The sequence below is a fragment of the Hibiscus syriacus genome, unplaced genomic scaffold (genome assembly GCF_006381635.1).
Source record: "Hibiscus syriacus cultivar Baekdansim isolate YM2019G1 unplaced genomic scaffold, ASM638163v2 tig00111027_pilon, whole genome shotgun sequence".
NCBI classification, from domain to species: Eukaryota; Viridiplantae; Streptophyta; class Magnoliopsida; order Malvales; family Malvaceae; genus Hibiscus; species Hibiscus syriacus.
The window spans coordinates 4,510,469-4,582,557 of NW_024062960.1; the positions used below are offsets into that span (position 1 = coordinate 4,510,469).

Consider the following 72,089-nt stretch of genomic DNA (forward strand, 5'->3'; position numbering starts at 1 on the left):
CATTATTCTTAACAAAATCATAGAACATTTGGACTTATTTTAATAAAATACGATAATATACTGTTGAATTATGCTCGATATAACAAATTTTTTTAAAAAAATACGTTTTCATAAATAGTACTATACGGTATGAACAGTACCATGAATAGTTTTTGTTCAGGTTGAGTAGAGGATACTACCGATCCAGACCTTGCCTGAGACTGAAAACCAGAATCTCTACCTCTCTTGGATGATGCAGAACTCGATGAAGCCCCAGTTCTTTTAGATGGTTGAGTTATTTGATCCCCAAACTTTTCATTCTGAGATCTCTCTAGAGCTTTAGCACGATTTATTATTTTTTGAAATGAGGAAAAATTCAACACAATCAACATTTCTTTCAACCTCAGGCGAAAGCCCTCTACAAACTATTCACACACATCATTCTCTGTTGGAATCAACTCAGCTGCAAAATGACCTAAATTTTTAAACTCGCAATCATACTCATACACAGTGCGATTAATCTGATTCAGATTCAAGAATTCTTGCTTCATTTACCGGATAAACTGGTCTCCTATATATATGTGCTTAAATTATTCTAATAATAAGGACCATGTCACTTGATCACTTGTCATTCTCAGAGTAACATTCGTCCACCAAATTCTCGCTTGTCGACGAAGCAAGGAGACCACTCCATCTAATTTCTCCACATCAAAATAGTGGAATCCATTTAGCATAATCTTCACATCATTGAGCCAAAAGTCCGTAGTAACAGGACCTTCTTCGGCTTCACCTCTAAACTCTGGAGCTCCTAAACCCTTCAACTCCTTTGCAACATTCATTCTCGGAGTTGAAGTAGCAGGAGGTTGGAAACGCGTCAATACCGCATCTAACGTTCTAAAGAACACATCTTGATCAGCTACATGCACTCCATAAGGTGCATGTTCTTCACCTTGCCTGGCCAAGGCAGGTGAATTACTGCTTTCAGCGGGCCTATCATCTCCCGCTTCACTTCTAGAACTATCATGTCCGGACATCTATTAAGAATAAACATATCGTTCTATTAACAAAACAACATACTCATTACTATATCAGATCAAAAGTTTTCACTACTTTGTTGGTATTTATACATTATAAAACACTCTAGACTTCGATTTATGCCGAGAATCGACTAAACCGTAGCTCTTATACCATTAAATGTAACACCCCAACTCGTACCCGACCCAGATACGAGTTCGAGATGTTACATTGACTTTTAAAACATTATTCTTAACAAAATCATAGAACATTTGGACTTATTTTAATAAAATACGATAATATACTGTTGAATTATGCTCGTTATAACAATTTTTTAAAAAAAATATGTTTTCATGAACAGTACTATAATGTATGAACAATACCGTGAACAATACCAAATGCTAAAATTTTTCAGAATGTTACAGGGGTATCGATACCCTGCTACAGTGTACCGATACCCCTGCTACAGTAATTTCATCCATTTATATAAAACCCATAAAATTTAAACTTTCATCACTATACATTTACTGTTTACATAAATATGTTTAAAACATTCCAAAACTCGATCAAAGCATACATACTTAATTTACCAACTTTGTTTACATGCCAACCTATTTATCATATAATAATACATACTGTGTAATTTACTTCTGATCTGATCTTTGAGCAGAGATATGTTATTACTTTGAACTTAGCTTTGATCCTCTTGCTTCTCATTACCTACGTGTAAATCACTTACACGCTAAGTCATAGACTTAGTGATGCATAAACATAATAACGATGCATTTCTCATAAATATAAACATGTAATCTATGAATTCAATCATGTTACATATTATTCAATATACCTAATAACGACATAATAACATATGATAATGCAAACACTTTTGATACCTTTTGTAAACCCATTAATATACTTATCAGTACTTATATTACTATCACTAATTTCTTTTTATCATATAAGTATATATATTGAACATTTCTATACATACCATGGAACACATGTATCATTTCGCAACAGAGCACACATAGTATCATATTAATTTATTTATTTACTCTCTTTAAAGACCATGTATTAGCCCATGTATACTTTTGAGAACTTAAGGTATGTGATTACATTGAGGTATAATTATGCTGTCATCACAGCTCGTATAAATGTCCCGAAGGAACCAGTCCATAGATTTCGAAGAACCTAGGTAAACAGTCCATATGTCCCGAAGAACATAGGAAAACCCTCGATATTTGGCATGCCAACTATACCCCTAGCTCTCATATCATATAACATGGGCATTATCATTTATAACAGTTCACATATTCACATCATTTATATCATTTCTCTTATAAACATATATTTATTCTTTTCTGTCACGTATCACATGTACGTGTAATCATTGATCTTATATCATATAACTTTCTCGTATATTCTCATATCTCATTACCACGTACTCATTTCATTCTATATGTCCTTATCACATAACTTATTTCACATCATATGTCACATAGTTCTTATCACTTCACATGTAATCACATATATCATATCATATAGCCTATATCATTTATCATGTTTTTATGTAAGCACATATGCCATGTCTTGTTTACTTTTGTTCATATATAAATATCACACACCACACAAAATAATATGTCAAGCAGATATACATTTAATCATGTAAATCATGTCACATACAATAATATTTTAGGAGTTTCTTCTTACCATAGTAACTCCGTAACTGGCTCATCGCAAGTAAATGTTTGTTTGATAATATAAGTACAAATTAAATTGTACTCACCTTAGCCTCACTTGCTTCGAATTGATTCTAATTCTTCGATTGTTCTGGAACTTGTTTAGGCTCAATATCTATATAAACATAATTTCCGAGACGATTATAAGAAGCCTAAACCTTATAACTTGATGTTAATAACTTAAGATAATTTAATGAACCAAAATTCACTTTTTCCTTTAAGGGGTATCGATACCCTCCCTAAGGTATCGGTACCCTTATTACATTCTGGAATTTTCGTTCAAGAGGGTATAGGTACACATACATAGGGTACCGACACACTCTACCCAAAACAGACTTTTTCACCCGAAAATTCATCATTTCCAGCTTAAATTCTTCATGTTTCATTCTCTTTTCTGTTCTTAACTCAAGTACATATACTTAAACTAATTTATACTCATTCAATACATCCTTAACCTCAAATTTCATCTTTCATATGAAAATCAATAATCATACCAAATTTTCAAGATACTCTAAATCCAATTCTATCACTTCATATCTCTTAATTAAGTTGATAACAAGTCAAATTTAGTTTCAAATTCAACTTATCAACTCTTTTCCAGAAATTCACTTAAAAACCCATTCTCTTTAATCTTTTATAACTTCTTCATCTTTTGATTTTAAGACAAATTAAGTTTTCCTTAAGCTTAATTATCATCTATGGATCAAAACCCATACATAAATTTTAAGGATTAACCAAAAGAAATCAAACTCACCTTGGCTTGGGGCTTCACGTTAGAGAAGAGAAGAAGATGAAGATGAGAAATCTATGGAAACTTTGTTTCCATAATTATGATTCACGTGTGTTTATAAAATACCCACCATAATTATTTAATTATTATCCCTTGTTCAATGACCCCTTTACCCTTTTACTCTTCCTTCACTTATTAATTCATCCTACACCAACATCTTTCAATTAATTCATGAACTTTTCAATTTATTTAATCTGGTCATGAATTTTAAAATTTCATACTTTGGTCACTAACCCGTTATTGAGGATGTTACATGAATTATGTTTTAATTTTTGATATATTCATTTACGGACAGAACATGTTTTATTTGGGGTATTATTGGAGGAAGTATACTTGCAGGCTCCTCGGCTTTCAGCTCAGGGCCTTACTGGACGTGACAATGAATGTATGGTTCTTGGGAACCTACGTATTTGGACTTTTCGGTTGGAGGGATTACTATAGTTTTTAAAATATTTTATTTGGGGCATTGTTAGAAGAAGCATACATGCATGCTCCTCCGCTTTGTGCTCAGGGCCTTACTGGACGTGACGGTGGGTGTATGGTTCTGGGGAACCTACACATTTTGGACGTGTTCGCTTGGGGGAATTAATATGGCTTTTGAATAAAAAATATGTTTTAAAAAGATCTGTATCTTTTCACTGGTTTTACGAGAACACACTAGATAGCCTATTATGATCTCCTGAACTCAGTCATCCAAAATATTTCCATGAACTGAAAGCTCATTGTCTGTTACATAAAATATCAGTAGAATCTCCGCTCAACCTAAAAATCTGTAGATGTCTAAACCAATAAGGAAATATATGCTCAATTGTTATCTGCACGTTTTTCAGCATCATCTGGTAGTTCTGTATTACTGAGTTTTCCAAACTTCACTCTGTTACTCACCTTTTTAGGTTAAAAGAATCGTACCAATGCATTTATCGACATTAGTAAGGGAGTTCTTCTGGCGTTACTTGCAAAGTATGGTACATGTGATTAGGGGGCATGTAATTGTATTTTGTTTTAAATATATGATTCTGAAAAATCTGTTTTATCTATGTATACTGATAAATCATTTTATGAGTTACATGTTTTAATAAAAATTTTAAATTTTCTGAGATTTTTACAGTGAGTCGCTCCGATGTCCCTAATGTGATATCCCAGATCGGATCGGGTTACCAGCATCGGTCTGAGGGGGTTATAGAGTGTATGTATTATTTTTATTTTTAAAAACTAACCCACTTCTTATTTAAATCATAAAAACAAATAAATAATTAAATAAATAATATACCCGAAATTTTAAAATCTAAATGCAAAAATTGAAAGAAAAAGAAGTGGATTAATATTTAAAAAATATTTAAAATTTAAATATTAATTAATATTTTTTTTATTTTGATCATATGGTATTTAAAAATAAGCGAAATTATTAGTGTGATAATTTTTTTATTTTTACAATTATGATATAAAATTATCTTATAGAGAAATATTGATATTATCATTAATTTTTTAGCGGTTAATAATTAAAATAAAATTAAAGTGTAATGTTAAGAATAATTTAAAAAAATAATTAGATGACAAAATAAAACCTTAAAAATAAATGGACTAATTTACTCTAAATTTAAGTACAATTAGATTTGCGAAGAAAATCCAATAAAAATCAAGTCGAAAAGAAAATATTGTTCACGCCACCCTATTACCATTCATCGTTAATCTTTTAATTGAAAAAAAAGAAACAATTAATCGGGAACATCACCATCTTTTTAAGTTGTGTTTGGTTCACAGAATGTAAAATTATCAGTGATAATAAAAGATTATCATAGAATAGAATTACTGGGAATGTTGTATTTTGTGTTTGGTTGGTTTGGTAGGAATGTAAGATTACCGTGTTTTGTTAAATGAATAAAAGATTATTGGAATGTATATTTGGTCAAATTGTCCTTATTATATATTTGTTTTTTAACAAGTTGAATTCTACTCCAATATTACAATAATTAATTTATATATTTTCTTTAAAAATATTAAATTCATAAAATGTATATATTTTTTTTACAAAATTGAAAAGATAAATAAGTTTAATAAAATGGTAAAATTTTATTTTAACCCTTGAATTTCATATAAAATTTTAATTATATTTTTTTTTGTAAATCTAAACTAGTTTAAGGATAAATTTGTAAATTAACTTTCGTAGAATTTTTATTATTCAACGACAAAATAAAAATATTTTTGAGAAAAAAATTTAAAGGCATTTTAGTCCAAAACACCGATAATCAACAATACCTAAGGGAATGGAGTAATTACATTTCCGGTAATATACCCAAAAAAATCACTATTGATAATAAAAAATTACTAAAAATAAGATTATTAGCCAATCAAACTCGGGAATGAGGATTTCATTCCCCGATAATACAATATTTTTTTTGAATGACCAGTAATACAATATTGCTTGGACCAAATGGGGCATTAAAGGCAATGAATTTGAATAACAACAATAATAAAGCTTTTATCCAGTGTTGGTGGCATCAAACTCTCAAGAAGAATATTTTACTTTTAATTTTCAACAGGAAAAACAATTCAAAAATGGAAGATTATCACTAAACCCGAACTTCAAGATTTCGGAATTTGTTTCAAATCAACATCTGAGTCAAACGAATTCCTTTCACTAACGTGGCTTACTCCCTCTTCTCTACAGGCCTAAAAGGGGATTTGATAGTAACGTGGCTAAGCCCTTTTCTGCTCATTTTCTAGTCAACAGTTCAGACTCTGGCTCGGTGTGATCTGCGCCAAAACCTGACCTAAAACCACTACCACACACACGCGTCACCCTCGCTTTCTTCTCCTCCATATCTCTTATCTTTTGGCTCATGGATGTCTTATTTAGCCAAGTTGATGCCTAGTGTTTCAACCTTTTTGCTTGTAAACCCATCACTGGTCTTTTTAATCTCCTATCATCACTACCATGAGATCAAAATTTCATGGTTTCTTCCTCAAAGCTTAACTACTCCCCTTCTCACTTAACATGGCTTTTTTCCTCCTCCCACTTTTCTTTCTCTTGATCTCAGTTTCTTCTTCACAACCAACTGAGCTCTTCTTCCCTGGATTCAAAGACTTAAATCCCAACAACTTAACACTTACTGGAGTTGCTGAGATTGATAAACATTGCATTCTTCGATTGACAAATGACACCAGTCGTTTACAGGGTCATGCTTTTTTGCAGCTCCCCGTTTAGATTCAAGAACTCCCCTAATGGCCAAGCTGTTTCCTTTTCTACTTCTTTCGTTTTCGTTTCGGTTCCCGAGTATTTAAAGCTCGGTGGGCACGGGCTTGCTTTCACAATCGCCACTTCTAAAGATCTCAAGGCGCTCCCGAGTCAGTATCTTGGAATCCTCAATGCGACTGATAATGGGAACTTCACCAACCATCTGGTTGCGGTTGAGTTCGACACGGTTCAGGATTTTGAGTTTCAGGGCATCAACGACAACCATATCGGCATCGACCTCAACAGCTTGGTCTCGAATGCTTCGGCTCCCGCAGCTTACTTTAGCAACGGTGGCACAAAGCAGAATCTCACTCTCAAAAGTGGGAAGCCAATCCAAGCTTGGATCGATTACAATTGGGTTGAAAAGGTGATCAATGTAACCGTGGCACCGAATTCCACAAGACCCAGATTGCCCATCTTGTCTTTTCATGTGGATCTTTCACCTTTTGTTGAGGAGTTCATGTATGTTGGTTTCTCAGCTTCAACTGGGTTACTTGCTAGCTCGCATTATGTTTTGGGTTGGAGCTTTAAAATCAATGGACAACCTCAAGCTCTTGATCTGTCTTCTCTGCCTTCACTTCCAGGACCACCAAAGAAATATACAGCTTTAACTGTCGGTGTCTCGGTTTCATCTGTCATTCTTGTCATTATTGCTGCATCCATCATCGTTTATATCATCTTCAAAATTAAAAACGCTGATGTGATTGAAGATTGGGAGCTGGAGATTGGACCACAAAGATACCCTTATGAAGAACTCAAGAAAGCAACCAATGGTTTCAGTGACAAGAACTTGTTGGTCAAGGCGGTTTTGGTAAGGTTTACAAAGGAACATTTCGACATTCAAAGACTTATGTTGCTGTGAAGCGAGTTTCTCGTGAATCAAAGCAGGGCTTGCGTGAATTCGTATCGGAAATCGCTAGTATCGGAAGGCTTCGACATCGGAACTTGGTTCAGTTACTAGGATGGTGCAGGAGAAGAGGTGATCTTCTTCTTGTTTATGATTTCATGGCTAATGGTATTTGATGAGCCTAAAACAATCCTGAATTGGGAGCAGAGATTCAGGATTATAAAAGGTGTTGCTTCAGGTCTTCTTTATTTACATGAAGGCTACGAACAAATAGTGATTCATAGAGATGTTAAGGCGAGTAATGTGTTATTAGATGATGAATTGAATGGAAGATTAGGAGATTTTGGCCTTGCAAGATTGTACGAACACGGGTCCAATCCGGGGACAACTCGAGTAGTCGGCACATTGGGATATCTAGCACCGGAGCTACCCGGAAAGGCGACAACGAGCTCCGATGTCTATGCATTTGGTGCATTGTTGCTTGAAGTTGCCTGTGGGCGAAGGCTAATTGAGCCCAAGGCATTGCGTGAGGAATTAGTGTTGGTTGATTGGGTGTGGGAGAAGTTCATACAAGGGAGACTACTTGATTTGGCAGACTCTAGGCTGAATGGCAAATATGATGAAGGGGAAATGCTGATGGTTCTTAAATTAGGCCTAATGTGTTCAAATGACATGCCTGTGGCATGGCCTACCATGAGGCATGTAGTGAGGTATCTCGACGTTGAAGCTGAATTACCGGAAAATTTACAACCACCGATGGCCTTCGATGGCGGCAAAGGTTTCGGAAACGGGTTCGATGCTTACGTGAATTCATTCGCGTCCTCATCATTTGATAAAATGAGTTCAAATTCATTCATGGAAACTGGTAATGCTGCTACTAGTTTTGCCTCGCTTTCCACCTCGCCACTTGCCCTTCTTAGAGACACTAGATAGTGTTTTCTTAATCCTTTTTCTTTAGTAGTTTTTATATATTTTTGCCCAAGGGCTGAGCTTGTATCATATGCAAAACTATGGGAACATTCAACCAAAGGGACAAAGGACACTGATGTTTCACATGTTTTGAAGCACAAATTCTCTCTTTCTGATATTGTTTAGGAAAATGTGATGGCGATAATGTTTTTTCCCTACCAGTACCTCTGTATTTGTGATGTAGCATCTAATGTGCTCGTATACTATACAGGCATTATTGTCCTTAATTCCAAACTAGTTGACTTACTGTCGTAATCACTATTAATATTCATCTTTATTCCTTCTCTTGTTTTTAGAAAAAAGAATGTTGGGATTGTATGTTGGAAGCTGGGCTGCAAATTGACCAAAATAACTCTAATTTATAGGTAATTTGAGTATAGCTTGGACCACGGGCACCGTAAATAAATCGAGTTTGAACAGTTTAATTTTTTAAGGTGTGTTTATGTTTAATTTTTTTAAGGTGTTTTTGTTTAATTTATATTTGTTTAGATTTTTAATATCGTATTTAATTAGTTTAGTACTTGTAAACATATTTATTTAATATTTATAAATATGTTAATATTGAAATTGTGCGAGTAGTTTTTAAGCTTTTTACGAACTTCAAAATTCGTTTATGTGTTTGATTTAGACTTTAAGCTCTTGAGAATTATTTTTGAATAAATACTGCATTATATTTATATTAGATTAATAAAAAAATTAAAAATTAAAAAGAAAAGGAAAACCGAATAAATGAATTTATAAATAAGTCAATAAATGAACTTATAAACGAGATTATTTTTTAATATAAACAAATCAAACATATTTTTATTCATTTTTGTTTAGTTAATATAATAAACGGTTTATGAATCTATATATTTACACCCTAGCATGGACCCATTGATATGATTCAAAGCAACAATGGAAACAGTGTTGTTGTAGTTGACATGGAATCCTTTGGTAGTGCCGCAGTGGCCTAGTGCACTGTGGGAGTTTTTGACATTTTAGAAGGCAAATAAATAACCAAAAAGCAAAAACTTAAAAGCTCCCCACAGATACCAGTCCAAAACTAATACCAACCAAATGAACCAACACTGAAATTATGGCTAAAATATGCAGGAAAGAGAAGAAGACTTTTGACTGCATACCTTTTTTGTTGTCTGATAGAGGAAGAGAAGATGATAGAATGCTGCCCAGAAACTGAATCTAGGCTTTTAGACCATTCCATCAGTACTTGACTGCATTGATATCAGATACTAAAACAAGATCTCAAGGGACCACTCGCATCTTTCTTCATTTTCTCTTCTATAATGGACCATTCTGTGTAATTTTCTTTCCTACCCCATAGGCTTTTATGTTTCCATGCCACCTATAACAAGACAATCCATTTTAAAATTTAGGTGAGCAAAGGCTAACAGTACAGGGTATTAAATTTGTAACGAATTTAGAAATGTTTTTAGAGTAGACATATATATATTCATAATATAATTTTTTTGTATGAAGTTCAGTAAAATAAATAATTAATATGAAAAAATTAATATTTTAAGGTGAACACTAGATAACACCTACATCTGCCACCGGAAAAGACTACCACTATAAGCAAGACTTGTTGTATCTCTTCCGAAGGCTACACTCCTGCTTCCATTCCTTCTTCTAACAATTGTTGAGATCCCCTGAGTTCATCGAAGCCTCCAAAATTTTATGTTCTTAGAAGTTCCTTGAAGTTTTTAACATTTTATGTACTCCAAATACCTACATATCCTTACGTGATTTCTTGCAAGCTCACATGATATATAATACACTAATTTAACATCAACACTCGAGGTTTATATATAAGTCATCATGCAAGGCTCAACATGAGATCTTGATAGGTGGTTTATTTAGTTAATATTTTATCTTTAATTGCTCATTGATTATTAGTTTATGTTCCTGATTTGGTCGTTTAATTCATTTTCTGTGAAAGACATCAGATTCTAAAAATTGCACCAAAAGGGCGAAGTTATGCATTTTTTATTTTGGAGTTAAGGTTGGATTAGTGGGCATGACTATAGGCATAACTATGGGCATGACGTGTCTGATTTGACATCCAATCAGCAGCTTCCAGAAGGTCTAGGCAGTACTTCTAGAAGGACGAACGAGTCAGCCGCATTTTTAAAATTAGAATTAAGAATTATCTCTTGTTTTTAGGATTTAATTTGAATATTTTTCAAGAATTATCTTTTATTACTTTTAGGATTTTAGAAAACTATAAATGCCTCTCAGGATAACGTTGAAAACACATACAAAACACCTTTATTCTTTGCTTTATTATTTTATAAAGTTTTCTTTTCTTTTCTTTTCTTTTCTTTAAAATGCAAAGTATGATTTTTATCATACTTAGCTAATTTTCCAATCAGCCAAAGGCGGAAGTGATGACTCAATTCCTATTGTGATAATTGAAAATCACCTAATATCTTCGGGTTATATTCTCAATTTTCTGGAAACTAGGATTGTCAATCGACCTTTCCTTTAAAAATCAAAATGCTTTCATTTCAAAAAGTCGACGTTGGTTTGGAAGTTGTTCTGATTTAAAGTTGGGAGGAAGAATCGACTAGTAGCAAGTTCGACCTCCTGTGAACACATTTAGCGGCGGTCCGCTAAGGGAAATTGAGATCGAGGTCGATTCTCATTGAGACAATATAGTTCGAGTCGGGTTTTTTCAAATCTTAAAACTGAGTTGGCACTGACGATGATAGTTGTAGTTAGTCTACATATGGACTGAAATTCAAAGATTGCTTTTGGATTGTCGGTTTACTAGAGAGAAAAACAAGTTACAAGGGTTGGACCCTATAGACTGTAACCGACAGTAATCCGAAGTAAAAAACTTATTCATTGATCAGTTGAAATTGAGGCAAAACGATCCTGAGGTTGTTTTTACTATAATAAAATTTTCATCTTAATTTATTTTCTTTAATTTCCTTTAGATTAAATTCTTAATTTACTTTCAAGTTCTACAAACAAATCCCCATTTTTACTATTAATTTCGCCTACACCAGAATCAAAAGCCTTCAATATCAGTAGTTCCAAGGTCCATGTGGATTAATCCTTCTTCCCTATACTATCATTTTATTTCTTTTATTTGAAATTAAGGATCATTATTTGACACTAAAACGACGCTTGTCAGATCTCTTTCAGACTCTCATTGGAATTTCCTCTCACATCTCTTATCTTTATCAATCCGTAAAATAATCGGTTGTGACTCTTCACTCAAATAAAAAATTCTCAATCGTCAAAAGTAATCACACCTTCACTTTTTTTCATGATGAAGACCATGGTTTTCAGAACCGGACCGGTTAGCGAACCGGTAATGCTACCGGTTCACTGGTTCAACCGGTCCGATCGGTCAGAAGAATCGGACGACGTCATAATTATTTAAAAAATTAAATAAAAATACCAAAAATATTTAATAAAAAATAATTGTATATCACAAGTCATATTCAAAGCAAGTCATAATATATATAAGTTAAAAACCATAAAATCAAGTGAACCAAAATTATTCAAATTAACTACAACATAATATTTAAGGTAAAACATATTAAATAATAAATATAATTATATAACTATAATTAAAAAATAAATTTGGAGCTAAAAAATCATAACAAAATGATATTATTTGATTTAATTTTTTTTAAAATAATCTTACATAGCTAAGAAACATAGAAGAACATCTCAAAAGTCTAAAGAGTAAAAATATGAGAACAAAACAATCCCACATGCCTAAGAAACATAGAAGAGCATCCCAACTAACTTCTATAAATGATAGAGGTAATTTGGCATTAAAAATCATGGAGCCTTTTGGATAGAGTGAACTATTCTTTCACTTCAATTAAGCTCGAATTTTAGGCTTCAATCGAGCTTCTAAATTTTTTTTGAGTTCAAGCCTTTTCGAGTTCAAGTTTTAATATTATATTTCGAGTTCGAGTTGAACTTGATAATTTTTAGTTCATGAGTTTGAGTCGAGTTGAGCTTACTTTTAAAGTTTGAGTCGAGCTCAGCAATACTCGAGTTCGACTTGGCTCGTTTAACAAACGACGTCGTTTGGTTTAATTTTAAAAAAAAAAAACAAAATTGGCGGTTTTTTTCGATTTTTCCCGGTTTTTAGCCGGTCCGGTTCGAACGGTTCAATGGTTCCAATCGGTTCACTAGTAACGATTCAACCGGTGTAGTTTGAACCGGACTAGATAGCGGTTCCCAGTTGAACCGGCCGGACCGGTCCGGTTTTCAAAACACTGATGAAGACTTAAATCTTAACATTTGTTAAGCCATGTTGACCTATAAATACCAATTATCATCTTAGGTCTGACATCAACCGTAAGAGCCTATATGTAAGTTATCATGCAAGATTCAACAGGTGATCTCTCTGGATTTTCCCCATATATTTCATTTCTATCATCCTGCAAAATTACTAACTACGACTCTCCATACAAACAAAATAATACAAGAACGTTATCAAATATTCAATTATCTAAATCAAGCCATATAAAAATCTAAATTTTACATAACGGTTTCATCCATCCAAAAATGGGAACAAAATAATGTAAACCAGTTGTATGAGTTTAAACAAGTGAGCTCCATCATGAAAGTTCATAGATATAACAGTACAAAGACGGAAGCGAAAATTGAGAACTTGTTTACAAGTACATAAACAAAAACATCAATGACCCGCCTGCAATATTATTCTAAACGCCAGACAAACTGAATTTAGCCAATTCTCGGAGGCCTATCAACTTTTCCTGAAGCATCAAGGTATAATCTAACCCTTCCCTGGTTAAAATCCATGGTAACAAAAGAATTAGCTTGGACCACCTGAATTTGAACCCTTGGCACGTCTTCCTTAATCTTTTTCTCTGCTTCATCATGGGTGAAGCCTACTAATTCCGGCCAATCCATTTTTGGAGTAGTGCTTGATCCAGGCAAACTCCCGTACGTTCCTGCATTTAACCCACATAATTTAGTCTACTACCACTGACCATCTATATAATTTCATGGGAGCAAAAAACTTACTTGGTAAAATTGGTGATTCAACAGGCTGTTTCTCAGAGGATTCGGTTTGCTGGTTGTCAGCCATGGTAAAGCAATGGTAGTTTTGGTGCCTTATAAAGTGGAACTTGATTTGATTTCATCTATTTTTATTAATTTTATTGATGTTTCGATCTTTGGTTCTGCCAAATGGAGAGTTTTCCAATAACTCGTGACATGGGATTTGATAATTACTATGCAGTGCACAACAAGAACGTCCCTTTCGTGTTAGGTCGGCTTGTAAATGTCGATTCTCTTACGAAATTGATGATTCGTTAGGCCTGAAGTGCAGAGATAATGGTTAATGGCCCAAAAATATAAAGGTTAACAAGAATGTCAAGAGAAGTCATTGAGCCATTTTAATGGTAAAAAAGAATGTTCTTCTAGAGATTCCGGCTAGCCTTGTTCCATGTTCTTATTATTTTTCCATGCAACCATTCAAAAAATGAGAATACAATAAAGTCCATTGATATAACAACACAAAGATAAACACTAATCGAAGACTTGAAGGTGACAACTGAAGAACAATTTTCAAATCCTCAAGTAAGAACATCTGCTTGTAACATTTATTTCATAACCCAGAAAAGTTGGTTTTAGCCAATTTTTGGAATCATCCAATCTTTCCTGAATGGTCGATAAATAATCGAACTCTTCTTTGGTTAAAATCATTGAAAATATACGAATGAGGTAGAATCATTTGAATCTATACTCCTGGCATGTCTTTCTTAATCTTTTTCTCTGCTACAACCAAAGAGAGGCCTACTAACTTAGGCCATTCCATTACTGGAATGGTGTTTGTATTGGAGAAATTCCTATTCGTTCTTGCATTTAATACACAAATTGTTTAATTTTGAAATTTATTCAAATCTCATGCCCCAATATTAAGAAAGAAATTATTTGATCTTCACATATCACCCATATGTTCATTTGAATGATCTAAATTTAAAAACTGATACGAGTAGAAATCCCATTCCCCAATATTAAGAAAGAAATTATATGATCTTCACATAACACCTATATGTTCATTTGAATTATCTAAATTTGAAAACTGATACGAGTAGATGGAGCAAACAAATTTGATGTAAGGTGATCTACACGCTTTGATGGAAGAGAGTAGATAGCTTTATTGTGTCCCGATCTAGGATTGACAAGTACTGATGCCCTTGAATTATAAGCTTGGCTGCAACATAGATGAGAAAAGGAATATGGTTAATAAAGGAAGATTAAATGAAATAATAAATATAAGAAATGGAATGAAATAAGGATGGAATAGAGATGGCTGCGGAATTGATGGTCTTGATGGATGTTGTTGAAGGTGTTGATGATGAAATGGAGATGCTGGTGAAGTTGTATCTCAAACACGCCAAAGATGAAATAATGCTAAGGAGCACAATCCCTGTCTTTACAAACTTGCTTGAGGGGTGGTGATAGTGTCTTCAACCAACTAGATATTAATCTAGGAATTTTAAGAATCAAAATGGAAGGAATGACGCCACAAGTATAGGAATTATACTTGTTTAATCGATAAAGTTCACAAAGAACTTTGAAGAGAAATTAACTCACAAGAGTAATTTTAATATATGAGATGAGATAATTGCAAATGAAGGCAAGCCACTCTATTTATAGGAAATGAGAGGGCTTGGCCGAATGGTTACATAGCTATTCGGTTGATACATGGCTTTTGATGAAAGTACATAATGCTTAAAATGAATGAATGAGTCCTTTAGGCTTGTGATGGTTCGGCTAACCCTTCATAAAGGGACTTGATGTTTCGACAAGGATGAGGGAACATCTCCCTTGGCCGAATGGTGATATGCCTCCTCAAATTGGTGCCAAATCTCACATATGCAAGGCACGGGGGTGTGGCCGAATAGTCATGGAACTCTATATCATGTCTCTTGGTGATTTAAGCCTCTATTGTTTGCAATTTCTTCACCAATATGCTCTTGGATGAAAAGGCATCTTTATGGGAAGCATCATTCATGAAAGGTCACAATGTTTGGGAAAGGTAACCCTTCATGTTTGAGCTACTTCTGGTGTGAATGAGCTAGAGGTGAGCTGGCCATAGGTGACTTGTAGCATGGTGAATGTTATGGCAGCTCCTTGTGAAAAGGTACCTCTTGAGGTGGCAACTATTCGCGAAAAGGTACGATTTCACAAATTTTGACTTAGGACATATTTGAAGTGTCATAAGTGGTGATGATGATGGTGTAGCTCCCCAGTTGAAATGATGTCATCTTGTAGTTCAAATCTTCAGCTCAATCCAGCTATGAGCTCACGGCCTCCGGACAACTTTTCACCAATTTGCTCCTTATGCTCTTCTAATCATTCCCATGTAAGTTTCCTTGCTGTTGCATGCTCCATTTAGCTCCAATGTAGCTCCCAAGTATTGGCCGAATATGCCTACATGCATACCATAAAGAAAAAAATTAAGTATATAAACTTATATAATGTATAATATAAGAATGTGAACTATAGGTTATAATAATAATTTATATCTTCTATATTAATGATTAAGTTATTATCATAATAACCATAGATATAATATATATGAAAATAACTATAAGACATTTGAAATAAACATATATATGTGTAAAGTTAGAAAGTTTCTTCCCTTGTAAGGGTGGAATAGCCATGGTAAACATGATGCTGAATTGGATCACATCAAACTTACCAGGCAAAACTGGTGGTGAATCTATGAATTCAACATGCTCGTCTATTAGCTCACTTAGATGATATTTTTCGCTCAATTAGGAAAGAAAACTCAATTTAAATGTAATCTCCTCATTGATTTTACCATATATAGATTCATGATAGAGATTTTAATTAGATGGTGAAATTTTAAGATGACAAAATCATTTAATTTTAACAAATAAAGAGATTATAGGATAATAAAATATTAAGCAATTCGTAACAATTTTTTTAACATTTAGTTTTATAAGTAGAAATTTCAAGATAACAAAATTATTTAGTTTGATCATATGTTTATTTAATCATCATATACACTTGACCCAACCATTTGAAATCTCTTTATCTGCCACTTGTACATTTATTTTTCACTTCTTCAGGATTGTATTGTATGCAAATAGAACACATGGTGTCATCTTTTCAAAAGTTATAGCTTATGACAACAAATACTTTCATCTCATTTTTGACTAATTACATAGATGTATGTTTCACCTTCTTATTGATTGGTGATGAATTTTAGGGTGAAAAGTTTAAGGTGATGATTATTATTTTTACACAATGTGAAAAGAAATATCGAGAAAGAGTAAGGTGGCGTTTGGTTCGTTGGAATGTTTCTGAGGGAATTGGAATCTGTGAAGGAATTGGAATCTATCAGGAATTGGAATCCAATTCCATATTCTGTTTGGTTGGCAGGAAATTGAATTGGAATCCAATTCCATATTCTGTTTGGTTCGCAGACATGTCATATGAATTTGATTTCAGTAATGTAAAATGACAGGATTGCCCTTCTTGTTTTTTTGCTTAATTTTTGTTTGTTTTATAAATTACATGTAGCAATATATTATAAAAAATTAAAAAAATTAAATTTTAATTTTATTGATTGATTATTCATTTCAATAAATTATAAAAAGAGAAAATAACTTCAGTGACCGAAAATGCCTTATAATATACGATTTTAACCAAGTTTTTTTGGATTTACGAAAATGACTGACAAATTCGCAACGCGATCTCGAATTCGCAACGCGAACTCCAATTTCGCAACTCATTTTCCAAATTCGCAACGCGAATATGTAAATCGCATTGCGATTTTATGAATTCGCGTTGCGATTTTCCAAATTCGCAACGCGAATATGTAAATCATAACTCGAATCTGTAAATCGCAACGCGATTTCCAAATTCGCAACATGATTTACAAATTCGCGTTGCGATTTACAAATTCGAAACACTGAATTTCAAATTCGCAACTCGATTTCTAAATTCGCAACTCGATTTTTGAATTCGCAACAGGTTTTATTTTCGCAACACAAATGTTTTGGGTATATAACTGCACAACAGCAATAACTCATAACCTAAATCCCTAAATCGTAACTCATTCCATCTCCATCTATCACTCTCTCTGGCGACATCCGTTCCTATATCCAACGACATCCTTCCCCATCTCTAATTTGTTTTTACATAATTTTATTTCTATATAATTTTTCAATGATTTCTCTCCCAAATTATCAACTATCAACTTAATAAAGGTATGTTCTTCTCTAAGTTAGTGATGATATGTAGTTTATAGGTCGTTTGTTTAGTAAATTAATTCACAATTTGTAGAATGAAATCATCTAATGTTGATCATGTTTGGATAGATTTGTGTTTTGGAGGGTCATGAGAGAATGTTCATGGTGTTTTACGATATATGCCTTTACCTATGAATCTTCAACTAAAACTATCATTAAAAAAGTTAACTTATGAAACTCTAATGTTACGTGCTGCAAAGAAATTGAATTTAGAGCCTCTAAGTGGATTTAGGCTATTTTATCAGAGAAAGGGTAAAGTTTATTTGTTAACCGACAATAAAGATGTTGAATGATTCATTTCTTACATTAGTGTTTCGCAAGAAGATGATGTTACATTGTATGTTGTTGACCCTAGAAGTAGTGAATTTGGGTCAGTAGCGGGTAGTAATCAACTAAGTTCTTCAACCCCAATTTATGGTGCTCACAATGTACAACGTTATTATCAACATCAAAATTTAATGGTTCCACCACAATTTCATCACCAAGAAAATTTTGTTTCACCACATTTTCAATACCAAACACAATATCAAACACAATCTCAAAACCCACAACATTTTCCTAATCCAAATCCCAATCAACTTTCAGCACCAAATTTCGATTTTCGTATTGACCAGTTAGACGATGATGAGCCAATAGAAAAAATTGTGAGTACTAGTCAGTATTTGAAATTTGATCTTGGTTAATACTCGGACTTTGATCTTGGTCAATACTCAGATTTAGATGATGTTTTAGAAGAAGAAACAGACCCTGAGTGTAATGATTTTGATATTGGTCAATACCTGAATTTTGATGATAAAACAGCCGCTGTCGAGGAAGATGTTGTTGATGATAATGAGGAGGAAGTTATGACTGTGAATGAACATGATGAACATTCATTCTGTAATTCATATAACCCTGAAGAAGAAAAAGAAGAAGAATAAGTCCCCGAAGAAAAGAAAAACAAGAAAATGCCACGGGAGTATAACTGGAATATGCCAGAATTACTTCAGATATCGAAATAACTTTCTTTGTATCAAAATAATCATCTTTCTTGATACAAATAAATTTTGTGTAACAATCAACTGATATATTTACCAACTCTTCTTCTGGTATCTGAAGTAATTCTGGCATATTCCAGTTATACTCCCGTGGCATTTTCTTTTTTTTTTCTTCGGGGACTTCTTCTTCTTCTTTTTCTTCTTCAGGGTTTTATGAATTACAGAATGGATGTTCAACATGTTCATTCACAGTCGTAACTTCCTCCTCATTATCATCAACAACATCTTCCTCGGCAGCGGCTGTTTCATCATCAAAATTCGGGTATTGACCAATATCAAAATCATTACACGCAAGGTTTGTTTCTTCTTCTGAAACATCATCAAAATCCGAGTATTGACCAAGATCAAAGTCCGGGTATTGACCAAGATCAAATTTCGAATACTGACTAGTACTCACAATTTTTTCTGTTGGCTCATCATCGTCTAACTGGTCAATACAAAAACCGGAATTTGGTGCTGAAAGTTGATTGGGATTTGGATTAGGAAAAGGTTGTGGGTTTTGAGATTGTGTTTGATATTGTGTTTGGTATTGAAAATGTTATGAAACAAAATTTTCTTGGAGATGAAATTGTGGTGGAACCATTAAATTTTGAGGTTGATAATAACGTTGTACATTGTGAGCACCATAAACTGGGGTTGAAGAACTTAGTTGATTACTACCCACTACTGACCCAACTTCACTACTTCTAGGTTCAACAACATACAATGTAACATCATCTTCTTGCGAAACACTAATGTAAGCAATGAATCATTCAACATATTCATTGTCGGTTAACAAATAAACTGTTGAAAACATTTTGATATTTCAATATAACAAATTAAGTTAAATGAATTTTAAGATTTTCCAAAAAGATTTTCTAAGTATATTCGATATAATTATTCGAATAACAAAATATTACTCTAAATCTTTCAAATGTCATTTTTAATCCTTACTCAAGTGTAAAATTAAGTTTTAATCTTAAAATAATTTCAAAACGATTTTACAAAATATTTCGAACCATCTCAAAGCCAAAAATTCCAGATTGCTCAGAGGGAACCGATTCCCCCCCAAGGGGGTACCGATTCCCCCCTGAATGGTTTGGCTCAGAGAATTCCAGTATGCTCGGAGGGAACCGATTCCCCCCCAGGGGGTACCGATTCCCCCCTGTTTAACGGTCGAAATATTTAAATTTTACACTTAGGGAATCGATTCGCCTTAAGGGGTACCGATTCTCCCCACGCTCCAAACTGTTTTATTAATTGATTTCATACTAAAACAACTATATTATCTTCATTAATGATCCCCAACGTTCAGAAGTGATTCAAGGTGTATTTAAGCAAGCTTAGAAGCCATTGATCAATAACAAGAAACATCAAGCAACTAGAATCAAGAGAGAATCAAAGAGAAAGCATCAAACCTCAAGTTTAAGCATTTCAAGCCTATTTTTCATTCAATATTCTTTTACTTTCAAGAAAACTTATTGTGCTCAATTGTATTCATTCTTGAGTGTTATTTTCTTTGTTCTAGAATTGTGCAAACAATCTACCTTGTGAGGATTTCCTTGTAAGTTTGCAAATTTGTATTGTTCTCTTTGGGAGAGAGTGTTCTCAAGAATTTGGGGTATAATTCTTGAGAGTTTGTAAGGTTACTCTTTGTCCTCAAAAGAAAGACAAATTAGTGAATTTGTGGAAAATCCTTAGTGTGGATAGCTAAGGTAGTGGACGTAGACTTTGGTTGAGAAAGTCGAACCACTCTAAATCGCTGTGCAATTTCTTTCAATTTTCTGCAAAAGCTTCCACCAAAATTTTTATTGTTAATTCACCCCCTCTTGGCCGATTTCGTCAATCGATTAACTTAACAATTGATATCAGAGCCTAACTCATTTGAAGGTTTAATCGTCTCTTGAGTCGATTCGGGAAGAGTTATATCGATAATCAAAGTCATCAATGGCCTCTACTTCAAACTTCGACTCTGGTCTCGATTCGATGCCCTTCAACAAGCCTCCTTTCTTCAATGGGGCTAATTATGCCTATTGGAAAAATAGGATGATGTACTTCATTCAAGCAAGTGACATGGGAGCATGGAATGTTGTAGAAGAAGGATACTTCAAGCCTCTCACTCATACAAGATTATAGAGTGAAGGAGAGATAAAAATGTTCTAGCTCAACTCCAAAGCCATCCATATCATATTTTTTGCTCTTGGACCAGATGAATACGGAAGAGTTTCATCTTGTACAACCGCCAAAGAAATATGGGACAAACTTCAAGTCACTCATGAAGGTACCGATGAGGTAAAGAAATCTAAAAGTAGTATTCTAGCGCATAGCTATGAAAATTCCAGGATGAAACCAAATGAAGATATCAAAGCTATGACGAATAGATTCTCAACGATTGTCAATGGTCTCACATCATATGGAGAGATCATTTCAAATGAAAAGCTTGTGAGGAAGTTAGTCTACTCCCTCCTAAAATCGTGGCAATCAAAGAAGACTACAATTATTGAGTCTAAGGATCTAACATCCGTAACTCTTGAAGAGAAAATCTGTTCACTCCTCACTCATGAAATGATGCTTGAAGATGAGGTGGACCTTGATAAGATTGAAGAGACACCAACGGAGAAGGAGAAGAAGAAAAACATTGGAGTTGCTCTCAAATCCACTAAAAATGAGAGTGATTCGGATGAAGATGATGATGACGAGGAAATGGCATTGTTTGCCAAACGGTTCAGAAAAATGATGAGACCTTACCGAGGAAGAAAATTCAAACAAAATGAAGGCCTCAAAAATGAACCAAAAGAGAAGGACCTGATCATTTGCTGTGAATGCAAAAAGCCGGGGCATGTCAAATATGATTGCCCACAACTGAAGAGAAAGGGTCAATCAAAGAATAAGCACAAGGCTCATGTGGCTACATGGAGCGATGAAGAAGGTTTCGATGAAGAGGAACAATAAGTAGCAAACTTGTGCTTGATGGCATTCGGGGAAGATTCTAAGGTAACCTCTAACTCATCTTATTTTGATAATTTATCCTATGATGAGTTATTAGAGGAATATAATGGGTTGGCTACGGATTATGAGAAATTGTTTTTAAAATATAAAAATTATGTTACAAAATTGAAAAATGAAAATAAACTCATATCCAAAACCAACAACGATCTTGAAAGTAAAATCAAAGATTTGCAAATCAAACTAGAAGAGTTTGAAAAGAAAAATTTTGATTTGCAAAATTTACTTTCAAAGGTCAATGATGATCATCAAAAGAAAATTGATGATCTTAAAACTTCTTTTGATAAAGTTGGAACAAAACATTTTGAAAATGGAGAAAATTCAAAATCCAACTTTGTTAGAAAAAGTTTTAAAAACTACAATCATAGAGGTCCCCAAAGAACCTCTAATGGAAAAATCGTTAGAAGTATATGGGTTCCTAAAGAGCTCATTACTACTAAAGATAAGGATATCCTACACAAATGGATACCTAAGGGGACTAGGATTTTGGAAACTAATGAATATGGACCCAAAAGAATTTGGGTACCAAAAATTAGAAATTAATCTATGTTTGTAGGAAAAGGAGCATTGCTACAAGGCACGGGAAACAAAATCAAACTCATGGTACCTTGATAGTGGATGCTCAAGACACATGACCGGAGACAAAAGCCGGTTCATAGAGCTTAATGCCAAAAATGGAGGAGAAGTGACTTTTGGTGATAATTCAAAAGGTCACATCGAAGGTATAGGTACCACAAGTAATACATATTCCATACAAATTAAAAATGTTTTATATGTGAATGGTTTAAAGCATAATCTCTTAAGTATTAGTCAATTATGTGATAAGGGATTCAATGTCATGTTTGATATTAATGGTTGTAAATTCATTGGCATTGCATCTAATCGGATTATGCTTGTTGGTCATAGAATAGGAAACATATACATGGTGCACTTAGATTCTATTGATATGACTAATTTGTGCCTAGTTGCTAAGGATGAACATGATAGTTGGTTATGGCATAGGAGACTAGGACATGCTAGTATGAGTGTTTTGCAATGGCTAATTCAAGGTGATTTAGTTTGAGGGTTACCTAAGCTTAAATTTGATAATGATAAAATCTGTGATTCTTGTGCTAAAGGAAAACAAAAGCGAGTTTCTTTTAAATCCATTAATGACGTATCAACTAGTAGAGTATTACAATTGATCCATATAGATCTTTTTGGGCCAACTAGGACTACTAGCTTGGGTGGAAAACAATATGCATTTGTCTTGGTAGATGATTATTCTATATATACTTGGGTTCTATTCTTAAGTACTAAAGATGAAGCATTAGAAAAATTCATCACATTTTCAAAAGTAATCCAAAACGATAAAGGTTCCTCTATAACTAGTGTTAGGAGTGATCATGGCACTGAGTTTGAAAATCTTGGATTTACTGAGTTTTGTAATTCTAATGGTATTAGTCACAATTTTTCAGCACCTATAACCCCTCAACAAAATGGAGTTGTTGAGAGGAAAAATCAAACTTTAGAAGAAATGGCTAGAACTATGCTTTGTGAAAATAATTTGCCAAAATATTTTTGGGCGGAAGCCACAAATACTGCTTGTTATATTGTAAATCGTGTAATGATTAGGCCAATTTTAAAGAAAACTCCATATGAAATTTTCAAAAATAAAAAGCCTAACATTAGCTATTTTCATCCTTTTGGATGTAAATGTTTTGTTTTGAACAACGGTAAAGAAAACCTTGGCAAATTTGATGCTAAAAGTGATGAAGGAATTTTTCTGGGTTATTCCTTAAATTCTAAAGCTTATCGAGTATTTAATAAAAGAACTTTAGTTGTAGAAGAGTATATACATGTTGTTTTCGATGATAATCCCCTTCCGAGGAAGGATTCTTGTGTTAACGATGATGTAGGGATTATAAATATAAATGACGTTAGACATGACGTTGGAGAATCATCATCAAAGGAAGAAATAAAAGACGAGGAAACTCATGATCCCCTCGAGAATCCATCCATTGAAGAAAGGGAAGTATCTTATCCAAGAGAGTACAACTATGTCAAGGATGGTGAGATTATAGGTGATCCATCCAAAGGGGTAACAACTCGATCTTCTCTTAGAAATATTTGTAATTATGTTGCATTCATTTCATGCATAGAGCCTAATAATATTAAAGAAGCATTAAATGATGAACAGTGGATTATGGCTATGCAAGAAGAATTAAATCAATTTGAGAGAAGTAAAGTATGGACATTAGTTGAAAGGCCTAGTAATAAAACTACTGTAGGTACTAGATGGTGTTTAGGAATAAGCTTGATAAGAGTGGTAATATAGTGAGAAACAAGGCTAGATTTTTTACTCAAGGGTATACTCAAGAAGAGGGCATAGACTATGATGAAACATACGCTCCCGTAGCTAGGATGGAAGTAATTAGAATGTTATTAGCATTTGCATGTTTTCATGAATTTAAATTATATCAAATGGATGTTAAAAGTGCATTTTTAAATGGTTTTATAAAGGAAGAAGTGTATGTGGAACAACCTCCAGGTTTTGAAGATTCAAAATTTCCGGATCATGTTCTTAAATTGATAAAAGCACTTTATGGTTTAAAACAAGCTCCTAGAGCTTGGTATGAAAGATTGTCAAATTTTTTAATTGAAAAAGGTTTTTCAAAAGGGAAGGTTGACACTACATTGTTTTTAAAGCATAAAGGTAAAGATTTATTAGTAATTCAAATTTATGTTGATGATATAATATTTGGTTCTACTAATGATGTTCTTTGCCAAGAATTTTCTAAGCTAATGCAAAGTGAATTCGAAATGAGCATGATGGGGGAGCTCTCATTTTTCTTGGGACTCCAAATCAAGCAAAGAAAAGATGGCATCTTCATCAATCAAGCTAAATACGTCAAAGACATGCTCAAAAAGTTTGGACTGGAAAATAGCAAACCACATGACACTCCAATGAGCTCTTCAACAAAGCTTGACTTAGATGAAGAAGGTAAATGTGTAGATGTTAAATTATATAGGTCAATGATTGGATCTCTATTTTATCTAACTGCAAGTAGACCGGACATTATGTTTAGTGTTTGCTTATATGCTAGATTTCAATCATGCCCTAAGGAATCACATTTACTAGCTATTAAGAGAATCTCTAGATACCTTAAGGACACTCCTAGTTTAGGACTTTGGTATCCTAGAGAGTCTAGCTTTAGCTTGCATGCATTCTCTGATGCGTATTATGGAGGATGCAAATTAGATAGGAAAAACACCTCTGGTACTTGCCAATTCCTTGGAAATATGCTGATTTCTTGGTTTTCAAAGAAAAAAAATTGTGTTGCATTATCTACCACTGAACCCGAATACATTTCAGCTGGTAGTTGTTGTGCACAAGTTTTATGGATGAAACAACAACTTTTTTATTATAGAATTGAAGTTGGTACCATTCTTATCAAGTGTGACAATACTAGTGCTATTTTTCTCACTAAAAATCCCATCCAACACTCTAGAACTAAGCACATTGAAATAAGACATCACTTCATTAGAGACCATGTCACTAAGGAAGATGTAGTTCTGGAATTTGTTGATACTTTGCACCAATTAGCAGATATCTTTACAAAACCTTTAGACAAGGAAAGATTTTGGACACTTAGGAGAGAATTAGGTTTGACCAACCTATCTTCACTTAGTGTTTAAAATAATTTTAGCACTTTTAAAGACCAAATGAAAAATGCTTAGAATAGTAATTTTTTATTGCATTCATTGCTATTAGTTAGGGGGAGTTTATGATTCTTGATGAAAAATTAATTTTATGTTCAAATATCGTTTAAGGATTAATTTAATTGTTTGAACATGATTAATTTTCAATATATGAGTTGCCAATACCACTAGAGAGAATTAATTTAGCATTTTTTGTGTTTAAAATCGGATTTTAGCATTTTGGTGCAGAGGGAATCAATACCCCCATGAGGGAACCGATTCCCCCTTTGAAGGGGAACCGATTCACCTTAGGGGAATCGATACCCCCTGAGGGTTCTGGTTATATCACGCCCAGAACTCTTTATTTTCCTCAAACTCTCTTCTCTCCTTATTCACGTCGTTCTCCTCTCCGCTATCACCCTATATCTCCATTTTGCCTCAAATCAATGATTTTAATCAGAATTCACTTCAAATATCATCTTCTAAACCTGCTAGCATCATTAAAATCGTGCAAACAACATCAAAATCCACTCAATCTCATTTTTCAAGGTAAATTTTTCTAAACTCTCTATTTCATTGATTTTAAACATAGGACTAGTTTTAATTAGTTCTAGATAGAAATAGTGATCGGGCATTAATTGTTTAGTGATTAGAAACTAGATATTACAACTAATTTCATCAAAAACACAAGAATTTTACAAATTGTTTTTTTGAAATTTTTGAAATAAAAAAAATGCGTTTTTCAAATTATTGTGTTTTAATTGAATTATGTTGTTGTTATGAAAACTATACATATATTGTTTTTCAAAATCTTATTTTTCAATAGTATTCAAAAACTTTGCCCATTAGGATTGATTTAGAGAACCTTGAAATATTGAGGACTCAATTGAGTTTTGGGATTAATTGAATTGCATACATGTGTTTTCTAAATTGCAGGTTATCCATCTATTCTGATTTCCTAAACCATGTCCAATCCTAAACGTGCTAGGTCATCATCTAGTCGCTCACACCGTCAACCAAATCCACCTCCAAATCCTCCTTCTATTCCTGAAATTCCAATTCCTAATCCTAATCCAGTTGATCCCAATTTAACTATCCAAAATTCATGCTTCAATCATCCTGGTCCCAGAAATCATCGTGTTTGGTATTAACAATATTTTGACTCTTACAAAATTAGAGAAGAACGTATCCCTTCTCGTCAAGCTATGTTAGATATTAATTTTAAATATCTTCCTCTTTTACAAGAGTGGAAATTCGATAAACTTTGTGACCTTGAACCTATAGTTTACCATCAACTTGTTCGAATATTTTATTCTAATGCCGTTTGTGTCAAAAACCGAGCTCAAACTGAGACCATAGAAGTTCGTTCCTACCTCCTAGAACAATTCTTATATACTAACTCGGCTTACATAGCCAAGGCATTAGGATTAGATAATGGTATTTCAAATGAAAAACAAATTTTAGGTTCTCGTTATAAAAGAAGGGATAGTGCGAGTGTCTTAGACCTTCATGAACGTTTTCTTCACCTAATGATTTCTTGGTGGTTTCGACCATCTGGAGGTCGTTATTGTACTCTTAGAGCCTTGGATCTTTGGTGGTTACATTGTTTCGAAAACAATATTAAAATTAACCTACCTCATATCATTTTTGCTGAAATTGTTGAAACCGTAAATCTTGTTCCTAACAAGAAACTTTGTTCATCTCTAGTTTATGGTTGCATTTTGAGTAATCTATTTTCTAAAGCCGGGCTTAGAGTAGGTCTAGATGCCTCTTTTCCTCTAAAGAAACAAATTAATCTTCTTTCCTTAACGAGAGCGGGATGGATAAAGGATAAGGAAACCCGTGAATGGGTTCGATCTTCATAAAATACTCCGGGAGCTAGTTCTTCACGAGCTCCACCAAAAGCTGACGACGATCCCGAGCTTGAACAATTAATGTGAGACATCGATGAAGCCGAAGATGAGCGTGAACAGCCCGATGAGTAGCCCGAGGAGCAAGCACAACAAACGCATCAAATGACTCCATATTTTCAATCTTTTATGGAGACATTCGATTTTCGATATGCTACCATGGATTCACACTTTACTTCTATAGAGTCCCATTTATCCACAATGGGAGCTCAACAATTAGAAATTCTCTGAGAGATGCGCACAAACAACGCTTCGATGAATGAACGTATTGATGCACTCTCACATGAGATGGCTACTATGCGAGTTCGTTTTCCTCCTCCCGATCTGGATGTTTGATTCTTTGTTTAGCTTTAGAACTTTGAACTAAAAGATTATTGTTTCAACATTTTGAATATTTTGGAATGTTTGATTTTGTGGATTGTTAGACTTTGGATTTGTTTGGATGTTTGAACTTATATATTGTGTGGTTAAATTTATTCATTATTGCATCATTTACATCATGTTAGATATATGACCAATTTTGCCATGTCACATTAATTATGAATATTGATTATGAAACTAATGGCTAACGTTTCTCTTGCTTGTGATCTTTGCAGCTTAAACTATATATAATTGGCTAAATGATTTAAAAACCTTGTTTAAATTCTTTTAAAATGTCTTTTTGATTTAACAAAAAGGGGGAGAAGTGTTAAGTGTTTTAAATGGGAGAAGTGTTAAAGTAAAGGGGAGTAATTTCAAAAACTTGATTTCAAAATCTTAAAATTACTAAAATATTTTGTTATATCAAAAAGGGGGAGATTGTTGAAAATATTTTGATATTTCGATATAACAAATTAAGTTAAATGAATTTTAAGATTTTCCAAAAATATTTTCTAAGTATATTCGATATAATTATTCGAATATCAAAATATTACTACAAATCTTTCAAATGTCATTTTTAATCCTTACTCAAGTGTAAAATTAAGTTTTAATCTTAAAATAATTTCAAAACGATTTTACAAAATATTTCGAACCATCTCAAAGCCAAAAATTCCAGATTGCTTAGAGGGAACCGATTCCCCCCAGAATTGTTTGGCTCCGAGAATTCCAGTATGCTCGGAGGGAACCGATTCCCCCCCAGGGGGTATCGATTCCCCCCTATTTAACGGTCGAAATATTTGAATTTTACACTTAGGGAACCGATTCCCCATAAGGGGTACAGATTCCCCCATGCTCCAAACTGTTTTATTAATTGATTTCACACTAAAACGGCTATATTATCTTCATTAATGATCCCCAACGTTCAGAAGTGATTCAAGGTGTATTTAAGCAAGCTTAGAAGCCATTGATCAATAACAAGAAACATCAAGCAACCAGAATCAAGAGAGAATCAAAGAGAAAGCATCAAACCTCAAGTTTGAGCATTTCAAACCTATTTTTCATTCAATATTCATTTTGCTTTCAAGAACACTTATTGTGCTCAATTGTTTTCATTCTTGAGTGTTCTTTTCTTTGTTCTAGAATTGTGCAAACAATCTACCTTGTGAGGATTTCCTTGTAAGTTTGCAAATTTGTATTGTTCTCTTTGGGAGAGAGTGTTCTCAAGAATTTGGGGTATAATTCTTGAGAGTTTGTAAGGTTACTCTTTGTCCTCAAAAGAAAGACAAATTAATGAATTTGTGGAAAATCCTTAGTGTGAATAGCTAAGGTAGCGGACGTAGACTTTGGTTGAGAAAGTCGAACCACTCTAAATCGCTGTGCTATTTCTTTCAATTTTCTGCAAAAGCTTCCACCAAAATTTTTATTGCCAATTCAACCCCCTCTTGGCCGATTCCGTCAATCGATTAACTCAACATAAACTTTACCTTTTCTCTGATAAAATAGCCTAAATCCACTTAGAGGCTCTAAATTCAATTTCTTTGGAACACGTAACATTAGAGTTTCATAAGTTAACCTTTTTAATGATAGTTTTAGTTGAAGATTCATGGGTAAAGGCATATATCGTAAAACACCATGAACATTCTCCCATGACCGTCCAAAACACAAATCTATCCAAACATGATCAACATTAGATGATTTCATTCTATAAATTGTAAATTAATTTACTAAACAAACGAGCTATAAACTACATATCATCACTAACTTAGAGAAGAACATACATTTATTAAGTTGATAGTTGATAATTTGGGAGAGAAATCATTGAAAAATTATATAGAAATAAAATTATGTAAAAAAATTAGAGATGGGGAAGGGTGTCGTTGGATATAGGAACGAATGTTGTCAGAGAGGTGCTAGATGGAGATGGAATGAGTTGCGATTTAGGGATTTAGGTTATGAGTTGCTGCTGCTGCGTAGTTATAGACCCAAAACATTTGTGTTGCGAAAATAAAACATATTGCGAACATAAAACATGTTGCAAAATTAAAATTCGTGTTGCGAATTCGAAAATCGAGTTACGAATTCAGAAATCGAGTTGCAAATTTGAAATTCAGTGTTGCGAATTTGTAAATCGCAACGCGAATTTGGAAATCGCGTTGCGAATTTGGAAATCGCGTTGCGAATTTGACTTCTGTGTTGCGAATTTGACTTCTGTGTTGTAATTTACGGATTCGCGTAGCGAATTTGGAAACTGAGTTACGAAATTGGAGTTTGCGTTGCGAATTTGTTGGTCATTTTCGCAAATCCAAAAAAAAGTTGGTTAAAATCGTATATTATAAGACATTTTCGGTCACTGAAGTTATTTTCTCTAATAAAAATAATGCTAATAAACATCATAAGTTAAAATCATCCCAATTTGGGATGGTCATGGGTCGGGTTGGGTTTTTGGTCCACCCGACCCCGACCCGAGAACAAGGGAACCTCCATCCGAGACCCGACCCGACCAAAATAAAGTTTCACCCGACCCAACTCGAAATAATAAAAAAATTATTTTTATTCAATAAAAACAGTGACTTAATTGGAAAAATATATATATATAGAGGGGTATTATTGTAATTATTCCTAAATATATAAGGTAAAATTATATTTTTTTTGGGTCGGGTCGGGTCATGTATTTTTCACCCTAAACCCGAACCCGACCCGACCCGAATATCACACTTAAAAAAACCGACCCGATCTGACCTGAAATAATAAAAAAATAATAAAAAAATTGACCCAACTCAAATATATGAATTAGAAACCCGACCCGACCCAAAATAATAAAAAAATATTTTTATTCAATATATGAATAAGTTACCAAAAGATTGATGAGGGTAGTATGGTCAAATTTCAATTCTCTCCAACAAGAGAATTGAATTCCATCAATTCTTAGATGGAATTCACTTTCCCTCATTTGATAGAAAGTTGAAGCCATGAGCGATTCCAATTCCCTTGAAAAACTTGAACCAAACATGGGAAAGTGATGGAATTGGATTCTAATTCCCCCTAATTCCAAGAGATTCATGCCAACCAAACGCCACCTAAGAGAATTCAGAATCCCTTCTCTAATTATGTACGCTGGTTTTAGGGTAAAAATTTTAAAGTGATGATTATTATTTTTTAGATTGATAAGGTAAATATATATGATTATTAGTAAACCTTATGGATTTATCGATTATCACACTATGAGACTATAATCTTAGAAGAAATAAAACTCTGAAAATTTATAAGGATTTTGAAAGCTAACAAAAAATAATGACGTTCGAAAAAGATCCAAGAAGGTATAATAGTAACTAAGTCTATAGGGCTACAGCTCAGGCTTTTACAGGGATTGACCAAAGCCTCTTCGCTTGTAAACTTCCAGGACCATGGCGTCGATGTCAGTGACTGGCGTTGAAGTGGTCTTGCATGTCCGTGCTTCTTCACGTGCCACAGAAAGCAACTTAGTACTGGTAAACAGTAAGCTAAACATCAAGCTTGCTTAATGCATAATGCTTAGCAAATCTATACGTCAGAATTTAGTTTAAATATTATAATTAATCACTATACTTTACTTAATTATTGGAGTTAATCTTTATATTTCAATTCATACTGACCTCAAGCATAAATAAAGGGCAAAGAAAGCCAAAGACAACGAGACAGAAAAAAGCAAGCAGATTATGGCAATGTGTTTCACTTTCATGTTAGCAATTCCGCTAAGTCTTCTTGTTAGCTTAGCAGCCTCCGATGACGTTGGTTTCATCTACAATGGATTCCGGTCGGCTAATCTAAGCCTTGATGGGATTGCAGAGTTCACTTCCAATGGACTCCTAAAGCTTACCAATGGAACCAGGCCACAAACAGGCCATGCTTTTTACCCTCACCCTGTAAACTTCAAGAACTCAGCCAACGGTTCCGTTTCTTCCTTCTCTACCACCTTCGTCTTCGCTATTGCATCCGCATACCCAAATGTCAGCGGTCACGGAATGGCTTTTGTGATTTCACCAACCAAGAGTTTCCCCGGAGCTTCTGCAGCCCAATATCTCGGACTCTTCAATGCCTCCAACGATGGCAACGATAGAAACCACGTTGTTGCTGTAGAACTCGATACGGTACAAAATGCACCGTTCAACGACATCAATGAAAATCATGTTGGTATTGATATTAATGGGTTAAATTCCAGTGCATCTTTTCCGGCTGGATATTACGAGGACGGGAGCCGTCAGTTTATAAACCTGAGTTTGACAATAATGGGCGGGCAAAGGACACAAGTTTGGGTCGAATATCATGGTCTAGAGAAGCGAATGGATGTTACTTTAGCTCCGTTTCGTGTTTCTAAACCCAAGACTCCACTTTTATCCTTCTTTCATGATCTTTCTTCAGTTGTTAAGAATGAGATGTACGTTGGTTTTTCGTCCTCAACTGGCGTTATTTTCGCATTTCACTATGTTCTGGGTTGGAGCTTTAAGATGAATGGGCAGGCGCAAGAGCTTACCTTGTCTCAACTTCCGATGCTTCCTCGAGCAGGTCCAAACAAAAGACCAATGCTTTTGACAACAGGGTTGCCTTTGATTTTAGTGAGTGTAATTTTGGTAGCAGTTTCAGTTGTAGTTTTTTTCATAAGGAGGAAGAGGAAGTTTGCTGAATTTGTTGAAGATTGGGAGCTTGAGTATGGCCCTCATAGATTCAAGTTTAAAGATCTATATGTTGCTACAAACGGATTCAAAGACAAGGGGCTATTGGGATCTGGTGGATTTGGAAGAGTCTATAGAGGAGATCTTCCAAGCAGTAAACTTGAGGTTGCAGTGAAAAGAGTCTCACACGAATCGAGACAAGGGATGAAGGAATTCATAGCAGAAATAGTGAGCCTCGGTCGTCTCCGTCACCGGAATTTAGTTCAACTCTTGGGATATTGCAGGCGTAAAGGTGAGCTACTTTTGATATATGACTACATGCCCAATGGAAGTCTAGATAAGTACTTGTATGACCAATCAAACCTCACCCTTAATTGGAGACAAAGGTTCAAAGTCATCAAAGGTGTAGCATCAGGATTGTTTTACTTACATGAAGGATGGGAGCAGGTTGTGATTCACAGGGATGTCAAGGCTAGCAATGTTTTGCTAGATGGTGAACTAAATGGAAGATTGGGAGATTTTGGGCTTGCTAGATTATATGATCATGAAACCGAACCACACACAACTCATGTTGTAGGCACTCTTGGTTATCTAGCTCCAGAGCTTACTCGAACAGGGAAAGCCACACCCTATACCGATGTGTTTGCTTTCGGGGCATTTCTGCTTGAAGTTGCCTGTGGAAAAAGACCAATATCACACTCTCCAACAGAAGCTTTCATTTTGGTTGATTGGGTGTATTCCTGTTGGAGCAAAGGTGATATAATGGAGGCAAAGGATCCAAATTTGGGTTCAGATTATGTAGCTGAGGAAGTTGAATTGGTCTTAAAACTTGGGTTGATATGCTCCCACTCGGAGCCTAAAGCAAGGCCAACGATGCGCCATGTTGTTCATATTGTAGAAGGAGATATGCCTTTCCCGGAAATGTCATTATTTAGTATCTCTTCCCGTGGCCTAACGTTTGCCAATAGTGAAGGCTTCGATGATTTTTCCATGTGGGATACATCTTCCAGTCACAAGGGATTCTCCCATTCATCTTCTGTTGCAGCGTCTGTACTTTCTGGAGGTCGATGATTGTAAACTTTTCCCAGTTTAAGCTTTGTGTTTATGTTATGAGATAATGAACCTTTTTTTGCTACTTGGACAATATTTGTAAATATCCGTGAGCAGTACAATTATCAATGATTTCATTGTATCTGACATATCTGTCAAGTAAAAACATGTTATATGTAAGTTACTGCAATTTATTTCTCAGTTCAGTAGTTTCTGATCGAGTTCATGCATTCTAAAGTTGATAGAATTTCAGAGTACAGACTGACAGTGACCGTGTGAACTAGGATGATTTCATTGTTTTGTTACATTTCTCCCGCAAAATGAAGCCTGATATTGAAATGTTTGGAATCCCTATAAAAATTGGGTTCTTTGCAATTGCAAAAGCAGATTGGTTGTCACGTTTAATCTTTGCTGATTCCTCTTCAGTCAGATTCAGGTCACATAATAATTTCCTCAACCAAATTTCTTGATTAACAACAGCTGCTGCAGCTGCAACATATTATGCTTCAGTTGTTGATTGAGAAACAATGTCTTGCTTCTTTGAACTCTAAGAAAAGCAGCCATTGCCGAGAGTAAACAAATAGCCTGAGCTGCTTTTTGAGTCATCGACTGAACCAGCCTAATCACTATCACTGTACCGTACTTTCTTTGGCTTTCGAAAACTAAATTCCATAGTCATGATTCCTCTTACACATCTTAGAACCCACTTTGCAGTTTTAAGATGGGCAGTGCTACTTCAATGCATAAACATGGACAATAAACTCACTGAAACCATAATTAATATATGGTCGTGTATTTGTCAAGTATAACAAACAATCAACCAAACTTTTATAAAATGGGTAAACTATACGGATAGTCCCTCATGTTTTCGGTTTTAACTGTCAACAGTTCTTTGATTCTTTAAGCTTGATTCTTCATGGCTTCTTAAATTTTATAGATCTTCTATTACTTAGAAACTGTGCGGCCCGCTTCAGCTGCTTGAGCAAATGGTTTGTACTGCCTTCAGAGCATCCGCTGAACCAGAAAAATTTTGGAAGCTTGAAGTTAGTAGCGGATCCAACAATATTTTTGAGGGTGAAACATATATTAATAATAGAAATTTTTGGTATGGGATAGTTATAAATAAAATTTCAAGGTGGGCACGTGTACACCCTAGACAAGCCTTGCATCCCACCCCTGCTTAGAATATAATGAATCAATTAGAAGTTACTGAACTAAGATGCAATCTTTGAGTGCATTCGTGATTTATCAGAGTAACAAAAATACCAAAGCTTAATACATTCCCAAATCATTTTAGAACAATTCATTGAAGATCAAATATCAACTAGTGATGTCTGGGGCTGGAGCTGCCATATAATTTGAAATGCTGAAGACACCTTGATCTTCACAGATAGAATAAAAATTGAAGTGTGATGTTAGCAGCTGCTGGTTGGATTCTTAACAGGTATGTTGAACCAGATTTTCCGTTGCCAGAACTTAATAGAAGTCAAAGCAAAAGTCTTAATATTAGTTGGGGCATCAACTCCAAATAATTCATTATGATTCCTTTCTAAAATACGCTAGCCACTCTATTGAGCCAAATGTTCAAGTGTGATTTCTGGGGGGGGGGGGAAAGACAGTCTACAAGGAGAATAATCTACTTGGACTTGATGCCCCAATTAATATTTGGCACCAGACATGGTGGACGGTTTTCTCCTTGACTTTTGTGCAACCTTCTCGACACATTGATCAAGTCCTTGAATCCTGTAGTTGGTATACAGAGAAGAGCTTTAAACTTGTCGACAGAAACCAGAAAATTCCAATCACAGTTCCAATCATGCGTTTTAAGCATTGCTTGGTGTTTTTTTTATGATCAAAATGGTAGCTTCAAGCAAAGAAGGTTTCATCTTCAATGGTTTAAATTTGGGACTGAATACAAGCTTAGAATTGGGCGGCGTTGCAGAAAATATTGATGGTCTTTGCAGACATACAAAGAGAGAGTCTTTTGAGATTGGTCACGCTTTCTATCCTGATCCGATTAGGTTCAAGAACTCGACAGATGCTAACGCTTCCTCATTATTTACAACATGGATGACCACTCAACTATGGTCAAAAGTTATTTTGACTACCGATATTTTAATTTGATCAATTAAATCACTCAACTATTTAAATGCTTCAATCAAGACACTTGCCGTTAACATTTAACGGAGTAGATGTGCTAGTTAAAATAATTTGGTATAATTATATAATTAGTCCTTGTTTTATATATTCTTTTAATTTGATCTTAATTTTAATAAATTAAAATAAATTTAACCAAAAAATCAAGAGGTGTCATGTGTCATTGGTGACACATTTCATGACATATGTTATCACTTGATTGAAAGACTAAATTTATTTTAATTTAATAGATTTATTTCCACCAATCTGAAGGTAACACGTGTCACCCTCTGGTCGAAAGAAAATTAACCAAAGCAAAAGCAGGTGGGGGCAAGCCATTAATCCAAGACAACCAATTAATAATTTTTGGACAACAAATGTGTTGAAAACATTTTTGTGTTTCGATATAACAAATTAAAGTTTAAATGAATTTTAAGATTTTACAAATGATTTTCTAAGTATATTTGATTTAATTAATTGAATATCAAATTATTACTCCAAGTCTTTCAAGTTCAAATTCAAACCTTACTAAATGTGTAAAATTGTGTTTTATACTTAAACTATTTTTGAAACAATTTTCACAAAGTATTTTGAACTAAAATCAAGCCTAAAATCAATTTTTCATAGTGATGCACCGATGCACCAATTCATGCATCAATGCACCATGAAATAAATTGAACATTGAATGCATTTCATGCATCGATGCACATACCATGCATCGATGCACTGAGGATTTTATGAAAACATCGAATGCATTTGATGCATCGATGCACTCTGGCTATTTTGAAACATCGAATGCACTTGATGCATCGATGCACTCTTAGTGCACCGATGCACTAAGGGTCCAACGGTCAAAATATTTGAATTTTACACTAATGCACCGATGCACTGACGCTCCCAACTACTTTAATTAATTGTTTTCACACTTAAACGACTCTATTGACTCCACTAAACATCTCCAACGTTCAGAATCATTTGAATGTGTATTTAAACAAGCTTAGAAGCCATTGATCAATAACAAGAAAAAACAATCAACAAGAATAAAGAGAGAATCAAAGAGAAAGTATCAAACCTCAAGTTTGAGCATTCCAAGCCTATTTTTCATTCAATATTCATTTTGCTTTCAAGAACACTACTTGCACTCAATTGTATTCATTTTTTAGTGTTCTTTTCTTTGTTCTAGAATTTTGCAAACAATCTACCTTGTGAGGACTTCCTTGTAAGTTTGCAAATTTGTAATCTTCTCTTTGAGAAAGAGTGTTCTCAAGAATTGGGGTATATTCTTGAGGGAGTTGTAAGGTTATCTCTTTGGCCTCAAAAGAAAGAACAAATTAGTGAATTTGTTAGAAAATCCTTAGTGTGGATAGCTAAGGTAGTGGACGTAGACTTTGATTGAGAAAGTTAAACCACTCTAAATCGCTGTGCAATTACTTTAAATTTTCTGCAAAAGCTTCCACCAAAATTTTAATTGCCAATTCACCCCCCTCTTGGCCGATTCCATCGATCGATTAACTCAACAATTGGTATCAGAGCCTCACTTATTTGAAGGTTTAATCTCCTCTTGAGTCGATTCGGGAAGAGTTACATCGATTATCAAGTCATCAATGGCCTCTACTTCAAATGTCGACTCCGGTCTCGATTCGATGCCCGTCAACAAGTCTCTTTTCTTCAATGGAGGTAACTATGCCTATTGGAAGAATAGGATGATGTATTTCATTCAAGCAAGTGACATGGGAGCATGGAATGTTGTAGAAGACGGATATATCAAGCCTCTCACTCATCCAAGATTGTGGAGTGAAGGAGAGACAAGAATGTTCCAGCTCAACTCCAAAGCAATCCATATCATATTTTGTGCTCTTGGACCAGATGAATATGGAAGAGTTTTATCTTGTACAACCGCCAAAGAAATATGGGATAAACTACAAGTCACTCATGAAGGCACCGACGAGGTAAAAGAATCTAAAATTAGTCTTCTAACACATAGCTATGAAAATTTCAAGATGAAACCATATGAATATATCAAAGTTATGACAGATAGATTCTCAACGATTGTCAATGGTCTTAAATCATATGGAGAGATCATTCCAAACGAAAAGCTTGTGAGGAAGTTAGTTTACTCACTTCCAAAATCGTGGCAATCCAAGAAGACGACAATCATCGAGGCTAAGAACCTAAAATCCTTAACTTTTAAAGAGCTAATTGGTTCCTTCCTCACTCATGAAATGATGCTTGAAGATGAGGTGGATCTCGATAAGATTGATGAAACACCAAAGGAGAAGGAGAAGAAGAAAAACATTGGAGTTGCTCTCAAATCCACAAAAGATGAGAGTGATTCAGATGAAAATGACGAGGAAATGACATTGTTTACCAAACGGTTAAGAAAAATGATGAGACCTTACCGAGGAAGAAAATTCAAAAGAAATGAGGGTATCAAAAATGAACCAAAAGAGAAGGACCCTATCATTTGCTATGAATGCAAAAAGCATGGGCATGTCAAATATGATTGCCCATAATTGAAAAGAAAGGGTCAACAAAGAATAAGCACAAGGCTCATATGGCTACATGGAGCGATGAAAAGGGTTCCGATGAAGAGGGTTCTGATGAAGAGGAACAAGAAGTAGCAAATTTGTGCTTGATGGCATTCGGGGAAGGTTCTAAGGTAACCTCTAACTCATCTGAATTAGATGATTTATCTTATGATGAGTTATTAGAGGAATATAATGGGTTGGCTTCGGATTATGAGAAATTGTTTTTAAAATATAAAAATGATGTCTTAAAATTGAGAAATGAAAATAAGCTCATATCCAATACCAACAATGATTTTGAAAGTAAAATCAAAGATTTGCAAATCAAACCAGAAGAGTTTGAAAAGAAAAATTCGGATTTGCAAAATTTACTTTCAAAGGTCAATGATTATCGTCAAAAGAAAATTGATGATCTTAAAGCTTCTTTTGATAAAGTTGGAACAAAACATTTTTAAAATGGAGAAAATTCAAAATCAAATTTGTCAGAAAAAGTTTTAAAAACTACAATCATAGAGGTCCCCGAAGAACCTCTAATAGAAAAATCGTTAGAAGTATATGGGTTCCTAAAGGACTCATTACTACTAAAGATAAAGATATCCTATACAAATGGATACCTAAGGGGACTAGGATTTTGGAAACTAATGAATATGGACCCAAAAGAATTTGGGTACCAAAAATTAGAAATTAATCTATGTTTGTAGGAAAAGGAGCATTGCTACAAGGCACGGGAAACAAAATCAAACTCATGGTACCTTGATAGTGGATGCTCAAGACACATGACCGGAGACAAAAGCCGGTTCATAGAGCTTAATGCCAAAAATGGAGGAGAAGTGACTTTTGGTGATAATTCAAAAGGTCACATCGAAGGTATAGGCACCATAGGTAATACATCTTCCATACAAATTATAAATGTTTTATATGTGAATGGATTAAAGCATAATCTCTTAAGTATTAGTTAATTATGTGATAAAAGATTCAATGTCATGTTTGAAATTAATGGTTGTAAAGTTATTGACATTGCATCTAATCGAATTATGCTTGTTAATCATAGAATAGGAAACATATACATAGTGCATTTAGACTCTATTGATATGACTAATTTATGCCTAGTTACTAAGGATGAGCATGATAGTTGGTTATGGCATAAGAGACTAGGACATGCTAGTATGAGTGTTTTACAACGGCTAATTCAAGGAAATTTAGTTCGAGGGTTGCCTAAGCTTAAATTTGATAATGATAAAATCTGTGATTCTTGTGCTAAAGGAAAACAAAAGCGAATTTCTTTTAAATCCATTAATGATGTATCAACTAGTAGAGTATTACAATTGATCCATATAGATATTTTTGGGCCAACTAGGACTACTAGCTTGGGTGGAAAATAATATGCATTTGTCTTGGTATATGACTATTCTAGATATACTTGGGTTCTATTCTTAAGTACTAAAGATGAAGCATTAGAAAAATTCATCACGTTTTCAAAAGTAATCCAAAATGAAAAAGGTTACTCTATAACTAGTGTTAGGAGTGATCATGAAACTGAATTTGAAAATATTGGATTTACTGATTTTTGTAATTCTAATGGTATTAGCCATAATTTTTCAGCACCTAGAACCCCTCAACAAAATGGAGTTGTTGAGAGGAAAAATAGAACTTTAGAAGAAATGGCTAGAACCATGCTTTGTGAAAACAATTTGCCAAAATATTTTTGGGCGGAAGCCACAAATTCCGTTTGTTATGTTGTAAATCGAGTAATGATTAGGCCAATCTTAAAGAAAACTCCATATGAAATTTTCAAAAATAAAAAGCCTAACATTAGCTATTTCATCCTTTTATATGTAAATGTTTTGTTTTAAACAACGGTAAAGACAATATTGACAAATTTGATGCTAAAAGTGATGAAGGAATTTTTCTGGGTTATTCCTTAAATTCTAAAGCTTATCGAGTATTTAATAAAAGAACTTTAGTTGTAGAAGAGTCTATACATGTTGTTTTCGATGATAATTCCCTTTCGAGGAAGGATTCTTGTTTGAATGATGATGTAGGTATTATAAATATAAATGACGTTGATCATGATGTTGGAGAACCATCATCAAAGGAAGAAATGAAAGATGAGGAAACTCAGGATCCTCTCGAGAATCCAACCATTGAAGAAAGGGAAGTATCTTACCCAAGAGAGTACAATTATGTCAAGGATGGTGAGATTATAGGTGATCCATCCAAAGGGGTAACAACTCGATCTTCTCTTAGAAATATTTGTAATTATGTTGCATTTATCTTATGCATAGAGCCTAAGAATATTAAAGAAGCATTAAAAGATGAACATTGGATTATTACTATGCAAGAAGAGTTAAATCAATTTGAGAGAAGTAAAGTATGCACATTAGTTGAAAGGCCTAGTAATAAATCTACTGTAGCTACTATATGGGTATTTAGGAATAAACTTGATGAGAGTGGTAACATAGTGAGAAACAAGGCTAGACTTGTTGCTCAAGGCTATAATCAAGAAGAAGGGATAGACTATGATGAAACATACGCTCCCGTAGCTAGGATGGAAGCAATTAGAATGTTATTAGCATTTGCATGTTTTCATGAATTTAAATTATATCAAATGGATGTTAAAAGTGCATTTTTAAATGGTTTTATAAAGGAAGAAGTATATGTGGAACAACCTCCTGGTTTTGAAGATTTAAAATTTCCAAATCATGTTCTTAAGTTGACAAAAGCACTTTATGGTTTAAAATAAGCTCCTAGAGCTTGGTATGAAAGATTGTCAAACTTTTTAATTGAGAAAGGTTTTTCTAAAGGGAAGGTTGACAATACATTGTTTTTAAAGCATAAAGGTAAATATTTATTAGTAGTTCAAATTTATGTTGATGATATAATATTTGGTTCTACTAATGATGTTCTTTGCCAAGAAATTTCTAAGCTAATGCAAAGTGAATTCGAGATGAGCATGATGGGGGAGCTCTCATTTTTCTTGGGACTCCAAATCAAGCAAAGAAAAGATGGCATCGTCATCAATCAAGCTAAGTATGTCAAAGATATGCTCAAGAAGTATGGACTGGAAAATGGGAAGCCAGATAACACTCCAATGAGCTCATCGACAAAGCTTGACATAGATGAAGGAGGTAAATGTGTGGATGTTAAATTATATAGGTCAATGATTGGTTCTTTGCTTTATCTAACTGCAAGTAGACCATACATTTTGTTTAGTGTTTGCTTATGTGCTAGATTTCAATCATGCCCTAAGGAATCATATTTACTAGCAGTTAAGAGGATCTTTAGATACCTTAAGGACACTCCTAGTTTAGGACTTTGGTATCCTAGAGACTCTAGCTTTAGCTTGCATGCATTCTCTGATGCGTATTATGGAGGATGCAAATTAGATAGGAAAAACACCTCTGGTACTTGCCAATTCCTTGGAAATATGCTGATTTCTTGGTTTTCAAAGAAACAAAATTGTGTTGCATTATCTACCACTGAAGCGGAATACATTTCAGTCGGTAGTTATTGTGCACAAGTTTTATGGATGAGACAACAACTTTTTTGATTATGGAATTGAAGTAGGTACCATTCCTATCAAGTGTGACAATACTAGTGCTATTTGTCTCACTAAAAATCCCATCCAACACTCTAGAACTAAGCATATTTAAATTAGACATCACTTCATTAGAGACCATGTCGCTAAGGAAGATGTAGTTCTAGAATTTGTTGATACTTTGCACCAATTAGCGGATATCTTTACAAAACCTTTAGACAAGGAAAGATTTTGGACACTTATGAGAGAATTAGGTTTAACTGACCTATCTTCACTTAGTGTTTAAAATAATTTTATCACTTTTAAGTTTAAATGAAAAATGCTTATAATAATAATAATTTTTGATTGCATTTTTTGCTATTAGTTAGGGGGAGTTTATGTTGCTTGATGAAAATTAATTTTATGTTCAAAAGTAGTTTAAGGATTAATTTGAATGATTGAACATGATTAATTTTCAATATATGAGTTTCCAATACCGCTAAAGCCAATTAATTTAGTATTTTAAGTGTTTAAAACAGATTTTCGACATTTTTGTGCTTCATGCATCGATACACCTAACAGTGCATCGATGCATCCTTGAATGTGCATCGATACACTATGAAGGTGCATCGATGCACGCCTTGAATATGCATCAATGCACAAGACCATGCATCGAAGCATCAATCGAGTTTTAGGGTTTATAAGGCTTATTTTCTTATTTGTTTTAAACCCTAAAAACTATACTCTTTAGCCGTACGCCTCCTCTCCCTCTCATACTCTCAAATTTGCTCCAAATCTTTCAGTTTTGTTCGGAAATCTTTCATACTTCAACTCCTAATCCTGCTTTTATCATCAAATAATGCAAAACAACATCACATTCCTCTTAAATCCAAAATTTTCAAGGTAATATTTCAAAAACCTCTATTTTATTGATTTGTGATCTTAGGACTAGTTTTAATTAGTTCTAGGTTGAACATTATATCGGGCATTGATTGTTTGATGATTAGAAACTAGATTTCACAACTAATTTCATCAAAAACTCACAAATTTTCAAAAAAAAAATTGAATTTTCGAAATAAAAAAAATCAAAAATTTGAATTTAATCTTTAAATTTGATGTTTTTTATTTAATTATGTTGTTTTCATAAAAACTATACATATTATGATTTTAAAAAAATTGTTTTCAAATAGTTTTAAAAACCTTTCCCATTAGGATTCAGTTTAGAGAACCTTGAATTATTGAGGACTTAATTGAGTTTTGGGATTGATTATTGTGCATACATGTGTTTCAAATTGCAGGTTACATTTCTTTTTCCGAATCTTTAAAACATGTCAAATCCCAAACGCCCTAGGACTTCATTGAGTCGTTCTCGTTCAAACCAATCTCCTAATTCCATTCCTCCTCCACCTACATCTCTATTAGGATCTTGTTTTAACATGCATGAGCGTCGTAGAGACGAATTTTACTCTATGTACAGAAATTCTTTTCAATCTTATAGAATCCAGGAAGAGCGTATTCCTTCTCTTCAAGCTATGATATATATTGACTTTGAATACCTTCCGATTCTTAAAGCTTGGAAGTTTGATAAAATGTTTCAGCTCAAACCTATCGTTTATCAACAGTTAGTCCACATTTTCTATTCCAATGCAATATGTATTCAAAATGAAACTCAATGCGGGACTATAGCCATTAGATCCTATCTTTTAGGCCAATATATTAATATTGACCCCGAGACTATAGCTTTCTGTTTTGGGTTAGATGATGATGGGTTATTTAATGAGACTGAAAATGTGGAATATCCCTATGTTCCAAATTCTAGTGTTAGTACTCTACGATCTCAACATGATCGTTTTCTCCATTTGATGATCTCTTGGTGGTTTAGATCATCTGGAGGTAGGTACTCCACTCTTCGTGCTAGGGATTTATGGTGGATGCACTGTATTAAAAATAAGATCAAAATAAATATTCCCCACATTATTTTTAGCCAACTAGTGGATATCATAAACATTGTTCCTTCAAAACATGTTGAAACATTGATTTATGGATGTCTTCTGAGTAACCTCTTTATCAAACTCGGTAGAAACGTCTCTCTCGACAATCCTATCCCACTCCAAAATCAAATCAATCTTACTTCCTTAAACTATTTTTTGAAACAATTTTCACAAAGTATTTTGAACCAAAATCAAGCCTAAAATAATTTTTTCATAGTGATGCACCGATGCACCAATTCATGCATCGATGCACCATGAAATAAATTGAACATCGAATGTATTTCATGCATCGATGTACATACCATACATCGATGCACTGAGGATTTTATGAAAACATCGAATGCATTTGATGCATCGATGCACCTGCTATGCATTGATGCACTCTGGTTATTTTGAAACATCGAATGCACTTGATGCATCATGCACTCTTAGTACACCGATGCACTAAGGGTCCAACGATAAAAATATTTGAATTTTACACTGATGCACCATGGGTATGCATCGATGCACTGACGCTCCCAACTACTTTAATTAATTATTTTCACACTTAAACGACTCTATTGACTCCACTAAGCATCCCCAACATTCAGAATCATTTGAAGGTGTATTTAAACAAGCTTAGAAACCATTAATCAATAACAAGAAAAAACAATCAACAAGAATAAAGAGAGAATCAAAGAGAAAGCATTAAACCTCAAGTTTGAGCATTTCAAGCCTATTTTTCATTCAATATTCATTTTGCTTTCAAGAACACTACTTGTACTCAATTGTATTCATTTTTAGTGTTCTTTTATTTGTTCTAGAATTGTGCAAACAATCTACCTTGTGAGGATTTCCTTGTAAGTTTGCAAATTTGTAATCTTCTCTTTGAGAAAGAGTGTTCTCAAGAATTGGGGTATATTCTTGAGTGAGTTGTAAGGTTATCTCTTTGGCCTCAAAAGAAAGAACAAATTAGTGAATTTGTTGGAAAAGCCTTATGTGGATAGCTAAGGTAGTAGACGTAGACTTTGATTAAGAAAGTTGAACCACTCTAAATCGCTGTGCAATTACTTTAAATTTTCTGCAAAAGCTTCCACCAAACTTTTAATTGCCAATTCACCCCCCTCTTGGCCGATTCCGTCGATCGATTAACACAACAATTGGTATCAGAGCCTCACTTATTTGAAGGTTTAATCTCCTCTTGAGTTGATTCAGGAAGAGTTACATCGATTATCAAGTCATCAATGGCCTCAACTTCAAATGTCGACTCCGGTCTCGATTCGATGCCCGTCAACAAGCCTCCTTTCTTTAATGGAGGTAACTATGCCTATTTGAAGAATATGATGATGTATTTCATTCAAGCAAGTGACATGGGAGCATGGAATGTTGTATAAGACGGATATATCAAGCCTCTCACTCATCCAAGATTGTGGAGTGAAGGAGAGACAAGAATGTTCCAGCTCAACTCCAAAGAAATCCATATCATATTTTGTGCTCTTGGACCAGATGAATATGGAAGATTTTCATCTTGTACAATAGCCAAAGAAATATGGGATAAACTACAAGTCACTCATAAAGGCACCGACGAGGTAAAAGAATCTAAAATTAGTCTTCTAACACATAGCTATGAAAATTTCAAGATGAAACCAAATGAAGATATCAAAGTTATGACAGATAGATTCTCAATGATTTTCAATGGTCTTAAATCATATGGAGAGATCATTCCAAATGAAAAGCTTGTGAGGAAGTTAGTTTACTCACTTCCAAAATCGTGGCAATCCAAGAAGACGACAATCATCGAGGCTAAGAACCTAAAATCCTTAACTCTTAAAGAGTTAATTTGTTCCCTCCTCACTCATGAAATGATGCTTGAAGATGAGGTGGATCTCGATAAGATTGATGAAACACCAAAGGATAAGGAGAAGAAGAAAAACATTAGAGTTGCTCTCAAATCCACAAAAGATGAAAGTGATTCAGATGAAGATGACGAGGAAATGACATTGTTTGCCAAACGGTTCAGAAAAATGATGAGACCTTACAGAGGAAGAAAATTCAAAAGAAATGAAGGTCTCAAAAATGAACCAAAAGAGAATGACTCTATCATTTGCTATGAATGCAAAAAGCCGGGGCATGTTAAATATGATTGCCTACAATTGAAAAGAAAGGGCCAATCAAAGAATAAGCACAAGGCTCATGTGGCTACATGGATCGATGAAGAGGGTTCTGATGAAGAGGAACAAGAAGTAGCAAACTTGTGCTTGATGGCATTCGGGGAAGATTCTAAGGTAACCTCTAAATCGTCTGAATTAGATGATTTATCTTATGATGAGTTATTAGAGGATTATAATGGATTGGCTTCGGATTATGAGAAATTGTTTTTAAAATATAAAAATGATGTCTCAAAATTGAAAAAGGAAAATAAGCTCATATCCAATACCAACAATGATTTTGAAAGTAAAATCAAAGATTTGCAAATCAAACTAGAAGAGTTTGAAAAGAAAATTTTGGCTTTGCAAAATTTACTTTCAAAGGTCAATGATGATCATCAAAAGAAAATTGATGATCTTAAAGCTTCTTTTGATAAAGTTGGAACAAAACATTTTGAAAATGGAGAAAATTCAAAATCCAACTTTGTTAGAAAAAGTTTTAAAAAATATAATCATAGAGGTCCCCGAAGAACCTCTAATGGAAAAATCGTTAGAAGTATATGGGTTCCTAAAGGACTCATTATTACTAAAGATAAAGATATCATACACAAATGGATACCTAAGGGGACTAGGATTTCGGAAACTAATGAATATGGACCCAAAAGAATTTGGGTACCAAAAATTAGAAATTAATCTATGTTTGTAGGAAAAGGAGCATTGCTACAAGGCACGGGAAACAAAATCAAACTCATGGTACCTTGATAGTGGATGCTCAAGACACATGACCGGAGACAAAAGCCGGTTCATAGAGCTTAATGCCAAAAATGGAGGAGAAGTGACTTTTGGTGATAATTCAAAAGGTCACATCGAAGGTATAGGTACCACAAGTAATACATATTCCATACAAATTAAAAATGTTTTATATGTGAATGGTTTAAAGCATAATCTCTTAAGTATTAGTCAATTATGTGATAAAGGATTCAATGTCATGTTTGAAACTAATGGTTGTAAAGTTATTGACATTGCATCTAATCATATTATGCTTGTTGGTCATAGAATAGGAAACATATACATGGTGCATTTAGACTCTATTGATATGACTAATTTATGCCTAGTTGCTAAGGATGAACATGATAGTTGGTTATGGCATAAGAGACTAGGACATGCTAGTATGAGTGTTTTACAACGGCTAATTCAAGGTTTAAAACAAGCACTTTATGGTTTAAAATAAGCTCCTAGAGCTTGGTATGAAAGATTGTCAAACTTTTTAATTGAGAAAGGTTTTTCCAAAGGGAAGGTTGACACTACATTGTTTTTAAAGCATAAAGGTAAAGATTTATTAGTAGTTCAAATTTATGTTGATGATATAATATTTGGTTCTACTAATGATGTTCTTTGCCAAGAATTTTCTAAGCTAATGCAAAGTGAATTCGAGATGAGCATGATGGGGGAGCTCTCATTTTTCTTGGGACTCCAAATCAAGCAAAGAAAAGATGGCATCTTCATCAATCAAGCTAAGTACGTCAAAGATATGCTCAAGAAGTTTGGACTGGAAAATGGGAAGCCACATAACACTCCAATGAGCTCATCGACAAAGCTTGACATAGATGAAGGATGTAAATGTGTGGATGTTAGATTATATAGGTCAATGATTTGTTCTTTTCTTTATCTAACTGCAAGTAGACCAGACATTATGTTTAGTGTTTGCTTATGTGCTAGATTTCAATCATGCCCTAAGGAATCAAATTTACTAGCTGTTAAGAGGATCTTTAGATACCTTAAGGACACTCCTAGTTTAGGACTTTGGTATCCTAGAGACTCTATCTTTAGCTTGCATGCCTTCTCTGATGCGAATTATGGAGGATGCAAATTAGATAGGAAAAACACCTCTGGTACTTACCAATTCCTTGGAAATATGATGATTTCTTGGTTTTTAAAGAAACAAAATTGTGTTGCATTATCTACCACTAAAGCGGAATACATTTCAGCCGGTTTATTGTGCACAATTTTATGGATGAAACAATAACTTTTTTGATTATGGAATTGAAGTAGGTACCATTCCTATCAAGTGTGACAATAATAGTGATATTTGTCTCACTAAAAATCCCATCCAATACTCTAGAACTAAGCATGTTGAAATTAGACATCACTTCATTAGAGACCATGTCGCTAAGGAAGATGTAGTTCTAGAATTTGTTGATACTTTGCACCAATTAGCAGATATCTTTACAAAACCTTTAGACAAGGAAAGATTTTGGACACTTATGAGAGAATTAGGTTTAACTGACCTATCTTCACTTAGTGTTTAAAATAATTTTATCACTTTTAAGTATAAATAAAAAATGCTTATAATAATAATTTTTGATTGCATTCTTTGCTATTAGTTAGGGGTAGTCTATGTTGCTTGATGAAAATTAATTTTATGTTCAAAAGTATTTTAAGGATTAATTTGATTGATTGAACATGATTAATTTTCAATATATGAGTTGCCAATACCACTAGAGCCAATTAATTTAGTATTTTGAGTGTTTAAAATAGATTTTTGACATTTTTGTGCTTCATGCATCGATGCATCAATTGGGTTTTTGGGTTTTTAAGGCTTATTTTCTCATTTGTTTCAAACCCTAAAAACTATACTCTTCAGCCGTACGCCTTCTCTCCCTCTCCTACTCTCAAATTTGCTCCAAATCTTTCAGTTTTGTTCGGAAATCTTTTATACTTCAACTCCTAATCCTAATTTTATCAACAAATCATGCAAAACAACATAACATTCCTCTCAAATCCGAAATTTTCAAGGTAATATTTGAAAAACCTCTATTTTATTGATTTGTGATCTTAGGACTAGTTTTAATTAGTTCTAGGATGAACATTATATTAGGCATTGATTGTTTGATGATTAAAGACTAGATTTCACAACTAATTTCATCAAAAACTCACAAATTTTCAAAAAAAAATTGAATTTTCGAAATAAAAAAAATTTTAAAATTTGAATTTAATCTTTAAATTTGATGTTTTTGATTTAATTATGTTGTTTTCATAAAAACTATACATATTATGATTTTAAAAAAATTGTTTTCAAATAGTTTTAAAAACCTTGCCCATTAGGATTCAGTTTAGAGAACCTTGAATTATTGAGGACTCAATTGAGTTTTGGGATTGATTATTGTGCATACATGTGTTTCAAATTGCAGGTTACATTTCTTTTTCTGAATTATTAAAACATGTCAAATCCCAAACGCCCTAGGACTTCATTGAGTCGTTCTCGTTCAAACCAACCTCCTAATCCCGTTCCTCCTCTACATACATCTATATTAGGATCTTGTTTTAACATGCCTGAGCATCGTAGAGACGAATTGTACTCTATGTACAGAAATTCTTTTCAATCTTATAGAATCCTGGAAGAGCGTATTCCTTCTCTTGAAGTTATGATAGATATTGACTTTGAATACCTTCCGATTCTTAAAGCTTGGAAGTTTGATAAAATGTTTCAGCTCAAACCTATCGTTTATCAACAGTTAGTCCGCATTTTCTATTCCAATGTGGTATGTATTCAAAACAAAACTCAATGTGGGATTATAGCCATTAGATCCTATCTTTTAGGCCAATATATTAATATTGACCCCGAGACTATAGCTTTCCATTTTGGGTTAGATGATGACGGGTTATATAATGAGACTGAAAATGTGGATTATTCCTATATTCCAAATTCTAGTGTTAGTACTCTATGATCTCATCACGATCGTTTTCTCCATTTGATGATCTCTTGGTAGTTTAGACCATCCGAAGGTAGGTACTCCACTCTTCGTGCTAGGGATTTAAGGTGGATGCACTGTATTAAAAATAAGTTCAAAATAAATCTGCCACACATTATTTTTAGTCAACTAGTGGATATCATAAACATTGTTCCTTCAAACATGTTGAAACATTGATTTATGGATGTCTTCTGAGTAACCTCTTTTTCAAACTCGGTATAAATGTCTCTCTCTACAATCATATCCCACTCCAAAATCAAATAAATCTTACTTCCTTGAAGAAAGCGGATTGGAAACAAGACGAGGAAACTGGTATTTGGGTATTTTGACCCGGTAAGCAAACTCCGGGAGCTAGTTCTTCACGAGCTGCTCCTAGCTCTTCTCGTGCTCCTCCTCCTCCGGCACCAGCTACTGACGATGATCCTGAGTTTCAACAACTAATGCAAGATATCGATGATCACGTTCCAGATGATGAGCCTGCACCGGAATCGGCACGGCAAGAAAATCAAATGCCACCATATTTTCGATCCTTCTTGGAGTCGTTTGATCTGAGGTTTGCCTCCATGGAGTCTCAGATTACTGAGTTTCAACGGGAGATGCGTGAACGTATGGACGCGCTCACTCTTGAAGTTCAAGCTCATTATCCTCCTCATCCCGACCCTCCGATGGATTAGACATTTTCTCCATACTTTCTTAGTATTTCAAACTTGGATTGTTTTTTTATGTTTCTGGATTTTTTGTTTTGGATTGTTAAATACTTGAATTTGTTATGGTTTGGATGATTGGATTTTAAACTTTATATATATATATATATATATATATATATATATATATATATATATATATATATATATATATATATTGTTTGGTTGAATTTTCTTACTTTTGTATCATTAGATATATATGACCAATTATGTCATTTCACATTTGTTTATGAATATTGGTTATGGAACTAATGGCCAATCTCTCTTTTGATTGTGATCTTAGCAGCTTAAGCTATATATATATTTAAAATCAATTGGCTATGCTTTTCAAAACCTTGTTTAAAACATTTTAATGTCTTTTTGATTTAACAATTTTTGATTTAACAAAAAGGGGGAGAAGTGTAAAAGTGTTAAAGGGGAGAAGTGTTGTAGTAAGGGGGTAATTTTTCAAAATTGATTTCAAAATTTTAGAAAATCTTAAAATAACACAAATGTTTTGTTATATCAAAAAGGGGGAGATTGTTGAAAACATTTTTATGTTTCGATATAACAAATTAAAGTTTAAATGAACTTTAAGATTTTACAATTGATTTTTAAGTATATTCGATTTAATTAGTCGAATATCAAATTATTACTCCAAGTCTTTCAAGTTCAAATCCAAACCTTATAAAATGTGTAAAATTGTGTTTTATACTTAAACTATTTTTTAAACAATTTTCACAAAGTATTTTGAACCAAAATCAAGCCTAAAATCAATGCACTAAGGCACTAATGCACCATGGGTTTGAATCGATGCACTGATGCACCATGGGTTTGAATCGATGCACTGACGCTCCCAGCTGCTTTAATTAATTGTTTTCACACTTAAACAGCTCTATTGACTCCACTAAGCATTCCCAACTTTCAGAATCATTTGAAGGTGTATTTAAACAAGCTTAGAAGCCATTGATCAATATCAAGAAAAAACAATCAACAAGAATAAAGAGAGAATCAAAGAGAAAGCATCAAACCTCAAGTTTGAGCATTTCAAGTCTATTTTTCATTCAATATTCATTTTGTTTTCAAGAACACTACTTGTACTCAATTGTATTCATTTTTTAGTGTTCTTTTATTTGTTCTAGAATTGTGCAAACAATCTACCTTGTGAGGATTTCCTTGTAAGTTTGCAAATTTGTAATCTTCTCTTTGAGAAAGAGTGTTCTCAAGAATTGGGGTATATTCTTGAGGGAGTTGTAAGGTTATCTCTTTGGCCTCAAAAGAAAGAACAAATTAGTGAATTTGTTGGAAAATCCTTAGTGTGGATAGCTAAGGTAGTAGACGTAGACTTTGATTGAGAAAGTCGAACCACTCTAAATCGCTGTGCAATTACTTTCAATTTTTTGTAAAAGCTTCCACCAAAATTTTAATTGCCAATTCACCCCCTCTTGGCTGATTTCGTCGATCAATTAACTCAACAAAATGATATATATCTTAGTATATAAATGTTTTATTCAAAATTAATAATATTTTATATTCTTAAATTTTAAAAGTAGTTTTTGACTTATTAAATATATTTTATTTTTATTTTAATGTAAAAGTATATATTTTATTTTTATCATTGTCGGAACCATCTTTTGGGTAGACCCTAAATTGGGTTTCGACTTAGTAAAATGGATTACGAGTCGCCACCGATCATTTATTTTAAAACAAATGGGTTGATTGGATACCTTATTTCTTACCTGGCCTGCGTCTTACCAAAGATGTGTCGGATTCGGGAGTCGGTTACAGTCAAGGAAGGGTTAGCACCCTTGAACTGCCCTTTCGGTACTACATAATTTCCAGTTGTCTTTAATTAAGAAAATTATAATTTAAATTAAAAGGTAAAATAACGATCCAAATTACCTACCTCTGATAGTTTTAAAGTGTACTCTTAAGAAAGTCAAGAAACATGTTAAATAAGAATGTAGGAAATAAATTAATAAAATAAATAAACCCAGGTAAAAGGGAAGAAAGAATTGGTAAATAAATGACTTAAAACAGGAAGTAAAAAAAAGATAAAACAAATAAATAAATAAATAAGATAATAAACAAATAAAATAAACAAAGAAACAAGAAATAAATAAATTATAAAAAACCAGAAAATAAAAAAATGAAAATATATAATTATAAGATGAAATAAATAATTTAAATAAAGCAAGAAAAAATATATGTATATATAACGACAAAATATAATATATAAATAAATAAAAATAAGAATTATTTTTTAAAAAAAGTGAATAAATAAATAAATTAAACTGCGCAGTGATTAAATTAAAAGAAAATTAAATTAGGGGTCAAATTTCAAAGAAAAATCAAGGGGAAATTTGATTTGGGGTTCATAATGGACTTTTGAAAATGTCGAGGGACCGAAAGAGTGATTTACCCCTCTTTGTGAGAAAATGCGCGGACTTAATGACCCATGGGTTGGGTCGTGGGTCAGAATTTGGGTTGAGTATAAAGCCCCATTCTCTAAAACACTTTTTTATTCTTTCATTTGATCCAAAATGAATCAAAACAAAAGGAAAAGTTTTCTCTCAAATCTTCATGGTGTTCTTAACGGAATGAAGAACACGACCGTGATTTCCATAACACGGCCGTCGCGCCACCTCGCCAAATGATTTTTGGATTTTTAAAAATATTTTATTCCCCTCTTTTAAAAAATCAAAATGTTTTTGTTAAAACCGAGCCTCGGGGGCCTAGATCTAAAGCGAAAGATCTCAGCCCTATGTTCATCGGCCGACCGCTCTCTTGAGGGATTTACGAACCAAAAAAAACCCCCGAATAAAAGTATGCAAGCCTCAACAATGAAAAAAGGTATGAACCTCAACTTTGGTTCTTCTTGAAAGTTTGCAAAAGAAAAATTGCTCCGGTCTCACTCTAAGATTGCTAGTAATCTTTACTTGTATTTTGTATCAAAAAACGTGTATCCAATATTAATGATTACATGCCTATTTATATAAAAAATACATGATATTTTTAGTCTAGTTTGAGTCCTAATCGAACTCTATTGTGTTGGTTGTTGGTGTCCCATACATTTACACCGGTTGGAGGCCGAGAAATGTGGGATTATTGCGTGAGGAGCGGCGTGTGAAATGGGGACTGTGATGCTAGTGGAAAGATAAGTGAACTAGGGTTCTGAAAATCCTAGTTCTCCGATTCGGGTGCGGGTTTCAGGTGACAAATGGGTCGAGCTGCTCCACCGAGTCTGCTGTAGTTGGGTTGCGTGTTGTGGGGTCTGGGTTGGACCAGAGCATTCTGTTAGGCCACGTGTAATCTGATTTTGGGCTTGATACAGAAATAAAATAAATGTAAATGTGTTAGTTTAATAAAATAATAATAATACTTATATATATATAATATAAATATATATTTATTTCGATCAGAAAAAGTGTGTCTACAACTGTCCCTCTTTGCCCATAGTCGTGTAACGGGGATAGGAAAAAGATTAAAAGACACACTTAACATGAACATATCCAAATTTAACACCATCCATATAAGGGTCAACCCCCATCGAACATCATCTGTTGTAGAGTTGAAATCTGATATTAAAACTGGTTTTTCATTTTGAATTGAATCACGAAGTGACCCCCTCGTCGTGAGGTTGAGTCTAAATTGGAAAATTCTGAGTGCGATATCCTTCGTCATGAAGTTGAAATCGAACTCAAAACTTCGGAAAGTAACTCCAGGACCGTCTTCTAACTCAAGATACTTCGTCGTGAAGTTGAAACTTGATCTGAAGACTTCAGTGCTGTTGTGTTACAGATGACTCATTCGTCATGAAGTTGAGTCAATCTTTAGGGGTACGATATCCTTCGTTGTGAAGTTAAAATCGCAGATGGCTCATTCGTTGTGAAGTTGAGCTTTGAGTTGGATATCCTTCGTCGTGAAGTTGAAATCCAATCTTGTGTAAGTTGCGTTGTTTCGAGTCCAATATCCTTTGTCGTGAAGTTGAAATTGGCTCTAAATAAAACTGGAAAGCTCATTCGCTGTGAAGTTGAGCTTTGAATTGGATATCCTTCATCGTGAAGTTAAAATCCAATCTTGTGTAGGTAAGCACAATATCCTTCTTCGTGAAGTTGAAATCGTGGATGGCTCATTCGTTGTGAAGTTGAGCCTCAAATTGGATATCCTTCATCGTGAAGTTGAAATCCAATCTTGAGTTGCTTGTGGACACGATATCCTTCATCGTGAAGTTTAAATTGTGGGTGGCCCCTTCATTATGAAGTTGAGCCTTGAATTGGATATCCTTCATCGTGAAGTTGAAATCCAATCATGAGTTTTTTGTGGACACGTTATCCTTTGTTGTGAAGTTAAAATCATAGGTGTCCCCTTCGTTATGAAGTTGAACATCGAATTGGATATCTTTCATCGTGAAGTATAAATCCAATCTTGTTTGATTTTGAGTTGGATATCCTTCTTCGTGAAGTTGAAATCCAATCTCGAGTAAATTGTGTCGCTCCGAGTCCAATACCCTTCATTGTGAAGTTAAAAATGACTCTAGCTAGAACTTGAAAAGTCATGCATATATGTGATGCTATGAATGTAATGCTCTTAGGTGTGCCTAAAATACATATACAAAATATGTTGTTTTGGGCTTTGAAGAGAAATCTCGATCTCCGGTTGCCTATTTGGAATCTTGATTCTGAAATCTTGAAGTTCAGATTTCCATTCTTGAATTCTTCAAAGGTTTAAATCTGATGTGCACAATTTTTTTTGATTTGGGAAATGCTTCTCGACCATCTCAAGTATGTGTATGGGCCTTGATCGGCTTCCTGGCACTTGTACTTTTTAACGAATCTTTGTACAATAATATGCAATTATCTTTTGCAAAAGTAAATAAATCATTAGGTTTAAATTCAACCCAAGATGCTCAAAATGAATTGATTTAGACAAAAGAGTGTCTTTATTCATAAGGGAAAAAGAACAAATGATACATGACAAACATTCTGGAAAATAAATACATAAATGAAGAATGAATGGATGTCTTATATCTTAATAATGCGGGTGCTTCTGAGGTGATAAACCGATAGGTGACCTTAAACGTGGCCATTGTCAAGGGATATTCAAAAATGCGACAACGTTCGGGAGAGTGCAGCCTTTCTCTAACTCGTCAAGTCTGTAGAAGATTTAGATGTCGGGATGTTTCCACTTGTCTGGATTTCTTGAATCAATATCCTAATTGTCCTTTCGGGTTTTCAACTTGGACCCATCTTTGGTCGTAAGATGCCCTTTGCGGGTTTTCATCTTGAGCCCACCTTGTTTTTATTTTTCTTTTCTATTTTTTATTTTCTTTGTTCTTTTTCTCTTTTTTTTCAATTTAGGGCACCCTTTCGGGTTTTCACCCTAAACGTTTTTCTCTTTTTTGTTCTTTTCTTTTTCTTTTTTCTTTTTCTTCTTCAACTTAGGACACCCTCTTGGGTTTTCATCCTTAGCGAATTATTTCTTGACTGCATCTGAATTGACAGGATTTGGCAGTTCAGGTCTGTCCATTTCAGCCAAGACTAGTGCTCCTCCGGAAAAGACCTTTTTCACGACATAAGGTCCTTCCCAATTCGGTATCTATTTCCCTCTGAAATTTGTCTGAATGAGAGAAATTCTCTTTAACACCATATCTCCTTCACAAAATATTCTCGGTCGCACCTTCTTGTCATGTGCTCGAATCATTCATTTTTGATAGATTTGACCATGGTGAATGGCTTTCAGTCTCTTTTCATCTATCATGTTAAGCTGGTCATATCTGGATTGCACCCATTCTGTATCATCCAATTTGACTTCTGTCAAGACCTGGAGTGACGGAATCTCTACTTCAATGGGCAACACTGTTTCCATTCAATAGGCTAGTGAAAATGGAGTTGCCCTAGTTGAGGTTGATACCGAGGTTCGGTAAGCGAACAAAGCAAAAGACAATTTCTCGTGCCAGTCCTTATAGGTCTCAGTCGTTTTCTCCATTATCTTTTTAATGTTTTTATTTGATGCTTCTACTGCTCCGTTCATCTTTGGTCTGTAGGCAGTAAAATTGTGATGCTTTATGTTGAATTGCTCACAAGCAGCATCCATCATTTTTTTGTTTAAGTTTGTAGCATTGTCTATAATGATCCTTTCAGGTAAACCATACAGACATATGATCTCTTTCTTTAGAAACTTACAAATAATGGACTGAGTGACGTTGGCATATGATGCAGCCTCCACCCATTTAGTGAAATAATCAATTGCCACGAGAATGAAACGGTGACCATTCAAAGCCTTCGGATGGATTTGTCCGATAACATCCATACCCCACATGGAGAAATGTCATGGTGATGTCATCACATGAAGTGGATGAGGTGAAACATTTTTTTTATCTCCGTAAATTTGACATTTATGACTTCTTCTAGCATAGTATACCAAAAATATCCGCATCTCATTATTTATCTTGACATCATATGTCCATTCGCATGTGTTCCAAATACTCCGTCATATACTTCTTCCACTATCATTTTTGTCTCTTCTGTATCGACACACCTTAACAAGACTTGATCATGGCTTTTCTTATACAAGACCTCCCCGTCAAGGACGTATCCAACTGTCATCCTTCTAATAGTTCTTTTATCAGTTTTGGTGGCTTCATATGGATAACTTCCATGCTTGATATACTGCAGAATATCGTAGTACCAAGGCTTAGTGTCTGTCACTTCTTCAATTTGGTAACAATGAGTCGGGTACTCATACGACTACATGTCAATTAGCATCATTTCTGACTCCTCGCCAGCCTTGAATGCAGCTGCCAAGGTAGCTAAAACATCTGCCATTTGATTTTCTTCTCTTGGCACAAAGTGGAAGGTGATTTCATCGAACTCTTCAAGCAGATCCGGTACTAGTTTCCAGTACTCTACCAGCTTTACATCCTTGGTTTCCCATTCTCCACGGAGCTGATAGATTACTAAGGCTGAATCTCCGTATACCCACAAGGTCTTTATATTTTTCCCCAGTGCAACTCGAATTCCTAAGACACAAGCTTCATATTCTACCATGTTATTGGTGCAATCAAAGTTCAGTCTGCTAGTAAATGGGTAATGATTCCCTTCTGTGGAGATCAATATTGCCCCGATGCCATGTCCTAATACGTTTGATGCACCATCAAAATGCATTTTCTAGGAACTATCTGTTTAAGTACTTGTCTTTTCTAAGGAGATAGCCATAAGGTCTTCGTCTGAGAAATCAAATTCCAATAGCTTGTAATTCTCATCGGTTCTGCTTGCCAAGAAATTCGATGTGGCACTTCCCTTTATCGCTTTTTGGCTCACATACTCGATGTCAAATTTAGACAACAACATCTTCCATCAGGCTAACCTTCTAGAGAGAGCAGGTACACCCATCATGTACTTGAGTGGATCTAACCTGGAAATCAGCCAAGTGGTATGATACAACATGTATTGTTTGAGTCTTCTTGTAGCCCAGACTAAAGCACATCAAACTTTTTCGATAGGAGGATATCTGACCTCGCAATCGGTGAAATTCTTGCTCAAGTAGTAGATAGCTCTTTCCTTTCTTCCAGACTCGTCATGTTGACCCAGAACACACACCCATTGAGTTATCGAATATGGAGAGATACAAGAACGGAGGTTTACCCGGGATAGGGGACATCAAGATATGAGTGTGAAACAAATACTCCTTTACTTTCTCGAATGCAATTTGGCAGCTTTCATCCCAAGCTCTAGAGTTATTCTTTCGGAGAAGGTGGAATATTGGATCATACTTATCGGTTAACTGAGATATGAATTGTGCTATGTAATTCAATCTACCCAAAAAACCTTGAACCTCTTTCTGTGTTCGTGGGGGAGGCAGATTCTGTATAGCCTTAACTTTATCAGGATCGACATGCCTTTCCTGCTGACCACGAAGCCTAATATATTTCCGGATATTATCCCGAAAGTGCACTTGCTTGGGTTCAGTTGCAGCTGGAACTTTCTTAATCTCTGGAAGAGCTTTCTTAGATAATCGACATATTCATTCTCAGTTTGTGCCTTGACAATCATGTCGTCTACATAAACCTCGATTTCTTTATGCATTATGTCATGGAACAAGGTCACCATAGCTCTTTGATATGTTACCCTAGCATTCTTTAATCCGAAGGGTATCACTTTGTAGCAGAAAACTCCCTATATTGTGACAAATGTGGTCTTTTCCATGTCATCGGGATGCATCTTGATCTGATTATACACCGAAAATCCATCCATGAAGGAGAAGAAGGCGTTCCCAGCTATATTATCCACCAATGTGTCAATGTGTGGCAGAGGAAAATTGTCTTTGGGACTTACCTTGTTAAGGTCCCGGTAATCGACGCACATGCGCACTTTCCCGTCTTTCTTCGGAACCAGTACAATGTTGGCCACCCACTCCGGATACATAGCCACTTGAAGAAAACCAGCATCAAATTGTTTCTTGACCTCTTCTTTAATCTTAAAGAGCATTTTTGGTTGCATTCTTCTCAGTTTTTTCTGCACGGGTTTGCATTCTGGTTTGATATGCAGTTTATGGACTACCATATCTGTGTCTAACCCTTACATGTCTTGGTATGACCATATGAACACATCCTTGTATTCTTGAAGAAAGCCTATCAGGTTTTGTCTTGCTTCAGCTGAAAGAGTTATGCAGATTTTAAACTCCTTTCTATCCTCTTCATTGCCCAGATTCAAGATTTCGATTGTCTTCTCATGTAGCAATATTTATTTTTCTTCTCTTTCTACCATTCTAAACAATTCGGTAGGCAAGTTGCACTCCTCTTCATTTTCGCATTCATCAAATTCCCCGAGAAAAATGGTCGATTCAAAATCCATCTCCGGATCAGGATCATCAGTGACTAAATCATCGTTATCTGGGGAACTGAAGGAAAAAATAATGTGTATACGTGATAGGAAAACATCCAACACAGAACAACCAATAAATTAAGTCTAAAAGATGATAAAAATAGAGTACTGAAATGAAGAAAATAGAAAATTAATTCAAGAGAAATGAAACAAGATAATTGTTTGTCATGAAGAAAATTCACATTTTTTATTAAATTAAAATTAAAATGTTTATTCACCCTTACAAAAGATCACATATTGCCTCGGGTATAGGTAAATAGGGATAGTTCGAATATTACTCTGAAATACTCTTATAAACCACATATAGTTCTTCCACCGACCAGTTACTAGGCACAAACCCAGATGGCAGAGGGCAGATTCTGGATCTATCCGTAACTTCAGCATTTCCTGTGGTCACAGTATTGTTGCTCAGATCTTCCAGAGCTGCTTCTAAATCTGATAAGGTGGTCTCAAACACATAAACACCTGACTTGAATGTGTTGTAAAGAGACAGGAATGTCATGGGCTCCCATTGAAGCTCGCTTCCATTTAACCTGTCTATTCTTATGTCTCGGTTCTTTTTTGATTTCTTTCCTCTTTTCATGATGAATGGGATGAAAACCAATCCCAAACTGATCGAATTTTGAAATAGAAATGACTGGATTAATCTTTCCTTACAGTAACTTCTCAAACCCTCTTCCGATCTTGGCACCTCATCTCAATATTTGCTTGATCTTTATCTTGGTGTATTTGAAGAGTCAGGGTTTATGAATCCTTATTCCTTCTACCACGAATATGGTATTCACAAATTCTAGGGAGCGGAATGAACAATTTACCGCTTCCTCATTGACCTCGATGTATGGAGCATCCGTGGTCAAACTTGCCACAATATCTTCTTCAGCATTTATGATCACCAAGGCTCCGACAATAACAAATTTAACTTTTTGATACAGCGTAGATGGTACTACACCTACTTAATGAATCCATGGTCTTTCCAAAAGACTTTAGTAAGAAGGCATGATATTCATCACTAGAAACTCGACATTATAGGTGAACTGTCTAATGGTTAACGATACCTCGATCTTGCCAATTACCTCTCTTTTGGTCCCATGAAATGCTTGGACCACGTTCTGACAGGTTCTCATATGCGAGGTATTAATTGGCAGCCTTTGGAGTGTAACTAAAGGCATCACGTTCAGAGCTGAGCCATTGTCGATTAAAACACTTGGTAAAACATGCCCCTTTCAGTAGGTAGTGATGTGTAATACCTTTGTTCGGCATCTTCCTCCGGATGAAATCTCATCATCTGAAAATGAGATGAGATTATGAGCTTGAATATTGTTTACCAGTCGATCCATCTTGCTGACTGATATGTCGTGCGACACGAACGTTTGATTCAAGACTTTCAGCAGTGCCTCCCGGTGTGCCCCCGAGTTTAATAATAGTGCTAACATTGAAGTACGTGTCGATAAGATGTGAAGCTATTCTACAATGTTGTACTCGCTATACTTCAAGAACTTGAGGAACTCTTTAGCTTCCTTATCCTTTATGGGTTTTTTGATAGCTAGCACATCTTCCTTAAAGGGCTCAAGTGGTCTCTACCCCACGTTGCTATCACATTCTTTTGAAGTACTCGCCTGATATTCGTACTTCTAAGGCCCTTATCGATTGTCCTTGTACTGAAAAGGTCGAGGTACTGTGATCACCACCCTTGCTTGTGTCGCTACTGCTGTCATTGTTTTAGGGGTAATTATCAATGGGCTACCCCTGCCGTATCTCTTGTTCGATGACTCTTTGGTGGTGAAAACATCTGCTTCCAGAGAATCTTGAATTTCTTCGTAAAATTCCAGCTCATTCCTATCCATCATGAGCTGGATTAATGCTTTGAATTCTGGGTAATCCTGCACCTCATGCCTATCCTGATCGTGGTAACATCAATGGTTACTGTTTCCATTCTATTTTGCCTCTAACTGGGGTGCGAGAAGCCCTGCTTTCACCATGTCACTCCATATCCAAGCCAAAGGATATTTTATCTCCGAAACACTTAATTTGACTCTCTAGCCCTTCTCGGTATTGACTGCGTTAATTCCAGTATCCTGATGATTCGGTAAGGGATTTTGTGTGATGTTTGATATTCAGGATTTGAAATGGATCCAATTCTCATTCCGCATTCGTTGTATCAATATCTTGAATACGAGACAATCTTCAATCGAATGCCCCTGTACACTGCCATAGTATTCGCAATGAGCATTCTCATCATAGCATCTTGGGTAAGGGGCTTAATTGGCTCCATAAGGTAAGGTGACACCACATGAGTGTCGAAGAGTTGTTGGTATAATTCTTTGTATAACATAGGAATATGATCGAATTGCTCTCTTTCCCTTTCATTCCTTGGTTCTCTCTGAGTTTGTTTAGAAGTACCGGATGGAACAGCTGTAGTGGTTTTTGAACTTGAGATCGTAAAACCTTTGTTAGCATTGTAGGTGTTGACATTGTTGATCTCACTCTCTTTGTTCTTCATGGGAGGCTTCTTACTTGAGTCCCCTCCCTCAATTTTTTCTTGTTTTATGGCCAACTCGATCATCTCACCGGCCATAACTAGATCTGAGAAACTTCCCAATGTGATTGCCACTAGGTGCCTGAAGTAAGTTGCCTTCAGTGTTTGTACTAAAAGATTTATAGTTTCCTTTTCATCCAAGGGTGGATGAACTTGCACAGCCAAATCCCTCTATCTCTGTGCGTATTGTCAGAAACTCTCGTTATGCTTCTTCTCTAGGCTCTGTAGCATAACTAGGTATGGTCTCATATCATTAATATGCTTGTACTACTCCAAGAAAGACTTGGCTAAGTCTTTCCACGTCTTGATATGAGATCGGCTCAGCTGATTGTACCACCGGATAGCTGAACCAGACAGGCTCTCCTGGAAACAGTGGATCAAGAGTTGGTCATTTCCCACATATCCTGTCATCTTCCGACAGAACATAGTGATATGGGCTGATGAGCAGTTATTCCTGTCAAATTTCTCGAACTTAGGGACTTTAAACTTTGGTGGAAACACCATATCTGGGACCAAGCTAAGCTCTATTACATCCACTCCATATTAGTCGTGGTCCCATTTGACCATCTTCATATGGTCTTCCAACATCTTGATCTTCTCTTCCATCTTTTTCGCCTTATCATTCTTGTCAAAATCCGGGATATGGTAGTCATCTGGATGATTGTCAGGGTTGGTTACAGAAGTTTGTATATTTACAATAAATACGGTTTTCCCTTTGGTAGTAGATGAGTCCCATTGCAGTCCGGGTAAGATCCCGGGTAAGACAACCACTTGTAGGGTCGGTGGTATAGTTACACTCTCAGATGAATCTGCCCCTAGTGCACTGGCTTATTGTAAACCAGACAATTTGGCCACGATTTGATCGACCAAAGACTCCTGGCTTTTCGTGATATAATCTAGGGTATTCTGATTGTTCTGGGCTATTTTATCTTCCAGCTCTTTTAGCAATTTTGCCATGTTCTCCTTGATTTTTTTGGATTTTGGCCTCTATTTGTCTCTTCTTTGTTCGAGTGTTATGCAGATGATGCGTGTCTAATGCTAGCGGTGGTAAACTCGGTGTTTGTTCTTTCTTCTCCTTTTGAGAAACGTTCTGTTAGTTAATATGAATGTAAAAACATGGAAAATATAAAAAATAAACATGAAATATAAAATGAAAGGAATGCAATGCATGATGTATGTAATTTAGAGGCATTGATCTAGAAAAGTGTCTGTTATTATCAATAATCCTTATTTAAACAAAAATGTTTTATCTTTTAAGAGACATAAAAATAATCAAAGGTACATCCAGACTAAATCCTATAGACCCCGAACATCCTCTAATAGGTTGATAAGTCTTCTTCCTTTATCTATCACTGTTTGAATACCTTGTCGAAATACTCCAACTTCCCTTGCTAGGCCGTGTAAATGACGAGCTGCCCTCTATACTTGCTCCAGGAAATCGCGGATGACTGCATCTCTAGCCTTCACCCTCTGCTGAGCCTGCTCCTAATGGAAACGCCACTGTAAACCTCTGTCAAAGGGAACTATCTGAAGCTTGCTTCCTTACTTCTTTAATTCATCCACAATAGCTTCTAACTTAGCTATTGTTTTGTTATCTCGCTCCTGTTATTTCTGAAGAGACTTCTCCAGATCAGCTACTTGGATTCTTAAGTGTTTATTTTGATGATGACTGTCTATCAAGTGCCTCTGAGCAGTCTTCAGTTGCTCTTTCAGAGTCTCTCTTTCATCAGGCCCTTCAAACTTCCTTTTTAGGTTGTCAGCTTCGTCTTTCCAATACTCGGAAGTACTTTTCAAATTGGAGTTACTCTGGACTTGTTCTTAGTACCCTTTTTTCAAGTCATTAAGCTTAAAATAGATCTTCTTGTGTTCTTTCTCCAGCTTGTTTGCCCGATCTTTCTGAGTATCGGCGTCTAACTTCCACTGGTATCGTTTAACTTCAAGTTCCCTTACTCTCTACTTTAGCTCATTCTTCACAGCTTCAAACTCTGCCCTTGCTATATCAAGTTCGGAAGGGACAGGCCTGGGATATTCCTCCATGGTCTGGGTGTCCTCACAATCTGGCACTGAGATGCTGTCGTTCTTCCTTAGTGTTCGCCACTCCAAATAGTCAGGAGTGAGCATGTCTTTGGCAACCTCGACATCCATTCAGAACACTTTCTTTCATGAATCGGCTACTTCCTTAAGTCTTTTATTATAGTTATCGCCATGGTATACAAATTTTGATCCAGCTAATTGTTGAAAACATTTTGATGTTTCGATATAACAAATTAACATAAATGAATTTTAAGATTTTATAAATGATTTTCTGAGTATATTTGATACAATTATTCAAATATTTAAATATTACATCAAGTCTTTCAAATTTTAATTTCAATCCTTACTAAAGTGTAAAATTGTGTTTTATACTTAAAATATTTTTGAAGCAATTTTTACAAAGTATTTCGAACCAAAAACGGACCAAAAATTCAATTTTCAAAGGGATGCACCGATGCACTACTTCATGCATCGATGCACTCTTAATTAAATTGAATTTTGAATGCATTTAGTGCACCGATGCACAAGCCATGCATCGATACACCCATAAATATTTTTGAAACATCGAATGCATTCAGTGCACCGATGCACAAGCCATGCATCGATACACCCATAAATATTTTGAAACATTGAATGCATTCAGTGCGCCGATGCACAATACATGCACCGATGCACAATACATGCATCGATGCACAATACATGCATCGATGCACCCTGGTTATTTTGAAACATCGAAGCTGATTTGTGCACCAATGCACACCCTAGTGCACCGATGCACTTGGACAGCCAACGGTCGAAATAATTGAATTTTACACTTGATATATCGATGCACCTTGACTATGCATCGATTCACACATGCTCCCAACTGATTTTATTAATTGTTTCAGACAATAATTTCTCTATTAACTCCACTAATGATCCCCAACATTCAGAAATGATCCAAGGAGAAAGCATCAAACCTCAAGTTTGAGCATTTTCAAGCCTATTTCATTCAATATTCATTTTTGCTTTCAAGAACACTTGTTGTGCTTAATTTTATTATTCTTAAGTGTTCTTTCTTTGTTCTATAATTGTGCAAACATCCTTCCTTGTGAGGATTTTCTAGTAAGTTTGAAAAATCTGTATTGTTCTCTTTGGGAGTGAGTGTTCTCAAGAATTTGAGGTATAATTCTTGAGGGATTTGTAAGGTTACTCTTTGTCATCAAAAGAAAGACAAATTAGTGAATTTGTGGAAAATTCTTAGTTTGGAAAGCTAAGGTAGTGGACGTAGACTTTGGTTAAGAAAGTCGAACCACTCTAAATCGCTGTGCAAATATTTTTCCATTTTCTGCAAAAGCTTCCACCAAAATTTTTATTGACAATTCACCCCCCTCTTGGTCAATTTCGTCGATTGATTAACTCAAAAATTGGTATCAGAGCCTCACTCATTTGAAGGTTTAATCACCTCTTGAGTCGATTCGAAAATAGTTACATCGATAATCAAGTCATCAATGGCCTCCACTTCAAACTCTGACTTCGGTCTTGATTCATTGCTCGTCAACAAGCCTCCTTTCTTTAATGGAGCTAATTATGCTTATTGGAAAAATATGATGATGTATTTCATTCAAGCAAGTGACATGTGAGGATGGAATATTATAGAAGACGGATACATCAAACCTTCTACTCATCCAAGATTATGGAGTGAAGGAGATATGAGAATGTTCCAGCTCAACTCCAAAGCTATCCATATTATTTTTTGTGCTCTTGGACTGGATGAATACGGGAGAGTTTCATCTTGTACAATTGCAACGAGATATGGGACAAACTACAAGTCACTCATAAACGTAAAAACGAGGTAAAAAAATATAAAATTAGTCTTCTAACTCATAGCTATGAAAATTTCAGGATGAAACTTGATGAAGATGTCAAAGTTATGACGGATAGATTCTCCACGATTGTCAATAGTCTCAAATCATATGGAGAAATTGTTCCAAATGACAAGCTTGTAAGGAAGTTAGTTTACTCTCTTCCAAAAGCTTGGCAATCCAAAAGCTTCAGATTATGAGAAATTATTTTTAAAATACAAAAATGATATTTCAAAAATGAAAACTAAAAATAATCTCATATCCAAAACCAACAATGATCTTGAAGGTAAAATCAAAGATTTGCAAATCAAACTAGAAAAGTTTGAAAAGAAAATTTCTGATTTGTAAAACCTACTGTCAAAGGTCAATGATGATCATCAAAAGAAAATTGATGATCTTAAAGCTTTTTTTGATAAGGTTGGAATAAAATGTTTTGGAAATGAAGAAAGTTCAAAATCCAACTTTGTTAGAAAAAGTTTTAAAAACTACAATCATAGAGGTCCCTAAAGAACCTCTAATGGAAAAATCATTAGAAGTATATGGGTTCCTAAAGAACTCATAACTACTAAAGGTAAGGATATCCTACACAAATGGATACCTAAGGGGACTAGAATTTTAGAGACTAATGAATATGAACCCAAAAGAATTTGGGTACCAAAAATTAGAAATTAATCTATGTTTGTAGGAAATGAGCATTGCTACAAGGCAAGGGAAACAAATTCAAATTCATGGTACCTTGATAAAGGATGCTCAAGACACATGACCGGAGACAAGAGTCGGTTCATAGCTTAATGCCAAAAATGGAGGAGAGGTGACTTTTGGTGATAATTCAAAAGGTCACAATGAAGGTATAGGCACTATCGGTAATATCTCTTCCATACATATTAAGAATATTTTATATGTGAATGGATTAAAGCATAATCTATTGAATATTAGTCAATTATGTGATAAGGGATTCAATGTCATGTTTGAAACTAATGGTTGTAAAGTCATTGACATTGCATCTAATCGGATTATGCTTGTTGGTCATAGAATAGGAAACATATACATGGTGTATTTATATTCTATAGATATGACTAATTTATGTCTAGTTGCTAAGGATGAACATGATAATTGGTTATGGCATAGGAGAATATTGATATGAGTGTTTTGCAATGGTTAATTCAAGGAGATTTAGTTCAAGTGTTGCCTAAACTAAAACTTGATAATGATAAAATCTGTAATGCTTGTGCTAAAGGAAAAAAAAGCGAATTTCTTTTAAATCCATTAATGATGTATCCACTAGTAGAGTATTACAATTGATCCATTTAGGTCTTTTTGGGACATCTAGGACTACTAGCTTTGGTGGAAAACAATATGCATTTGTCTTGGTAAGTGACTACTCTAGACATACTTGGGTTCTATTCTTAAGTACTAATCATGAAGCATTAGAAAAATTCATCACATTTTCAAAAGTAATCTAAAATGAAAAAGGTTACTCTATAACTAGTGTTAGGAGTGATCATGGAACTGAATTTGAAAATCTTGGATTTATTGAATTTTGTAATTCTAATGGTATTAGCCATAATTTTTCAGCACCTAGAACCCCTCAACAAAATGGAGTTGTTGAGAGGAAAAATCGAACTTTAGAAGAAATGGCTAGAACCATGCTTTGTGAAAACAATTTGCCAAATATTTTTGTGCGGAAGCCACAAATACCACTTGTTATATTATTAATCAAGTAATGATTAGGCTTATTTTGAAGAAAACTCCATATGAACTTTTTAAAAATAAAAAGCCTAACATTAGCTATTTTCATCATTTTGGATGTAAATGTTTTGTTTTAAACAACGGTAAAGAAAATCTTGGAAAATTTGATGCTAAAAGTGATGAAGGAATTTTTATGGATTATTCCTTAAATTCTAAAGCTTATCGAGTATTTAATAAAAGAAATTTAGTTGTAGTAGAAGAGTCTATACATGTTGTTTTCGATGATAATCCCCTTCCGAGGAAGGATTCTTGTATGAATGATGATGTAGGTATTATAAACACAAATGACATTGGGGGATCACCATCAAAGGAAGAAACGAAAGATGAGGAAACTCAAGACCCTCTCCAGAATCCAACAATTGGAGAAAAGGAAGTCATTTACCCAAGGGAATACAACTATGTCAAGGATGGTGAAATAATATATGATCCATCCAAAGGGGTAACAACTCGATCTTCTCTTAGAAATATTTGTAATTATGTTGCATTTATTTCATGCATAGAGCCTAAGAATATTAAAGAAGCATTAAATGATGAACATTGGATTATGGCTATGCAAGAAGAGTTAAATCAATTTGAGAGAAGTAGAGTATGGACATTAGTTGAAAGGCCTAGTAATAAATCTACTGTAGGTACTAGATGGGTATTTAGGAATAAGCTTGATGAAAGCGGCAGTATAGTGAGAAACAAGGCTAGACTTGTTGCTCAAGGGTATACTCAAGAAGAGGGCATAGACTATGATGAAACATACGCTCACGTAGCTATGATAGAAGAAATTAGAATGTTATTAGCATTTGCATGTTTCAATGAGTTTAAATTATATCAAATGGATGTTAAAAGTGTATTTTTAAATGGTTTTATAAAAGAAGAAGTGTATGTGGAAAAACCTCCTGGTTTTGAAGATTCAAAATTTCCAAATCATGTTTTTAAATTGAAAAAAGCGCTTTATGGTTTAAAACAAGCTCCTAGAGCTTGGTATGAAAGATTGTCAAACTTTTTAATTAAAAAATGTTTTTCAAAAGGGAAGGTTGACACTACATTGTTTTTAAAGTATAAAGGTAAAGATTTATTAGTAGTTCAAATTTATATTAATGATATAATATTTGTTTCTACTAATGATGTTCTTTGCCAAGAATTTTCTAAGCTAATACAAAGTGAATTCAAGATGAGCATGATGGGAGAGCTCTCATTTTTCTTGGGACTCCAAATCAAGCAAATAAAAGATGGAATCTTCATCAATCAAGCTAAATCTGTCAAGGATATGCTCAAGAAGTTTTGACTGGATAGTGGGAAACCTCATGCCACTCCAATGAGTTCTTCTACAAAGCTTGACAAAGATGAAGAAGATAAATGTGTGGATGTTAAATTATATAGATCAATTATTGGCTCTTTGCTCTATCTAACTACAAGTAGACCGGACATTATGTTTAGTGTTTGCTTATGTGCTAGATTTCAATCATGCCCTAAGGAATCACATTTACTAGCTGTTAAGAGGATCTTTAGATACCTTAAGGACACTCCTAGTTTAGGACTTTGGTATCCTAGAGACTCTAGCTTTAGATTGCATGCCTTCTCTGATGTGGATTATGGAGGATGCAAAATAGATAGGAAAATCACCTCCGGTACTGGCCAATTCCTAGGAAATATGTTGATTTCTTGGTTTTCAAAGAAACAAAATTGTGTTGCATTATATACCACTGAAGCATAATACATTTCAGCCAGTAGTTGTTGTGCACAAGTTTTATGGATGAAACAACAACTTTTTGATTATGGAATTGAAGTAGGTACCATTCCTATCAAGTGTGACAATACTAGTGTTATTTGTCTCACTAAAAATCCCATCCAACACTCTAGAACTAAGAATATTGAAATTAGACATCATTTCATTAGAGATAATGTCGCTAAAAAAGATATAGTTCTAGAATTTGTTGATACTTTGCACCAATTCACGAATATCTTTACAAAACCTTTAGATAAAGAAAGATTTTGGACACTTATGAGAGAATTACGTTTAACCAACCTACCTTGACTTAGTGTTTAGCATTTTTAATTAGAACTGAGAAGTGCTTGTAAAAATAACACTTTTGATTGCATTCTTTGCTATTAGTTAGGGGGAGTTTATGATTCTTAGTGAAAACTAATTATATGTTCAAATTATGTTTAAAGATATATTTGATTGATTGAACATGATTAATTTTCAATATATGAGTTGTCAATACAACTAGAGCTAATTAATTTAGCATTTGTGCATAATGCATCGATACACTATCTAGTGCATCGATGCATCCTTTGAATATGTATCGATGCATCCTTTGAATATGCATCGATACATCATGAAGATGCACCGATGCAATCCTTGAATGTGCATCGATGCACTATCCTGTGCATCGATACACCCGTTGGGTTTTGGGTATTAAATCCCTATTTCTTCTTTATTTTCACAAAACCCTTAAAACTACTCTCTCACGCCGTCGCACCTCTCTCTCACCCTATACTCAAATTTGTCTCAAAACAACTATTTTAAGTCTGAATCATCTTGCATTTCAACTCAAAATCCTGCTACAATCATTAAATCGTGCAAAACAGCATCACATTCCTCTCAATCCGAAATTTCAAGGTAAATTTTTCTGAAACCCCTGTTTTATTAATTTTTGAACTTATGACTAGTTTTGATTAGTTCTAGGAAGAACATTACACAGGGCATTGATTGTTTAGTGTTTATAAACTAAATTTTACAACTGATTTTGTAAAAAAAACAATTTTTTAATTTGTTTTTGAATTTCGAAAAAAATTATTTCGAAAATCATTGATTTAATTTAGATGTTTTTAATTCAATTATGTTGTTTTCATGAAAACTATTCATATTATGATCTTCAAACATAATTTTCAAATAGTTTTCAAAACTTTGCCCTTAGGATTCGGTTTAAAGAACCTTGAAATATTGCAGACTCAATTGAGTTTTGGGATTGATTGAATTGCATACATGTGTTTTCCATATACAGGTTACCTATCCTTAAACCATGTCAAACCCTAAACGACCTAGGTCCTCTTCGAGTCAATCAAACCGTCCTTCTATTCTTTATCCACCACAAAATCCAAACCCAAACGAACCCGAGTTAACCATTCTTAACTCTTGCTTCAACCAACCCGGTCGTCATATAGTTGAATTATATGATAGGTTCGTTAGTCATTTTCAATCCTACAAAATTTGAGAGGAACGTATCCCTTATATTCAAGCAATGGAGGATATTAACTTTAAATATCTTCCTGTCCTTCGTTCCTGGAAATTCGATAAGTTGTGCCAAATTCAACCCATTGTCTTTCAACAATTAGTTTGCATTTTTACTCAAATGCGATATGTGTTCAAAATGTTCGTCAAACCGAAACCATAGGCATACGATCATATCTCTTAGGAGAAGTCATTTTTATCAATTCGAAAATAATTGGTGATGTTTTTGGTTTAGACGATGATGGGATAGATAATGAAAGAGATCTTGTGGTTACTCCTTATAAGTCTAATGATAGTGTTAGTACCTTACGAACTCATCACAATCGTTTCCTTCATTTGATGATCTCGTGATGGTTTAAACTATCCAGAGGTAGGTACTCTAAACTTAGAGTCATAGATTTATAGTGGATACATTGTATCCAACATAATAAGAAAATTAATTTGCCACAAATTATCTTTGGTGAGCTTGTCGATACCGTAAAAGTCATTCCTTCAAAAAATGTAGATACTCTAGTTTACGGTTGTCTTCTTTCCAATCTTTTTATCAAGTTAGGGCTTAAGGTCTCGGTTGACTTTCCCATTCCTCTCCAAAACCAAATCAACCTAACTTTCTTGAAGAAAGTCGAATGGAAACAAGATAAGGTAATGGGTCAATGGGTTTATCGACCTACTGAGCTAACACCGGGAGCTAGCTCTTTACGAGCTCCTCCTCCTCTGGCACTGGCTGCTGACGATGATCCCGAGCTTCAACAACTAATGCAAGATATTGATGAAGCCGTACCCGACGATGAGCCGGAGCAGCATGAGGAACCGACACAGCAAGAAGATCAAAAGCCACCATATTTTCGATCTTTCTTAGAGTTGTTTGATCTGAGGTTTGCCTCCATGGAATCTCAACTGACTGAGTTTAAACGGGAGATGCGTGAATGTATGGATGCTCTAACAATTGAAGTGCGAGCACGTTATCCTCCTCCTCCCGATCCTCCGATGGAATAGATCTTGCCTTGCTTTCATCTTTCTTAGATTGAATTTAGAACTTGGATTGATAAACATTTTGATGTTTTTGAATCATTTTGTTTTGGATGATTAGATGTTTGAACTTATTATATATATTTGGTTTAGTTTGAATTTTCAATTTAAGCTTAATGTTTACTAATTTTTGCATTATTTACATATTAGTTGCATTATGATCAATTTTGTCATTTCACATTATGAATATTGAATTATGAAATTAATGGCTAACCTTTCTCTTGATTATAATCTTAGCAGCTTAAGTTATATTTACAAAAATCAATTGGCTATGTTTAAAAACATTTTCTAGAGTCTTTTTGATTTAAAAAAAAAGGGGGAGAAGATGTTTTATAGTAAAGGGGAGTAATTTCAAAATTTTCAAAATTGGGGAGTAATTTCAAAATTGATTTCAAAAATAATTTTCATAGAAAATCTTAAATTTACTCAAATGTTTTGTTATATCAAAAAGGGGAAGATTGTTGAAAATATTTTGATGTTTCGATATAACAAATTAAGATAAATGAATTTTAAGATTTTACAAA

At 34.5% G+C, this 72,089-nt stretch overlaps 2 protein-coding genes and 1 pseudogene across 2 annotated transcripts; 2 read left to right on the top strand and 1 right to left on the bottom strand.

Annotated features, from left to right (window-relative positions):
- The first annotated feature begins 6,482 nt into the window (after positions 1 to 6,482).
- Positions 6,483 to 8,630, top strand: LOC120150802 (annotated as a pseudogene).
- Positions 8,631 to 13,281: 4,651 nt separating this feature from the next.
- Positions 13,282 to 13,656, bottom strand: LOC120151049 (subtilisin inhibitor CLSI-I-like). The gene is made up of 2 exons (XM_039163601.1): positions 13,592 to 13,656; positions 13,282 to 13,527 (listed from the first exon to the last, which is right to left on the bottom strand). Exons 1-2 carry the CDS (start codon positions 13,654 to 13,656, stop codon positions 13,290 to 13,292), a joined length of 303 nt encoding a protein of 100 aa, XP_039019532.1. The 3' UTR covers positions 13,282 to 13,289.
- A 17,859-nt stretch (positions 13,657 to 31,515) lies between these two features.
- On the top strand, positions 31,516 to 33,619 carry LOC120150870 (L-type lectin-domain containing receptor kinase IV.1-like). The gene has a single exon (XM_039163480.1). The coding sequence runs from the start codon at positions 31,529 to 31,531 to the stop codon at positions 33,551 to 33,553; it is 2,025 nt and encodes a 674-aa protein (XP_039019411.1). The 5' UTR covers positions 31,516 to 31,528; the 3' UTR covers positions 33,554 to 33,619.
- The last annotated feature ends 38,470 nt before the right edge of the window (positions 33,620 to 72,089 follow it).

What these genes read in the sequence shown, in the direction of transcription:
- LOC120151049 (XM_039163601.1), bottom strand. Translation starts at nt 13,656, where the DNA reads ATGGCTGACAACCAGCAAACCGAATCCTCTGAGAAACAGCCTGTTGAA. An exon ending in GAATCACCAATTTTACCAAG is followed by an intron (nt 13,528 to 13,591) that starts TAAGTTTTTTGC and finishes ATTATGTGGGTT; the next exon opens with AAATGCAGGAACGTACGGGA.
- LOC120150870 (XM_039163480.1), top strand. Translation starts at nt 31,529, where the DNA reads ATGGCAATGTGTTTCACTTTCATGTTAGCAATTCCGCTAAGTCTTCTT.